This window comes from Saccostrea cucullata, unplaced genomic scaffold, assembly GCF_032062105.1.
Source record: "Saccostrea cucullata isolate Sc308-1 unplaced genomic scaffold, CSIRO_AGI_Scuc_v1 ctg170, whole genome shotgun sequence".
Lineage (NCBI taxonomy): Eukaryota > Metazoa > Mollusca > Bivalvia > Ostreida > Ostreidae > Saccostrea > Saccostrea cuccullata.
In genome coordinates, this window is record NW_026931200.1 from 214,680 (window position 1) to 286,768 (window position 72,089).

Below are 72,089 nucleotides of genomic sequence, written 5' to 3' on the forward strand. Positions count from 1 at the left end.
TGGATTTTTTCTCTCACACAGCTTTGTTCAAACGGAATAAATCCCACAATCCCACAGATATTGAGAGAATTTTCTCCCCTACTTTATTATATAAGATATGGGATATATCCCATAGATTTTGACAATGATGTGTCCCTCTCTTTATAATATATATCCGATAAAATCCGATATATCCTATGTTTAACGAAACATATCAGAAAATGTCTCATTGGCAATATGAATGAGATGTATTCCATTTGAACGAATTTGTGAGTGTAAAAAATCCCAGTGGGAGAATATATCCCATGTGACACTTTTTCCCACGGGAGAAAGTGGGATACCGATAGTTGTTTGGACCAAAAATCCCACCATTCTTCTATGTGATTTGACTAATAGTATTTCATATCTTTTTAAAGAGAGAGAGATGTTTGTGAGGTCAATGTGAGTCCATGTGATACTGCTGAAACTCCAACCATGAGCTATAATGAATTTTTGGAAATATTGTACATTAGAAATGGTAGTAAAATATATAGACTGTGATGTGTCCGGAGTTATAGTCCGCACATTAACTTGTATCCTGTTACTAAGAAGATGTGGTTTTAATCTCATGAGGAAATGGACGAAGGCGGATGTTGACCACAAACATGTCCTAGTGCATATGAAATGTAAGTAAAGATAATTTCTTGTTCAAATTCTGAAAATTATTTACACTATGTTTTACTTCAAAACAGTTGGATATTGTCTTTCTAACAAATTTTCTATCTATCAATAAAAATGTGCATTTCCTGTTTGACTATAATGCATACTTTATTGATGAATAGATGAATAGAAAGATAATATTACTAGTATGTATAGGAAATGGATCATGAGGTAGGTTTACTTTTTCTATGATGCATTTGAAGATATAGTACAGAACGCATCTTTACTCTTCATCTTTTTCCTCAAATTCATTTTTTTTTTAATTTTCAATTGATATTTTGTTCGAAGATAATTTATGATAATTTTTATCATAAGAAAGAGAAATTGACCAAGGTATTTTTGCATGCTTAAATTGAAATACCGTAACGGTTATGATAGCCTATTAGACTTTAGAAGAAAAGGGTGAAATACGGGTTTAAAAATGCGGTTTGTTTAAAAATGAGCATTTAAATGTATAATTACAAATATGTGAAATGCTCCTGAAAATGTTTTAGGTGTTTGCTTGTTTCTATTAATCAAGTAAAAAATTCTGAGTCAGTGATAAAGCTTCACTGTAAAATATAGAGGCACCAGTAATATACTATATGTAATCACTATGCATGTATACATGTATATACAAAAAGAGATAGTGATTTCGTAATATCAAATATAATTTCATATACATTACTACTTAACATTTTCCAACCATGAAATCAAATCCCCATAAACCAATATTTTTGCTTCGAACTTTGAAAATTTTACCCCATGAAAATACAACGTATGTGATTTTACAGTATTTAATTTTGTGCTGTACTCGGGAAAACTTCGATCAGAGAGTAGTGTCAAAAGCAGGAAATGTGTTAAAAACAAGTCGTTCAATTGTTTGTTCAAGTGTTTATTAATGATATAATGATAAAGACTCCGTATCAGACAAGAACAATCTTTGGGGAAAGAGATTATCTGTAAAATCTAAAAAAAAAAAAAAAAAAAAAGAAAAAAAAGAAAAAAGAAATCTTCAATGGATAGCGATTCACGGAAAGATAAAGGTGCTTAGCAGTTGCTGATTGGATATTGCGCAAAAATGTGTGAAATATACATGTACATATCGAGTGTATTTTTGAGAAACTTGTGATTTTACTGTTGATGTTCCGTATGTTTTTTAAATTAAAATTTTGGTAAGTGTGTTTTGTAGTTACCACAATTGTTGATAATGAAATTTTTTTAAATAAAATAATTTCTGCAAACCATGTGAAACTTAAACATAAGAAATAAACAGTCCTAAAAATCCTTCATTTTAATTCATCATCTTCATTGATAATATCAAAGTTAATGAATTTCTTATACGGTTTTAACGATTTACTGATATAGTGAAGTAATTTCATAGGTCCCTGTGACTTCATTTTAACCGAGTTTTGCTGTACATATAATAATACACGAACATTGTGTCGAGAACTAAAATGTCAATTTTGTACACCTCTGAACAATTTTCAAAAAATGCCAGGCTCTCCTCCCTGAAGTCTTAATTTCTACAATTTCAAAATAAGTTGGCATTTTTGCATAGCTTTGTATTATTCAGTTTAAATGTTAACAGACGTACATATGTATTTTAATGATATAACAGATTGTTCTGTAAATGACAAAATCACCCCCTTAATTCCCCCAATCAGACATCCTACCTCCCCAAAAAGGAAAGAGAATAAATTACATCTTTATTTTACATTCTGTCACCGATTCAGTCTGAAAGTTTAATACACTTTGCTGAAAGCTCAATTACACATTCAGTTGGACTATATTGTATTAAGATAAATGACTGTTGTTAGGACAATTTTTCCTTTTCTTTACATTTCAACATGTTTAAATTTGCCTTTTTTAAGTGGGGGAGGAGTCAATCTTTCGAAGTCAAGGAAGGAAGTGGTATAATCTGCATGTATTTTTTTTCCTACATAGTATTAAGAAAAAAACTCTCCTTTCGTTATCAGCCTCATTATGAACATGTATTTATTGCAGATATTTGATATATTTTTTTTTGGAGAATACAAGTTGATTTTGCTGCTATTTTTAAAAATGAGGAACTTAAGAATTATAAACATAGTTGTACACTTAAATATATAATTCCACAGCATAGAATTTATTCTTCTGAATTATGTCACTTGATATCATTTAAAATTTCAGGACACATAAAAAAGAAAAAAAAGTTTCTTATGCAGACATGCACTTTGACCAGCAACCAATTCCGTGTATAAAGAAATATTATAAAGCATCAATAACTTCCATTATGTAACTCCACTGGATCATAAATCACGTCTACTTTGAGTTGTTGATAGCTATTGTTTTTTGTTATGAAATTGTTTATTCAATTTTGTGTTTTTTCTAATACGGAAGGGTAAAAGAAATATTTTTTTTATGGCTGTAAATCAAATCTGAAAAGTAAAATGTGTCTTTTGAACCATGCAAATGACAATGTTTTGAAAGCTTCTTGATGTTAATAATCAACGTAAAAATGATCTTCAAAGTACAGAGGGTCTTTTTTCGACACAGGTAAATACACACACTGTCTGTTCATTTGAATGTACAGCAGTAAACACTTGTTGTTTTCCACTCTGACATCACTTCGGTGGTTAATGTAATGTAGATAAATAGGTGATAAGTGTACTTTTAAAACTGATGTTTCTTACTCTATATATTTATCATTTAATATGTTGTAAATTTGGTCGTTACGGACACTTCTCTCAGATGTACCTAATATTCTTTCTTATTCTTGTACTTTTTTCAGTTGTTTCCACCACACTGAGTTGCAGTAAATAGCTTAGCATCATGGGAAGCTTCGGGGGTCACGCTCTTCCTGGGTCTTTCTTCATTATCATGTCAATTTGGTGGACCGTCTCTATTTTCAATCGGCACTTCAAGTCCTTGAAAAGAAACACTCGATTCAAATCATCCGTAACTTTTCCCTTTCTCTGCTGTCCTGGAAGGCTTAAAGCATGGCCCTTGGAAGCAATGTTAAAACTTTTCATGGTGTCTGTCGGATTTTCATTGGAAATTTACACCGGCATGAGTGATGGGAAATTCTCAGCCCTTGGAAATGGACAGCATGCAACCATGTTTTTCTTTTTCGGTATTGCGGCGGTAATTGACTTGCTTTTATTTTATGATGTGCCATTGCCTAAGGGTTTAGACTATGTTGCAACTATCATCGCCATAGGTGTTGAAGGACTTTTGTTCAATTTTCATCTCCATGGGCGATCACACTTGGATGTGCGGCTGCATACCCTTCTTATTTACACCATTGCCTTAAATGCAGTAGGAATGATCTTAGAAATGAAGTATCGTAACAATGTTTTGTGTGCTCTTTCCCGATGCTATGGGTTTTTACTCCAGGGTACGTGGTTCTGGCAAGTTGGATTCATCCTTTACAACCCAAATCCGAACCATATTCCATGGAAACCGGATAACCATGATGATTTAATGATTGCGACTCTGTACTATTCCTGGCACGCTGCCGCAGATTTCCTCGTTATTCTGTGCATTGGCGGAGTGATAGGCTGTATTCATCGACGATGTGGAGGATATGATGAAAAAGATGAATTTGCAATGAAAAGACTGATCCACACTGGTTCCAATGGCCAAACCTTGATCTCAATGCACGAGGAACAGTGATATTGAAATCAATAAACCTGTATCCAAATAATCCAGGTCTGTCATCAAGGCAATCCAGACCAGTGTATGCAAATGATGCTCTACTCCAGTCAGCCATACATGTACCATTTGTAGTACACAACACGTAACGTCCTGGATGTCTAGATCTTTAACCTTTTAACCTACATTTATATTTATATATCTATTCATTATAGTTATCATACTGTAAAAACCTTTGTTTCATTTAATCTTGTCATTGACTTTTTTCTAAGTTTCAACATATTTTGCCTGGTATTTGATTTGTTATATACACATGTATATGTTTCTTTTGCAACTTTAATTATCTGTAGAAATCCTTGTTTTCCAGAATTTTTGGTTTTGGAATTGATGTAAGGAGCTTATATTGTTTTAGATAAACAAAGTCCAAGCAGCTCTGCAACATGTCATTTACTTCCATCCTTTTTAATTATCATTACTCTACCTGAATGATCTTTTTTTACTTTTATTATCCTACTTTAAACATTTATAATGCCAAATTACAAACTTCATTCTTTTAAATCCTCTTTTTTGAAATAAAAGGAAAATGGACCAGTTTAATAAATTCACAACATGTATATCCCAATTCAAATACAGAAAGTAAAAGACATTAATGTTTCAGCTTAGGCATTAATTTGTGGGCTTTTCACAACTAAAATGTTTTCTTTCCATGCCCGTTGGACTAGAAATAATTTTGATAGAAAACATTGAATAGTTAATGAAATATTTTTGCCTGAAAGCATTTTTCTATTATTTCAAGCTTATTGATTTGCCAGTTTGTCGTCAACAAGCACAGCCAAGTAGAGGCTGTTACATCATATAGTTTGTAGCCTGAATGAACAATTAAATTTCAAATGGATTCAATGTGAAGTTGCTGAACAGCCGACAATTTATTCCCCTTATAACCTAGGTCTTGGCATTTTGGGCAGCTTTAAAATAAAAAAAATGCTGACAATTTTTTTTTTTCAAATCTCCAATCATGAATGTAATAACATGAAGAAAATAAAGCTAATTTTATTCACCCAATCAAAACACATGATACATTAACCATATTATATTATGTTTAGAATGCATTCGCTGTTGTGATTTTTTCCCCTTAATCGTCCATTCTGTTACATGTAAGAGAACATGAATGCATTGTGATAGATCCAAACACTTATATTCAACAATGTTCAATGATATACATGTAATGTTATGGATGTTAAATTTAGTGATATCTTTTTTTTATATTTTCGAAAGTACATATCATATATTTTTAAAGCATGGAGATTAAATTTATTAAAGAATTGAAACATATTTTTTTTTCAAGAATTGAAAAAATTATTCTGTAAATAAAAAAATGATCGTATTTCTAAAGTTTTGAAAAATGCCAATTTTTCAAGGATTTATCCTACATGTGTACCATCAATTTAAACTGAGAAAAATGTATGTTAATTAATTAACATGTGATGAACAATTTTTTACCAAATGTTTTTTTTTTTTAATTTGATTTCTTCCAATAGACTAATAGTTTGTTTTATATATACATGTATCTTTTATATTATAAACAAAAATGGTCTACTTCTTCGCATAATAGCTTAATTTCAGTTGAAAAAAAATCAAAACCAAACTTGTATTCGTTATTTGTGAAAACTATGTACATATATCGTAAGTGTTTAAGTTTCCTTTTTCAACTTATGTGTATATTTTGTAATATTTTATTTATTTTTAAATAGGATATAAATATTTATTTTCTTTTTGATGTTGGTAATTAAACCAGACTGTTCTACTGTTAAAAATTGTGCATGAAGTTTTGTTTAATTTTCATGATAATAGTCATCACTTTGATTATATGTACATCTTTGTGTTATTCATCACAAATTACTATTATGATAATTACAAATATTATTTGTATTATATATAAGGACGCAGTGTATTTTAAAATTCAGAATACATGTGGAAAAGAAGATAAACAAAAAAAACTTGCATGGCAATGATGAGTAGAGAGGAAAACGTTAAAATTTAAGAATTTCTATCATGGTTTAACATGTCATTATTTTTTTTGGAATTCGTTATACATGTAAAAATCAAGTGAACATTAAATCTAACACACAGAACCAGATAAAACAGTCACATCAGAAACTACCAGCACATTAAAGTGTTCAAACATTAAAGGAGATTAAATTTCATGACTTTTTTTTTGCATTAAAGAAAAAGCTCAGTACTTGTGATTGTATACTGCTTATAATATCTGGATTTAAGAAAGATTAAATTTAAGCTATCAAAATATTTGTTTAAATATACATATATTATGTTTTTATTCGTTTCATCATGAAGGCTTATATATTGTTTCTTAATCATATTAGGAAAGGGTTTTTAAAAAATTACCAGGTTATACACTGCACTAATTATATAATAGTGTTGTGGTTTGCGTGCAATATGCCTAAATAGTAGTCAAAGTTTGACACATGGTGCACGAGCCGGAGGCGAGTGCACTTTGTGTCAAACCCTGACTACTATTTAGGCATAGTGCACACAAAACACAACACTGTTTTATTATTATGCTGACTGTTGTTACTGTATAAAAACGGCAATATTTTCTTCATTCCCAAAGTTTTCATCACCTTCGTCTACTCTATTATGACGTCATCTTGTGCAACATGTACGTCATAATCCTTTTCTTCAATTTTGAACGTTCCACGCTTTAGGTATAATCTACTGATAGTTTTAGAGAATAGTGTTTGAGTGAAGGAAGGGGGATTGCAAGAAACTATTTTATAAGAATTGTTTTGTTTATTTTAAATCTTAAGCATAAAATATTTGAAACTAAGTTTATATATATTATAGTACAGATTTAAAGATAACGGCGTCTGTGGCGTAATCAGTAGCGCGTCAGACTGACAATCTCGGGGTCGTGAGTTCGCTCCCCTGTATGGGCGTTGTCGGATTCTCCTCAGAAATGGAAGCCGTGCACTATTTCGGCACAGTATGCTTACACTATATAAATCCTTTGAACACTATGCGAGAATAGTAGGGTATGGACTATATAGAGACAAACTGACAGGAAGCATAATAAATAGAGAATAATACATACCCTTTTCCATATCACATCCTGTATCAGCCCGAGACACCAATGTCAGCCAGAGGGCCGAAGGGCCCTCTGGCTGATATTGGTGTCTCGGGCTGATACAGGATGTGATATGGAAAAGGGTATAGATTAATATGTTTATTACATACTTAGTAATAAAATACAGCATACATTAAGTTGAGAAGACAATAAGTAAATAATCATGCATGGACTTCTTACATACATGTATATGGTCTATTGTCTCGTACAATTTGGGTTTGTTTCTACTTCTATTTCAATGGACTCGATCCGTAATTTGAAAATAATCTATTACATGTATTTGTAAATTAAGATTAACCTTATTTTCAAAAAGTTAAAATTAAGAGAATATGAACCCACCAAATATTGTGAATGATCACAAGTACTGTTTTTGTAGTTTAATTTACTAAGGGTGAGATATTGACGTCACAATAGTCGTATCAGCCCTGCAGGGCTGATATGGATTTGCGGGGCTGATATAGGTTATCAGCCCTGCAAATCAATATCAGCCCTGCAGGGCTGAAACGGCTATTGTGACGTCAGCCATATCGCATATGCAAAAAACCTGTATTTATTACTAAGTGTGTAATAATATAAAATAATGCTGGGTTTTTTAGAGATTTATTTGGAATATTTTTTGTTTTAAAATTTGTGAAGTTTATTTGGCATGGGTTAAGGTTACCTACTGTCCCCTGTGGTTTTCATGTCAGATTTACCTATTAGTCCCTTATGATTTCTCAGGTTTATCATCTTTTTACATACATGAGTCGTTGGGTTAATGCTAGTATGCATCTTCATATCATACGCGAAGCATTTAGTTTATTAAAAGAGAGGATCAAGTCTTTAAAGTGATTTATCCGCTGTCTTATAGCTTTGTTAAATGGAGAGAATAATAAATATTCCAGGATTATTAATGAAGGAGAAATTTTAATTAAACACTGAGACTTGAATGCAAGACTCATTCTTGTGTTGAGGAATAAGATTTTAATGTCATTTTAGTGATTTGACACTGTGCGTTGTTTTACACAATGCAATATTTTTTTCTTAAAGAAAAAGAAAGAAAAGAAAAAAAAAACATTGATTATGAGTCCTGTGTCTAAACAACCTGAAAGAAAAGACAGAAAAAAGCGTTTCGTTTCAATCTAAAACAAGTATAATCATACAGTTGCTTCAATTGGTTAAAAAACACAAGGATTACTATAAAAGTTATTTGGACATTTACGTTTAGATGTAAGCTCAGGCATAACATTTGAGCCTTGTAATTAATACTCTGTAGAAACAGTTGGTTCATTTATTTTTATATTAGGAGTAATAGTAAGCAAAAAATTACTTTTAACAAGTAATTTAATATAATGGTAATTTCTGTGTGAAGTTACAAATGTATGTCAAGAGCATTAGAACTGTGGAAAGGAAACTTTAAGAAAGCAGTCCTTTATTGAGTAAAATAGAACGAAAAGATTATTACTGGAATTTTCATGATGAACAAATACTGTTTATACGTATAGTGAACAAAAATGTTACTTTTGCAATTGAATGTAATGCTTACATGTTCAAACGTTTTGAATGAATGTTCTGACGTCATAATTATTTGTTGTATGCTGTTAAGAAACCAAGATATGTTTAATTAAATCATTTTCTTAATTTTATGTTGTTTTTTTTTAAAGATTTGACTGATTAATTTTAATTGTATTAAAATTCTTGTTCTCTGTTATCAGCATTTATTTCTTGTTTACACAGTTTGAATTAAAAAGTTTAACCTTATCTACGATAGACCTTTTAATTGTTTTTTATTGGTTATTTGACCATATAGTAGTGATATACTCAGTACATATACAGTGAATACCCAAGTACATGTAAGTAGCATTCCCACTCAGATCAAACTTGCATACATTGTAGCTGTCGCTCGTAAAGAAGGATATGGAGATATGGAGATAACGAACAGTATTTAATATCAAAGTCCATAAAACAATACAAAATGGGAGCAGAGCAAACACTGACACATCAGAGGTGGGATCAGGTGCCATGGAGGAGTGAGCATCCGCTGCTGACCGGTCATACCCGCTGTGTGTTCCTAGTCATGATTTGGAAAGACCACACAGCCTTAATGTCAGTTTTGTGTGAGACATTTATTTTCTATACTCTAATATAGATAACATTTTTGATGTAAGCTTTGTGATCTTTAATTACCTTTTACCAACAAATAGACATATAACATACTTCTATATATTTAAAACATAATTATAGTTAAAAGGTAAATAGAAATATCTTGTTTCTGAGTTCAGTTTTTTTTTTTATTTAAGTTACAACATAGGAAAGAAGCCATCAAATTCGAAAAAAAAACGTTGAACAAAGTAACAAGTATTGATGTACAAAAAGCATTAAAAATTTTTATTCTTACTCATGCAGATCAAGACAAGCATATACGTAAAAGTGTATGAAAGTAGAGTATACACGCGTTGAATTATTTTATTTTGATCCTGTTAAAGGGCAGGGTGATCGTGGCCATTTTTAGACTATTCTGATCTCCATTAGAAGAAGAGCTCTATATAAAGATATAATGAAATAATCAAATTTTAAAGCTTAAATTTATGAAATTTTTCTTTGCCAAATGATAGTTGACATCTCAAGATATCGTATCTAAAAAAAATTAAGTTATATCTGGTGGTTAATAAGAAAAATAATCTGTTGACCCCATAGCCTCCGTAAAGGTAATAATATTGAGCAATACACAGTATAATTTTGCGATTGCTTCCCTTTGTGCACATCAATATGGGTATAGAACCTCTTTCCCACATAACATTAACCAAGACCGGTATTCCCCTCCCCTCCCTCACTCTTGATTTTTTAATGAGAAATAATACCATAAAACTTACAAATTCCTTGTATGTCCAACCTGAATTCAATCAATTCTTTTGTTCAGTTTTAGAGATTGCTTAAAAGAAAAGGAGAGGAATATACGTATGATTTACATGATATTATTTGTCTGACTTAGTTCCAAGAAATTTTAAAAATTCAATTTAAATTAAAGCGCTTGAATTCTTAAATCCCGAATAATCTATTACATTTCATGAATAACCTAAAATCGTACGTGCATGAATAAACTCGTTCTTGACTGAAAGTTATAATATACATATACAGAAGCTACATGTATGATATATCGGGTATTGATATTATGCCATTATTTTTGTAAATATGAAGTTACGAAATAAAGGTGCATGGACACAGATTTGAAGTTTATATTTTCTGTATTATATTACGATTTATATATTTTAAAAGCATTTTACACAAAAATAAATTTTAAAGAATATTATTTCATCTGAAAGTTATTAAAACTTCACATTTTTAGATGGGTTTGATTAATAATACACTTTAAATTTTCCGGTTTTTACAAAAAAGATATAGGCCACCATATCATCAAAGATGGGAGACATAAATAAGCAGAAGTATATGTCAACAAAAAAATCGCACATTATTTTGTAAATAGTATCATGAAAATATGTAAAAACTGGTTTAAATGCATAATTCTGATGCTGAATGTACCTAAATATTTCCTTCTTATAAGATACTTTTGAATTGTGAATATCAAGGCAACTATTTTATATAGTAATAAAGTACAATAAAAAAAATGCTTGAATGAAGAAACCTGAGAAGGAGTTATTGCCCTTGTCAACATTTCTTTAAAGACTGAATAATTGAATAAATAAAGAAAATATGCATTTTTAAAATTCTTTTGTTTGACAATTTTTATCAATACACCTATTGAAAAGCATTCCTCAAAAAAGATATTGTTCTATCAGGAATGAATTTTCAAAAGTTTATCGTTTTTTGAACCACGAAAAAGGGCGTTCGCTAAGAAAAAGTAGATCTTTTAAAAATATTTGATTGTATATGAATGAAGTTTCAAACTTATCATAAAAAAAGTAGGAATGGTTTAATTTGTAAAAAGTAAGTACTAAATTAAATTGCCCCTGCTCTATGTTACCAGGGATACAAAAAATGGCTAGCTCAAAACTTTTACCAATGTCTTCTGTCGTTTTCTATGGTCAACAAAACTTGAACAAATGAGGGTAGTTGCATAAGAAAATAATTAATTAAAGAAGACGTGTTCGACATATACCAAACATTGGCACAAGTAATATCGTTTCTTCCTTTCTACACGTAGTTTTAAAATGTGAAGATTTGAGGAGTTAAAGAAGTTATATTTCAAGTTGTTTTTAAATCCAATGGATTTTTTATTGTTAAATATGCAAAGATAATTTGTTCCACATATTTTGGTTTGATTGTATTATTGTCGCTGAAAGTTTTTCTTTTGATTCATAAATATATTTAATGGGTCTGTGTAACAGATTCCGGAATTTCATCAAAGAGTTGATTGATTGCATGTTGCTTTACGTCCTGTTATAGATTTTTTCACTCTGCTACAGAGACGTCAACATATACCGCTGAAGGGCTTTACTCAACACTATAAAGCGATACTAACGCACTTTGAAAAGAAATTTAATTTTTTTCAAAGTTTGTTAACTTGGTCCCAAATTTAACGCACTTTGAATTTTTTTTAAAGTGCGTAATTTTTCGAAGTGTGTTAAATTTGGGACCAATCTAACATACTAACATGAAAAAATTAAAGAAGAAAGGGCTCTAACGGCAAAAATCCGCCTCAAGTTAGAAATAAGTTAAACATTCTCAAATAATACCATAGGGTTTGTAAATTTACAACATGATACGCGCAATAATCGCTTTGTTTTTCTAGAAATGAGAAAGGTTTTTTTTTTCAATTAACAGCTTATTTACATGTACTTCAAAATGGATGAAACATTAATTGTACAACATTATTCTTCATCATTCACATCGATCTTTACTCTCACTTTCATCTACTGTTAGTGGCTCTGGAATATCCTATGCATCAAGTAGGTATTTGCTCCGATTCCGAAGACTTTCAAAAGTACTCTCGCTGTAACGTCCGATTCCAAGATACCATATAATGAAAGTGACATGACAACAGATCCCAACAACACGGGTTCCTACTTTACATTGACAGTACCAGCTAACAACTTGGACTTCACTATAATGAACTCAAACTTTGTAGCCTTTCTACGACACATGCCTTGACTGTATTTTTGCGCTAAGTAGGTCTGGCTCATGGTTGCATATCAGAATGTCAAAACTTCCGTCACTGTCCAAGTGCTCTCTTGTGTAGCAGGGTGCAAGCTTCAACTGGTACACACCAATTTCAGATTTCGAATATCCTATTCACTTAATCTCGGAAAGTCAGGAACAGAAGAGGCAGTGATTTTTCCCATTTGCACGATCGTTTATCTAGACACTCAGACTTGATTCTTTCATAATGGCCATTTTGCTTTTTGGAGAGATATAGCATTTTATAGTCCAGTTGATCCTCCTTTTCAGAGTCCTTTGTGTTAATTTCTGGCCAATACTTATTCATCAAGGCACAGGCGATTTTTACGTATTCAGCAATATATGGTATTTGACTGTTTAGAGGAACGCGGTCAAGATATTGCCATTGTTTTATGCGGCCATTCACAGACTCGACGATCCATCGTATTTCCGAGACGAGTCTTGTGGTGTTGTTCTCTTCCACTGGCAATTGAGATTCACCTTTCTGGATAAATGGTGGCATTTCAGTTCTTACACCACGTTCATTCAACAATGCAATAGAGTCTCTTAAACATCGATCAACGATAAGGACATCTTCTTCACAAATCCACTGCTTTAAGTCTTCAATCTCGTTTCCAATTATGTGTTTCAAAATTTGTGCATCACTATTTTGCCGTCACTGAAGTAAGGGCCAATCATTACCTGTCGAAGAAACAAACATCATTGGTTTTACCAATGGTGGGTGTTTATGTAAACTGTAGCACTTGCATTGGAATTTGGACTGTAAACTCTCCTGTATGTAGATGTAAGTTCCGTAAGCCACCACATGTAATATGGCTGGAAACTTGCCTTCTCCGATTAATGATTGTGCTATCGGTCTTGTATGAAATGATATTATTTGTTCTCTGCTTATATGCCTAAAACCCAGATGCGATGCATGGCACAAAATGTTGTGAAAGATACTTCAGCGCTGATGCAATGGCAAGACGGATTGAGTCTCTGCCTAAATTGAATATTGTGCAAAGAATTTTAATTGGCATGCCTGTCTTTAGTTTAGTGAGAAATATGCCGATTCACGTGCGGACAGCATGTACTCGAATCTCTCAGATTTCCTCCAACTTCTGAAAAAAGTTCATCTACCAGGTAAGTTCTTTTTTGTTATTCCAGTCAAAGTTAAGATGTATGAATCCGATAGAAGACCTTTCATTGTCGAAATCGATGCGTTTTTCACTTCCCCTTACAGCAATTTCTCGAATCTCTGTTATTAGTTCCATTAGATCTGAGCAGTTAAAATCAGAATAAGTCTGATGTGGTTCTAGACTGGGAAATCTGTTCTGCTGCGTGAGAGTAGAAAAGATTTCTTCTGATAGATGGCCTGGGCAGTAACTACAATGTAGCTCCAATGGACAATTAATATGTTTGTCCAAAAACAGGTAATATCTAGCATTTTTAGGTACGACGACTTGCCTTGGACCACGACGCTGGATTTTTCCGTTATTTCCCCCATCATGACAAGAAGCACACGACGGTTGTGACCGGTCAGCAGGGGATGCTCACTCTTCCATGGCGCCTGTTCCCACCTCTGATTTTCGGAGGTCCGTGTTTGCTCTGCTCCTATTTTGTATTGTTTTATAGACTTTGAGATTGAATATATTTCCATATATTTCTTGCATATAGCACACGGGAATGACAATGACTGCCACCCACTGAAGGTATTTTATATATAAGGCAATTAAATAGCTCCTGTTCACTTATAGTATGTCCTATAAGACCAGGAACTAATGGTTCGGAGATCCGTGTCATGTCGTCCTGTCATCATGTGATATGTCCTGAGATGCTGTTGTGGTTTTATGAAATTTGTGTATGACACCCTTGACCTGTTGACTGTTAGCTATACCCCCCGCTTGAAAAGCGGGAGGGTATATAGTTATCGGTATGTTTGTAATTCCGTCCGTTTGTCTGTACGTCCGCCCGCCTGTTACGCTTTGGGGTACCCATCTTCTCTTATCCAAAACTCCTCTTATACCACTGAATGAAATTTAATGAGACTTTCAGAGCATCTATATTACATAATGCCATTGTGCACCTACTATTTTATTTTTTGATCCGACACATATTTTGGGTTTCCAAGAGCAAAACATGACACTGCCATTATACTCTTACCTGAGACGTGAGGTGTGGCGGCTTCTGAATAATATGGGACACCAAGAATTATTCCTCTTTACACGTTACAGTAAAGCAATATAGAGAGGAAAATTTCTCATAGCAAAACATGGGCACCAATCGCATCATCTCTCGTCTTTCCGTCAGAGGTCGGAAAAACAACCTCGAGGTCGTTTTTCCGCTAGTCGGAAAGGCCCGAGAAGTTGCGATTACATGGGCACTACCATTATATTCATATGGGAGGCGAGGGGTATCATAAAGTGAGCTCATTGCTCACAGTACGGTATACCTTTAGTTTTAAATACATTCGTTTTTAAAATCTTATTATAAAATCGCATGATTTTGTGTATAATTTTCAATTTTTCTCGGGGGAGGCCCCCGAGCCCCCACCAATGGGAGGGGTTACCCCCTCCCGAACCTACCTCCATTCGTTGCTTTATACTTCAGGTGAATCTTCAATGCACAATAGCCTACACATGAACAGAAAAGGAATAAACGCCGCTGTTAGCATTGGTATTGAAAATGCTGCTTACCCTTTTTGTGGTTTATCCCCCCCCCCCCTTCCGTTTAATATGCCATGTGCCAACACCTATGTATCGGCTTGGAAAGATAAAAAGTTTGACCTTCTACCCGTCTTCTCCTCTTCTCGACGGGAGCTCAATTTATAAGTTTTTCGAAAGATAAATAACAAATCAATGCATTCCATTACTAAAATCTAAGTCCAGAATTTTTGGTTTGATACATATTTTTTTTTCAAAGTGCGTTAAGTGTAACAATGGTAAATTATGTAGATGTAAACTCTTAAACTGATTTTTTTTTTTCAAAGTGCGTTGAGTTGTTCCAAAATTTAACGCACTTTGAAAAAAAATTCAAAGCGAGTTGATTTTGCCTAAATTTTAACGCACTTTTAAAATTTTCTTCAAAGAGCGTAATTTTTTCAAAGTGCTGTGCCATGCATAGTGCATTCTCTTTCGTGCCAACGTTCAAATTTCATTTCAAAGTGCAAACGCTTACGGAAGATACAGTTGCCAATAATTTTATCATTATTTATCTTAAATATTTTTTATCGACATAGGACAGTCACGACCGGGACTCGAATCCACGTTATTCCGATCAAGATCTAGCGAATTCTTGTTAATGGATGTAAACGTAATTTATAAGAGATTTCTAAAACAACAATACCACTGATCATCCTTCTTCATTAGTTTCATTGGTAATTCTGTATTTATGTTAAAAATCTCCCTCGAAACAAGATTTTGTTTCTTGAAATTTTTATCTACCGTAAAAGGGTCATTTCTGAAACTTAAATTATCTGAAATGGAAAATGATATCACCATATTATAAGTAATGGCATGATAGACTAAAAGTTCATAATATTTGCATGAAGTGCAAATTTAGTTTCTAAGAAAATCTCAGAAGAAAGTGTAAGCCAATGACAAATAGAATTTTTGTTTCAAAGAGTTTATTTTTAGTAACTGAAATTGATAGTGAATACAATTGATGATCGTATACTGGACCCCTAAGGTCGCCGTAGATAGTATTTTTATAATGTACAATACATAATACTCATGCATTTCATTGATTTAAGTAAACAAGTTATTCAATGAATTGGGCCTAAATCGTGGAATTTCTATACAAAACAGTTCGTAATCTAAACATAAGTTTTTTTTGTAAACTTGCGGTCAGTGTCCTTGTATTAGGCAAAGGTTAGTATAACATTAACATAAATTTTAATAATGTTCGGCAATAACTGTTCCTGTATTGTCGTCCCCAAATAAAAACATCCTGGTAGCTTTAAATATATATGCGCTGTCCATAATCCGATTAACAGGTTTATTTATTTTGTCGGAAAAGTCTTACACTTCCATATCCTTCTTGAATTAGAGGCCAATGCACTCTATACTGTAAGTACATTATAAATAATTTATGATGTTTACTAGTATTTTACTAAATAAAATATTTGTCTCAAACCCTAAAGGTTTACAAAAGGGGAAGGTTACAGCAACCATTTGTCAGATGTCTGTGGGCTGAAAAGTGTTGAAAAAGACAGTGATTTTTATGAATTTATAGACTTGTATAAAGGCTGAGCTGTGAATCACTCAGATGTAAATTTTTGCCGGTTTAGGGGGGGGGGTCATTTTTTTTTATATCATTATAAATGTAAGAACGTTCTCGATATGTATAGGGTATTTCCTGTAAATAGGTGAAAAGTAGGACACTGCCGTGTATTTTAAAGCAGAATGCATATATAAGTTTAATTGTAAGAGCTAAGGGTATTGAATTTTTATAGTTAAATTGCATTACTTTTTCTTGCTTCTATGCAATGTTGCTGAAATGTCAAATCATGAATTCATATGGTTTAAAGTGCTAAATTCGGGGGCCTCCCTACAAGTTTATGGTTATCAGAAATGTTTCATGCCATTTTCGGAACAAAATCTTTGAATGAGAAAAAACTAAACTATACCCAAAAATATAAACATACATTTATATTCCTCAATAAATTAATATTAACTCATTGCATGGGATGCTGCAAGCCAAAAAATCCATATCAGATATGTGTACATTGCGCTTGATTATGTTGCTACAGTGTACTATTAAGATATGCAATCAAATATATGTTGACAAGGATCTTACATTTGAAAGTAAAAAGAAATATCAGGAGACACGTGCACAGATATATAAGGTTTTATTATATAGAAGAGTAGGGGGTCAAATTTCTTTGGGGTCTAGATTTTTTTCAACATCTGTGAAGTCGTAGAAATACCGGCCTGGAAGGGTTTTCTACGGTCGAAAACTGATCCTACTTGTTGTAGAATATTGACCCTGGGTCATTTTTCTACGTAGAAAAATGACTCCCATGTCGATTTTCTACGGGGGTCACTTTTCGTTGTTACACCGGCGCAATAACCCCCACCCCATATTCGGATCAGCGCATAGGCTAAATCTTAATTTATATAGAACTTAATTTTAAAGCTTTAAGCATCCATGATACTTTTGAAAAAGCCATATTGTTTTGTTTCATAAAAGTATCAAAATCAATCCCCCCCCCCAATATCCTATCCACCAGGATTTTTTACTCCATTTTTGTAGAAATTTGTATATTTATTATAGATTCATATTTTTTCTTTTCTATTCTGAGTCTGAAACAAATCTGTCCATTTATAAATTCATATTAAATTTCTTTAATTTTCTTTGTTCCTTATCATGATACCGTTTTTCGTCATTGATCAACTTTGATTAGATTTCTACACAGGCGCTTGACGCTTTTTACTTTTCTTTTCATAAATAAAAAAAAACTACACTATAATAATAACACAATTGCTTGACATTTTTATATATGCCTAAACTTCTTTTCATAGATAAAAAAAAATCCCTACACTAATAGTACAGAGTATTTTTTTTTTCATCTATGAAAAGAATGGTTATATAAAAACGTCAAGCGCCTGTAAATTTCGATCGGGATCTGGATTCCTAATGTTTTCGATTTACTTCATTGCTCCACGCGAGCGTCGTCACGTACACTATCATGACTATGGCACAGGTTCAGTTGAAAATGTAGGACTCCTTAATGGTTTTAAAGGTAAACTACCATTCAGGTATGCCTAATTAATATTTATGCTACTTTAAAACCTTTAAAGCGCTTTTTTCTTTGAAATATATTTCGTTTGTAAAGGGAAAAAATCTCGAAGCTTCCATCATCTGTGAAGTTTTGCTTTCAATCTCTGTACTCCCCCACAATATAAACACACGCGTGACGGTACATTTCACGTTGTTTGAAGTTCAAGACTGGTTTAATGACCAGCTAGCTGACCCCTGTCTGAATTTTAACCAAAAAAAAAAAATCATTGAAATTTAGGGTAGGGTGGTGTAATTTCGACCACCTGGTTAATTTCGACCGTTCATAAATATCTTATTACATTTTGTTTATGACGTATAATTGTGTATGTACATTTGTAGTATGCAGAAAGAAAACAAATTTTTAATATATTGTGCCCAAAATAATCTTATTTCCATGAGCGTTATAAGATCGTTATTGGAAAATTACATCAAAGAATAGGCTTTATCACCCGAAAAATTACTGACGAGTATATTTTTGTCACTACGGTGAACTATCACCTCAGAAAAATCTTGTATGGAAAGACAGTCAATGGATATCCCTGGCGTGATATTTATCAAATATTATTTTGAAAATGAAATTAATGCCCTTATAATTTATAGTATTTATTAGTTTTTTACAAATTAAATTGCAAATCAGCTTAACAGAAATCGGCCAAAGTTATCCCTACATGAATACGGCGTCAGTGGGTAACTTCAGTCTTCGACATATCCCGGGAGTCCGATGCCCGGGACCTGGTAAAATTGGAAGCGGGCATGTGGAAGTTGCACACTTACAAGCCCGAAGGGCATGTAAATTCTAAGATATAAGCCTCGGTATAATAAAATTAAATAAGACCAATTACACTAAATGTACTTTAAAGTCCATCTAAAATCAAGTTCAAAATAAAATTTAACTGAAATCTTATTTTACCGCGATTTCCAAGGAACTCTTCTGCAAAGGAGACGCAAAAAGTGTACAAGTTGAAAACAAATGGCGAGACCATAAATTGACAGAATGGATTTCAGATCATGGCATGAAATGGCAAATAAGAATAATACTATAACTTGATAAAATTCTGGGCATGTAAATATTTGTTCGGGCTTGTGTAATTGGTTATCACACCTGCCCAAAGGGCATGTGCTGAAAAAAAATTTTGGCGAAGACTGTAACTTCGACCAGTGTAAAATGACGCAATTTACTATCTGTCACCAGAAAGAATTCATGACGGTCCTGAAAAAATATTAGAATAAGTATTATATACATTAATACCTGGTAGAAACTAGTACTACAATAGTGAAAAATCATTTGTTTAATTTACACGCGGTTTTAGATGCCCGTACATGTACATTTGTAGCATACATTAACCAATTGGCAAATCGGCGTCATAGACATCTGGTGCACTCGATGTCTTCGAATTAGGTACATTTTGAAAATTGTCATTTTTTGGTCAGTATTTTTACTTGATCTTTTAGGCTGTACAGCAGAAAAATTAAAATTCATATTTTATGAACTATATTAGAGCTGACGCCAATTATGTCCTTTGTATTGGCCCCATCGGTCGAAAATACCCCGTGTGCGGTCGAAATTACCCAACACACATATCTTGTAAATCGAACGCATTTATTTCATAGTATGACCAAAAATATATAAAAAATCAATGTAATTTGAAAGATTAAAAGTATTTCGAAGGTAAAACGATCCAGTAAAAGTTGTAGCATAACATAACAGTGACATACTTTAACAAATCTTAAGACTAGTATAAAAAAATAACCGGTCGAAATTACACCACCCTACCCTATTTGTCGTCTTTTTATTTTTAATTTTCATGGTTACATAGTGCTGATAAAAAATATCATTACATGTTGCTTAATCACACTACATTACATAATATCAGCACTGCACTGCATGGGTACTTGGTTTTTATTTACATGCATATAAAGGTCACAATCATAACTAGGTATATATAATATATAATTGATCATTTATACTCTAGCTCTGCTTCTCATAATTCTAAAATTCATGCAGTGAAGGCATGAAGTCAATGAGTATGTTTAAAAGAGTTTTTAATGACATTCTTAAAGGGTTTAAATGGAAAGGTTCGTGACATATAGCTTGTTTTATATGAGTGCTAAAAGGGTATTGCAAAATATTTGATTTTGTTGGACTGAGGCAGACTTAAAATGTCACACTCACGTGTATGGAAGTATTTGGATTTCTGTGATTTAATTTGTTCTGTCACCCTGGAGACTTGAGATCTTTTCTCCTTTTGAAATTTGTTTGGTAAGCAAGTTAAAGCAACACATTGCTTTCGTTGAACAGGTTTAATTGATTTAAAATTTTTGGTGATCAGATTTTATGGTTTTATAATTGGCAAAAATGTAATATTCCTGATAGGAAAATTGTGGACAGCTGTGTTCATTTAAATGCATGTACATGTATGCAGTTGTACACTGTACTTAAGAAAAAATTATATTTCGTTATTTCATGTTTACCCAATTATCAAGATTATATATTTACCGTCATTAAAAGAAAAGATTTTTTTTAAAAACAGTCTAACTGGTGTTCAGTGAAAAAGGAATTAAATCACAATATTTGAATATTCAGGGTCACTAAATTGTTAATTTATTTAAAATGATGATTATTGGTCTTATGTACAGTAAACTTGAAATTTCTGTTTAGTGTCATTAATCAGCACACCTCACATTACACGTGCTGACTTTCATTTTACATTAAGGTATAGTTTTTCAGTGCTTGCGGTTATGCTGATGACATTTTTAAAATAAATTTTTCTTAAGATCACTCAGGTGGAATTGATAAACAAGGTTTTCTCTATGTTACCTGAACGACACGATGAAAACCACACACCCATAAAATCTACATTCACTGTTCTAAGTACCGTATGGATGTGAGGTTAAAATTTTCCATGTTAGCTAGCTCTTTCATATACACATATACTTTTACTTTCATGAAAGCATTTCCTCAAACTTTTCATGAAAATGGCACATGAAAGGGGGTTATAAATTGATAGCAGATATAGACTAGCAAGCAGACTTCAATATCCATTAAGTTTTCTCAAGGTAGATTGATTCAGGTAGGAGAGTGATTTCCATTTCACGGGTGTATCCCTACGGTAAGTGAAGGTGTATAAATACCTTAACCCAGTACCAACATTCCAATCAGCTTGATGCTGTACGTATTGTTTACAAGAACACAAACCAATTTGATTTCAAACCACTTGGATGAAAAGAGTGGCTGTGAGGATATTTGATTTGGGGTATTTTTTTTGTGTGTGTGTGCATGTTGTTATACACCTCCCCATTTTCATTTTTTGTGGGCTTCCAGTTGACTGGCAAATGCGGGGGTGAAGGATTTAATTGAGTGAGAGGACAATATAGTGGGATTATATCACAGTATGGAAGTTTATCGATGATAAGATAAAAACTCCCTACAGGTATTTACAAACAAATACATCAGAGCTGTTGAAATCTGTTTTTTTTTAATTAACACAATTTAAAATGTCTTTTTGTATCATGTGAAGGAATTGAATGTTGTAAACAAAAAGTTTACTTAAAGGAATTCAAGCTAAATTCTTAAAGCAGAGAATTTTTTCTTCATTTTAAGCTCAGAGACTTTGAGGTAATCTATGATCAGAAGGGTATGTTGATTGGTAAGGGAACTAAGATTTCAATTTGGTATATCTCAATTTTCCAAAAATGTCCCCCCCTATCCCTGCAGTTTTAATTTCTAAAATTTCGCATGAGTCTGCATAATTTGCATACCAATGTAATATTCCGAGGCCATTATAATTCAACAGAGAGAAGTATTTAAATGATTTAACAGATCATATCATAAATGATATTACAGATGAAAAATCACCACCTTAATTCCTCCCAACCCCCCCTCACCCACCCCATCTCTCCCCAAAAAGAGAAAAAATGAACTACATCTTGTGGCCTTGTTTTTGACTTGATCTAGCCTCTAGGTTAATGATTTTCAGAATGGACATTGTGATTTTCTTATGCATGACCAGACGGTTTAAGTGGACAAAATAGGGATTGCTTGTCAGGCTTGGGACAAATATAGCGATTGATTTCCATTTTAATCCTTTATGAAAACAATCAATTCTTGACAGGAAAGAATTTTAAAAATATATAGCCATATAAAAGCAGCTGATTTTAAAGTCTTTTATTTGAAGAAAAAATCATGCTTGCTATTTTATAAGCACAAAAGGCTCTTTTGAGTGCCTAATATCATTTATCTGTATCATGTATTTATCTGTAAAGCAAATGATCATATACATGTAGTTTTGTACATTCTATGTTTTGGGAAGTCGGAGGGTGAAGGTGGGGGGAGTTCTTCAAAAACCATATTTGCATTTTTCTAGAGTACCAGGGTAAAAAACCCCAAACAGTCCCTTTGTTTGTCATATTCTACAGAAATTCAAATACACAGTTTCAGAGATACATTTTTTGAAATGCAGTGGAAAACAAAGTTCAAATTACAAGTGTTGAACATCAGATATGTTGACAAGAAACTAATTCAGACCTGAATGTAAACATTAATTGCTACCACATAATACCGAAACAACATTCGGAAGCTATTCTATTGATTCTTGGTTTAACTGAGTGTCATTAACTGTTCATTGAAGTACATTTATGGATTTATACACCTGTATTGATTCACCAATTCAGTCTGAAAGTTTAATACACTTTGCTGAAAGCTCAATAACACATTCAGTTGGACTAATATTATACTATGTAAAACGACTGTTGTAGAACAATTTTTCCTTTTCTTTATCAAGTTTATATTTCAAGTTTTCAACATGTTCAAATTAGCCTTTTTTGAGTGGGGGAGGAGTCATTTATTGAAGGTCAAAGAGTGAATTTGTATAATGTACATGTATTTTTACCTTTATAGTATATACATGTATGAACTAAAACTATCCTTTTGTTATCAGCCTCATTAATTTATGAACATGTATTAATTGCAGATGTATGATCAATATATTTTTTAGAGAATACATGTTGATTTTGCTGTTATTTTTAAAAATGAAGAACTTAATTATAAACACAGTTGTACAAAGATATAATTTTCACAGCATAGAGTTTATTCATCATCATTTCAATAGATTTCATTTAAGGACACACAAATGAAAAAAAAAAAATGTTTCTTATGCAGACATGCACTTTGACCATCAACCAATTCTGTGTATAAAGGAATTTTAAGCATCAAAAACTAATTCCCATATGTGACTCAATTGGATCATAAATCACATGTACTTTGAGTTGTTGATAGCTATTGTTTTTTGTTATGAAATTGTTTATACAACTTTGTGTTATTCTAATACGGAAGAGTAAAAGAAATAAATTTATATGGCCATAAATCAAATCTGAAAGATAAAATGTGTCCTTTGATCCATGCAAATGACTTTGTATTTTGAAAGCTCCTTGATGTTAATAATCAAGAGAAGTATGATCTTCAAGATGTTCAAAGTACAGAGGGTCTTTTTTTGACACAAGTAAATAGACACACTGTCTGTTCATTTGAACTTTGAGAAAGATGTGCACAACAGTAAACACTTGTTGTTTTCCACTCCGACATCACTCAGGTGATAAATGTAATGTAGATAAATAGGTGATAAGTGTACTTTTAAAACTGATGTTTCTTACTCCATATATTTATCATTTATGTTGTAATTTGGTCATTATCGACACTTCTCTCAGTTGTACCAGAGATACTGAATGATCTTTCTTATTCCTGTACATTTTATTTTCAGTTGTTTCCACAAGCTGAGTTTCGGTAAATAGCCTGGAATCATGGGAAGCTTTGGGGGTCACGCCCTTCCTGGGTCTTTCTTCATTATCATGTCAATTTGGTGGACCGTCTGTGTTTTCATTCGGCACTTCAAGTCCTTGAAAAGAAACACCCGATTCAAATCATCCGTAACTTTTCCCTTCCTCTGCTGTCCTGGAAGGCTTAAAGCATGGCCCTTGGAAGCCATGTTGAAACTTTTCATGGTGTCTGTTGGATTTTCATTGGAAATTTACACCGGCATGAGTGATGGGAAATTCTCAGCCCTTGGAAATGGACAGCATGCCACCATGTTTTTCTTTTTCGGTATGGCTGCGGTAATAGACTTGCTTTTATTTTATGATGTGCCATTGCCTAAGGACTTAGACTATGTTGCAACTATCATCGCCATAGGTATTGAAGGGCTTTTGTTCAAATTTCATCTCCATGGGCGATCACACTTGGATGTGCAGCTGCATACCCTTCTTATTTACACCATTGCCTTAAATACAATAGGAATAATCTTAGAAATGAAGTATCGTAACAATGTTTTGTGTGCTCTTTCCCGGTGCTATGGGTTTTTACTCCAGGGTACGTGGTTCTGGCAAATTGGATTCATCCTTTACAACCCAAATCCGAACCATATTCCATGGAAACCGGATGACCATGATGATTTAATGATTGCGACTATGTTCTATGCTTGGCACGCTGCCGCAGATTTCCTCGTTATTCTGTGCATTGGCGGAGTGATAGCCTGTATTCATCGACGATGTGGAGGATATGATGAAAAAGATGAATTTGCGATGAAAAGACTGATCCACACTGGTTCCAACGGCCAAACCTTGATCTCAATGCATGAGGACAGTGACAGTGATATTGAAATCCATAAACCTGTATCCAAATAATCCAGGTCTGTCATCCAGGCAATCCAGCCCATGCAGTGTATGCAAATGATGCTCTACTCCTTTAAGCCATAACACATATGTAGTATACATCAAGTAACGTCCTAGATGTTTAACCTATTTTTATATTCATATTAAATTTATTCATTATAGGTATCATATTGTAAAAACCTTTGTTTCATTTAATCTTATCATTGACTTTGCTCTTAGTTTCAACATATTTTGCCTGGTATATTCTTTTGCAGCTTTAATTATCTGTAGAAATCCTTGTTTTCCAGAATTTTTTTTGGAATTGATGTAAGGAGCTTATATTTTTTTAGATAAACAAAGTCCAAGCAGCTCTAAATATGTCATTTACTTCCATCCTTTTTAATTATCATTACTCTACCTGAATGATGTTTTTTTTTTGTGTTTTTTTTTTAACTTTTATTATCTTACTTTAAACGTTTATAATGCCAAATTTCAAACTTCATTGGTTAAATTTTTTTTTTCTTTTTTTGAATAAAAGGAAAATGGATCAGTTTAATCATTTTACTACATGTATATCTCAATTCAAATATAAAAAAGTTAAAAAGCATTAATTTTATAGCTAATGCATTAATTTGTGGGCTTTTCACAAACTAATGTTTTCTTTCCATATCCATTGAACCAGAAATAATTTTGAGAGAAAACATTGAATGGTTAATGAAATATTTTTGCCTTAAAGCGTTTTTCTATTATTTAAAGCTTATTGATTTTCCCAGTTTGTCGTCAACAAGCACTGCCAAGCAGAGGCAGTTACATTATATTGTTTGTAGCCTGAATGGACAATTTAATTTTAAATGGATACAATTCGAAGTTGCTGAACAGCCAAAAATTTACCCTCTTTAACCTGGGTTTTGGCAGCTTTTAAAGTAAAAAAAAATATTGCCTTCAAAAACTCTTCAAATCTCTAGTTATGAATATAATAACATGAAGCTTATCAAGCTTTTAGAAGTCTTGTGCAACACAGCTAATTTTATTTATCCAATCAAAACACTTGTTACAATTAACCATATTAAATTATGTTTAGAATCTTTTTGCTGTTGTGATTTTTTCCCCCTTTTTTGTCCATTCTGTTACATGTAAGAGAACATGCATGCATTGTGATAGATTCAAACACTATATTCAACAATGTTCAATGATATAATATAATGTTGTGGATGTTAAATTTAGTGATATCTCTCTTTTTTTTTTCTTTTTTTTCATGTTTTTGCAAGTACATATCATATATTTTTAAAGCATGCAGATTAAATTTACTAAAGAATTGAAACATTTTTTTTTCAAGAATTAAAAAAAAAATTATTCTATAGATTAAAAAATGAATGTACAATGTACCCCAAAACTTTTGAAAAATGCCAATTTTTAAAGGATTTATCCTACATGTGTACCATCCATTTAAAATGGAAAAAATGTGTGTTAATTAATTAAAATGTGATGAACAAGTTTTTACCAACTGTTTTTTTAATTTGATTTCTTCCAATAGACTTAAAGTTTGTTTTATACATACATGTATCCTTTATATTACTAGTATAGACAAAAATGATCTACTTCTTAGCATAATAACTTAATTTCAGATGAAAAAAAATCAAAACCAAACTTGTATTCATTATATGTGAAAACTATATACATATATAGTAAGTGTTTATGTTTAGTAAACCTTTTCAACTTTTGTGTATATTTTGTAATATTTTATTCATTTTTAAATAGTATATCATGATATTTATTTTCTTTTTGATGTTAGTGAGTAAATCAAACTGTTCTATTGTTAAAAATTGTGCATGAAGTTTTTGTTTAATATTCATGATAATAGTCAACACTTTGATTATATGTACATTTATTTCTTTGTGTTATTTATCACAAATTATTATTATTCAATTGATAATTACAAATATTATTTGTTAACAGCATTATATTTAAGCATGCAGTGTATTTTAAAAATTAGAAAACATGTTTAAAAAAAGATGAACAAAAAAATTTGCATGGCACTGATGAGTAGAGAGGAAAAGTTAAGATTTAAGAATTTTCTATCATGTTTAAGATGTCAGTATTTTTTTGGAATTCGTTATAAACGTACAAATCAAGTTAACATTGAAATTAACATACGGAACCAGATAAAACTGTCACATCAGAAACTACCAGCACATTAAAGTGTTCAAACATTAAATGAGATTAAATTCCATGACATTTTTTTTAGTATTAAAGAAAAACCTCAGTACTAGTGATTGTATTTTCTTTATAATACCTGGATTTTAAGAAATATTAAACTTTAGCTTAGTATCAAAATATCTGTTTAAATATATTATGTTTTTATTTGTTTCATCATGAAGACTTGCATATTATTTCTTAATCATATTAGGAAAGGATTTAAAAAAAAAAAAAAAAAATAGTAGGTTATACTAATGTATAATAATGCTGGGTTTTTTTTAAAGATTTATTTGGCATATTTTGTTTTTAACATTTGTAAAGGTTATTTGGCATGAGTTAAGGTTACTCACTGTCCCCTGTGGTTTTGATGTCAGGTTTACCTATTAGTCCCTTATGATTTCTCAGGTTTATCATCTTTTTACATAAATTAGTTGTTGTGTTAGTTCTAGTATGCAACTAAATTACTTCATATCATACACAAAGTATTTAGTTTATTAAAAGAAGAGAGAAGAACAGGTCTTTAAAGTGATTTATCAGCTGTTTTCAGAGCTTTTTTTATTGGAAAGAATATTAAATATTCCAGGATTATGAATGAAGGAGAGATTTGAATTAAACATTGGGACCTGAAAGCAAGACTCGTTCTCGTGTTGAGGGATAAGATTTTAATGTCATTTGACATTGTGCATTGTTTTACACAATGCTATATTTTTTTCCAGGAAAAGAAAGAAAAGAAAAAAAAACATTTATTATGAGCCCTGTGTCTAAACAACTTGAGCGAAAATACAGAAAAAATAAGATATTCCCTGCTACAAAGCATTTCATGTCAATTTAATACAAGTATAATTATACAGTTGCTTCAAATTGGTTAAAAAACACAAGGATTACTATAAAAGTTATTTTGACATTTACATTTAGATGCATGCTCAGGCATGACATTTCTGCATTGTAATTAATACTCTGTGGAAAAAGTTGGTTCATTTATTTTACATTAGGAGTAATAGTAAGCAAAAAATGACTTTTAACGAGTACAGTGTGATGGTAATTTCTGTGTAAAGTTATAGATGTATGTCAAGAGCGTTAGAACTGTGGAAAAGAAAGCAGTCCTTTATTGAGTAAAATAGAAAGAAAAGATTGTTACTGGAACTTTTATGATGAACAAATACTGTTTATAGTGAACATAAATGTTACTTTTGCAATGGAATGTAATGCTTACATGTTCAAACGTTTTGAATGAATGTCCTGACGTCATAATTATTTGTTGTATGCTGGTAAGAAACCAATCAATTAAATTAATTTCTTAATTTTATTAATTTTTTGTTAAAAAAAAAATTTGAATGTTTTATTTCAATTGTGTTAAAATTCTCTTCTCTGTTATTAGCATTTATTTCTTGTTGACGCAGTTTGAATTAAAAAGTTTAACCTTATCTAGGACAGACCTTTTAATTATTTTCCATTGGTTATTTGACCATATAGTAGTGATATACTCAGTACAGTAAGTAAGTAAGTAATTTATTTATTTATAGTGACATGTGTACATAATTATACAATTATAATAAGTACATGTACAGTGAATACCCAAGTAAGTAGCATTCTTGCCCAGATCAAACTTGCATAGATGTCGCTCCTAAGTGTCACACCGCCTTAATGTCAGTTTGGTGTGAGACATTTATTTTCTTTACTGTAATATAAATGACATTTTTGATGTAAAGCTTTGTGATCTTTAATTATCTCATACAAAAAAAAACTTTATACAGTGAATAAATTTTAAAATGTGCTTTCTGCGTGAGGATTGAACCCCCACACCAAAATCATCGATAACACTTTGACAAGTTGACTAATAGCTGAAACAAGTACTAGTACGTTCATGTATAATTTTGGTTGAAATCCCCCGCCAATCCCATAAAATAATTCTTGGATCTGCCTTTGTCCCATGCACAGTTGGTGCTGGTACGAAATAAAACCGCGATCTAAAGGATTTCTGAGTAAGGTTGAGATTTGTAGCCCCCACCCTAATCTTCGCTAGCCAGGGATTTCCGATCCTAAACAACGTTGAAGAGTAGATTTTGGATCTGGGCATCTTCGTGAAAAATTCTCGAAGAAACGCTAAACAATCAATTATATTTGTCTTCTGTTGAATCTTTACAGCTTATTTATTAACGTTATACAATATTTCTTATACATAGGTACTATTTTTTCTCTATATTTCAGATGTGAATACTAATTAACAATTTTTTTGTCTCTTTAAGTACCCAGATTTTATCAAATGAGATGAAAATATTTTGCATAGTTTTGGATAGGGCCAATCTTTGTGGAATAATTCCTTGAACGGCAGAAAGCTAGTCTGTTCCTGATATGACTTTCTGTTCTGTTCAATAATCAGGGAAAACGTCAGCTGAATGCAGGTAAAACTGCAAAGATAAGGAGTTTTATGACACATGGGTAAATACACTCAAGAAGCAATTCTCCATTATCTTTTCATGAAACGCCTTGATTAAACTGAGCAGTCGTGTTGATTGTTCGGTAATCTGTTATTATGAGCGTCAGAACCGGGAAAAATCTCCCATGTTTTATTAAACTGAGTGGGTATAAAATTCCGATTGGTGGTAGATAACAGCTCGTGCAATCCAATCAAAATGAATTGCGTATGAGACCGCGGATGGTAGCAGGGATATGTAAAATTTATCTTTTCTTCTCATCTTGATTTGATGCGATACTTTCGTATGTAATCTAGATGCAAAGTTATTAATATTAAGTGATTTCACTGGCGGATCCAGAAATTGCTGAGGAAAGGCGGGAATGTGAAAAATAAAAACGGGGAGAAAACATATTGTATCAATACCATTGAACTTCCACTTTCAGGATAACAATGAACTATTTGTGCAAAACAAAGGAATCTAGAATATAGTTCTGAACAAAATTAGCAGAGTAATTTCTGATTATTTCATAATTTGCAACAGGTGTATTACATGCTCAGCAGAAAAATTGAGTGGTCCATTCGATGAAATTCTATATTTGTCCCTTATTTCGCAAACCTGTTAATGGCAAATTGATTAACGATTAAATCGTTTATAAAACGACTTTGGGGATGATGCCATGCATGTTAATAGATGTGTATGTAAAGGACTGCAAATATTGTAGTTTTTATTCCAGCACTGATGGAAAGTTCCATCTCTCTCTCTCTCTCTCTCTCTCTCTCTCTCTCTCTCTCTCTCTCTCTCTCTCTCTCTCTCTGAATCAATGTCACATAAACAATTACATAGGCCTACATGTATTGCGAAACAGTATTATTTACCCGCCTGGATATTGACTTTTCTGATTGCACTTGTCTGTTTCAATCTCAGAGATTGTACATTTCTCAAACCGGAAATATGGTACAGTAGGGGCCCCGGAAATACATAGCGATCCTTAATAGATAAAGTCTAATAAGTAAAAAAAATCAAAGTACTCAGAAGTACAGAGAGCTGGGCTCATTTACAGAGTAAAATGAATTTCTTACATGAATCATACGTTTATATTGTATTAACAGATTAAAAAAAAAAGAAAATCAGATTTAAAATTCTGATGAAAAAAATTATTTTAAATCTATCAAGTGAATATAAATTATCAAAACTCCTTACACTAATGAACTATGTTCTTTGACTTAAGACTGAAGTTTTCAAAGGTACTAAATATGTTTATTTATTTAGATAAAACTTCGTTTTATTTTTGTTGCTTTATTTAGCGTTTGTATTATCTCAAAAGCGGTTGAGAGTAAGAACTATATTTTTACACGTAACTTTAAAATGGCGACTATGGGGTTAACATCCTGTCTTGAACAGGATCACATAAGCCGGCAATTGCTCTTTGAGCAATAAGCCCGGCTAAAAATGGGGAAGTTCTAAGTGAAATGATATGCTTTTAGATATGTTAGATGAGTTAGATTTTATACCACGTGTACTGATAACGTTAACTGTACATGTACATAATCGATCCTCTTTTTAAATATGGCTTTTCTAAAGTTATTTTGATATCATAATCATTATTTAAAAAGTGCACGGATTTGGATATAGCGAATTTAAAGGGGCTTGGGGTTGTGGCCATTTTCAGACTATTTTGGTCTACTTTAGAAGAAGAGTTCCATATAAAGAAGTACAAAAATGATTTAAATTTTTAAACTAAAATATATGAAATTTTTCTTTGTCAAATGATATTTGACAGCTTAAGATATCATATCTAAAAATTTTAGTTGAGCATTTCTCCGAATTGTAATATGTTAATAATTCCGGTAATGTCCATGAACTATAAGTGAAACACGGCTAACGCCGAGAGAAAATAATAAAAATCACCTTGTGCTTTGCTGTGTATTACAAATTGTACCTGGCCACCTAAAGTGGACAAAATCTTCTCTTAAAGCAACCAATATTGGCACATCGATTTACATTTAAAACGCTAGAGCTTACACTTATCGTAAATAGTCTTCATTAATCGAATAGAAACCGGAATAGGCAGAAATCTTTCACATTATTTCTCGATCGATATTTGAGCTAGAAATTGTAATTAGTGAATGAAAATGATAGGTTAGTCGATCGATATAATGTAATAACTTGTACACACATTTTGTGTAATTGCGAAATTTTGAGTTTTTAATTTTAATCAATAGCAAAATGAATTCTCTATTTATTATAAGAAATAAAATTACTTTTTAACGGTAAATTTATTTTTGATTATAACGCATTATATATCTCATAAAGGCTTTTTTTATAACCTATTACATTTTGAACGTTTAAATCCCTCACTAATATTTGAACCCCTTTATAGATGTACATGTATAGCTTGAGAAATTCTCATATTTTATATATCCCTTAATTGAAACGTAGGCGCGATTTGCAATTCTAGATCTGTCTCTCTTTCAATTAAACTAACCCCCATTATTGCAGTAAAGAGAATTGGTCTAATTTAAGGTATTCGACAATAATATTTTGATTGATTTTACTCCAGTAAAATAACTATACAAGGAGGTAAGTACATTGATCGATCTCAGTTTGTGTGTCACCATTTAGTTATTAATTCAGGATTTGATTCTGCCCTTGAGGGAAATTTCTTGGTCTGGTAAACAGTATATTCCGATTGCACTTCCGATCATTTATATTTCAAAATTATTCCATGGTCGCAATCAACTATGAATTACATGTAATATTTATCAAGATCTACAGTAAAGCGTAATTTTTCATCATAAATGCGTAAATTCCGACAAAATATTTTGATGTATCATGTCTTTGCATCAAATAGAGTTTGTCGAGCTTCACCATGTTCACTGTTTTGTAAATTGTCTATTTACTGGATTTTAATACATATTTAGATATTTCCATGACAATTTTTCGTGTCAGTTGTAAATTTTATATTTACTGCTATGAGGTAGAATCAAAATTTACAAGATGATCCTAATACCATGAAAAGTTGATCAACAAACCATAGGCATCGGAATCGAAAGGGGGGGGGGGGGGGGTAAATCCATGCACTCCCCCCCCCCCCCCCCAAATAATTTTGCAAAGATATAGATTTCATAGGAATTGAAAATTGGGGTTTGCCCTTTTTTGTTGTTTTAGTCCCCCCTTTCAATTAGCCCCCCCCCCCCCCCCACTTTCAGTTTGCTTCCGACACCGTCCTATGCAAACTATACACATTTCACAGAAACCAACTGAAACCATGAAACGAAACCACCTACACGTTTTATTTACTTAATATGTGTCGTGGTTTTAAACATTTTCCCTGGGCGCTGTTTGTTACTAGTCAGAAAAATTTATATTCTAGTAAACTGATATTCTGAATTAGCTATTTTAACCAAAAATATTGCAAGGCGAATTTACAAGCAGCATGTACATAACACCTGTATAGTACAAAAACGATCTAACAATGTTTTATTAATCAAAATATTTTTTGTATAAATTACATCAATCATTTTGAAGAGACGCACGGATCTGCGCAACAAGGTGGTCAACCTCCTCCGACACTAAAGCATCAAATTCCTCTTCCCGAAGACCGGTGTCGACATCTGTACCAAGATCTTCTGGGTTTATGATAATTCTACTTTTAGGCTTGGGTCCTGAAAGGTATAATATGGTCAGTTAAATACATGTTTTGTTCAACAGCATCTAAATATATATTAAATATAATTAACAATACCAAGGTCCATATAAGAAGGTATTTCGGAAGGGAGTGAGGCACAATTAATTACATTTTGTACACATTCCTTGAAAAGCATAAAAGAAAAAAACTGTCTTCTAAAAGTATTCAAGAGGAGGGACATTAACATCCTTGAATTAATCGAAGTTTAAGTTGTTTTTTTTTCATTTTAAAATATATTTGTATGACGATAAAACTATTGAAACACCCCACCCCCAATCCAAGTGACATCCGGTATGTATAGGCCTACTTCAGAATTTTAATCTGAGGAGAAAAAGATAACATCGCTTTAATTTTGTTCCTACTACTTGCCACTGACCTTTCTCTTCCTTCATCCATTTTTGGATTTCTAGTAGTCCCATAACAACCCAGGACCACCCGGGAAACATCGTTGTTAGACCTACAAAAATTTATAATTTTGTTTATAAAAAGTTAAAATAAATGCTGATTATATACTTGGTAGCCATTTGCCATTACAGTAAGTAATAATTGCAAGTACTAGTATATCTCTAGTAAATAGAATCAAACCAAAAATAATGAATACTTTCCTTAAAAAGTTCAAGGCAGTTATAAATAAAATTAAACTTTCACTTACCTGAAAATCAACGTTGGATACGACAAGGTAAATATGAGAAGGCCAAAAATCGAGAGATTTTTGAAAAAAAAAATCAAGAGATTTTTACAATAATTTTCTACACAAAATGCTCAACCACAGATTGTTTATAGAAACAGGATATCCACAGTAAATAGATTATGACGTTCTAAGCTTTGTGACGTCATAATAGAGTTGAAGACGAGATGTGACATGCCCCCGCCTCCTTCTGCAAAACCTCTGAAATCATTGGAGGATTTTCTGTATGCTGTTTTGACTGTTTTAAAGTTAAAGAATTAAAATATAGCACTTGAGAAAATGTTTTTTTGTCATAAATTATTTTGATTTTTATTATTGAATTAGACTGCAGGGCAGCTGATTTAGATTTAATTATAACACTTTATGAGGAGAATTTCAGTACATTTTCGTTTCAACTTACATATTTTTCCCTTACAAATCGAGTTTTTGTACTATATTTTAATTAAATGTATAGAGACTGTACAAGTATATCACATCATAGGTTTTGACTCCACTCGTGGTCTTATGACACCCACCAGTAGACATAGAACTCCTAACGTTGTAGGACCCGAGTTCGTTCCGATTGGTTGCCTTCGGATGTTTACGAGTGGACTTGGGTCCCCTTATGTTGTGAGGATGAATAAAAAGATTGCAAGGATTGGATGCCGTTTGTCAAAGAGGCTTATGAAATGTTCTGCACACCAGATTTTCTATACGTATTTGATTACATAATTATTTGATTTTTATTTGATACGTATTTGAGCCCGGGCTAAATTGTTACAAGGGCAGTATAAAATTAAATTGTTTTTTCTATTAAGTTAGCTTCGATCATCGAGGAAGGGTTTCTGTTTCTATATCCGACCATATAAACGTAAATAGTAAGAGTATTTCAATCAAATAAGGTACTGAGGAAAATATTAATTTACAAGCAAATTTCGTTATATTTCTTGATAAGACCACGCCAATTTAATTTTTTGCTCGCCGGACCCGTTCTCTCGTACATGCATTCAAACAAAATTATACATATTTGGCAAATACTGAGTACATACATGTAAAGTTGTGTTAAGTTTCCCGCAACTTTGAAATTCTGTGCTAGTTTCTAGGGGTTTTTTTCCCTCCCTATTTGTCATTTTTAATCTGTTTCAAAGAACTCTACAAATATAAAAGGAATATATACAATTAGATATAATTGTCCGCCCAAATTCTTTCATGTTCTGCCTAAAATTGTTGCCTGTACCAAAAAGTAATGATATTACTATTAAAACATTTACGTTTTATGCATTACTTCGAAACATTTAAAATCACACAAACAGTAGAGTACGCTTTATACATACGCTCTGTACAATGTACATACATTTACATAATTTTAATTCCTTCGAAGGAGGAAAAAATAGCTGAAATATTGTATTTAATGCAATTGTAAACGTAATTGTACATATCAAAATGAAGACAAACTTTAATGTTGATACAAAGAAAAAAAACATGCATAAGGGAAGAAACAAACTTAAGCTTGACCTATACACGCACTCAAAAAGAAAATAATGAAGCCTCACACTAATTAAAATTTGATGTTCGATTGATGAAGTCTATACGAACTTGTAAAAATGACTAGCATATCCACCATCTAAACACATAATATGGCGGATGACCAATTAATTATTTATTTTTCAAACATATTTTTTGTTGTTTTTTCCCCCTTAATTTCAACAAAAACTCAGTTGTTTATATGGCAAAGATTAAGGGATGAATCGAAGTAAACCCCTTTATATATAATTAATTCGTCGTCTTGTTTAGACAAAGAGTGTGTTCTTGCATATTTCCTGATTTTCCCCCCTATTTAGAATTGCTTAATGTGTAAGTTTATTACTGTAAGAGAAAACAAATTTTGTAAAGGTTTTTGTATAAATAAGACAAATATTAATACATGTAGACGGACAAGGGTTTTTTTGATATTTTTTTTCATTCCTGTTCCAGAAATTATCAGTTGGCTCAAGCATTCAGTTTTTATTTTTAAAAAAAAATAAAAAAATTATTCATGGAGAGTGATTTTCAATATAACAAGTTGACAATAGTTTTCTTAGGGTGAAAATGTTCAATGGGTTGCGATCCAATCCAAGAATTTATCAACTGGATGGCTGAAGCATTTTTTTTTCTTTTTATAAAAAGCAGTTATCTGTATTCGTGGAAAATGATCGAGTTTCAGAAAATTTACAGATGGCAGTAAAATTCAGTCAAATTGCTATAAAGTTATTGTAAATCTTTCTTCGTTTTAAAATCCACTTCTTTATATACATATTGTATAAAAGTACCCCCCCCCCCCTTTTCTCTTAGTCTCGGCGCACAAAGATTTAATCAAAATAACACATATTTTTATATCATATACAATTTTTCTAGTATATTTTACGATTTAAATCGCGTCTTCTTGACCACATATTTGTCCTCGATAAAATTAGTCACAAACACAAAGATTACTTGTTCAACATTTAACATTGGAGGTTAGAGATAATACAATATTAACATTACAGTCATATTGTGATTTCCACTTTTTTAGCTTTAACTACTTATAGAGTTTATTCCCAGTTGAATTGATAAGAGCACGAACATTCTCTACATACAAACAATTTCTAAAATGAGACAAGCTATTGACAAAGAAGTTGATGCTTGAATGAAGAATAGTGAACATTTCAAGTTTTAGGTCGATATAATTATGTACAGTGACCTTCTTAGCAAAACCATCCTATAATTTTAAAAGTCGAATGATGTATGACGATCCCTTGTTAGGCCATTATTTCAATCCTTCTTGCTCTGTTTTAACGAGAAATATATCATTAAAAAGAGATCAACGAGGTTCTTAATTTGATCAGATTGGTAATTATTTATGGAATCACTGTCTAGTTAGTATAGTATGCCAGGGCATCAACAATAGTGGGAAACATGGGGTAATTTGCATAACGGGCGAAGCCCAAATTTACATTCCGGTAGAATTATCAAGAAATCAACTCCGCTAGCTTTCAAAGAGTTATCATAGAGAAAAAAATTAGCAATGGAAATATTTACTCAATGGATTGTCTGCGAGGATCTCCGTTTACCCGATGACGACAAGGCGCACTTGGTAGATGTGATCGGCCGATAAGGGATGCGCATTCCTCCTTGGTAGCTGCAGATCTGTAGCTCTCCGAAAAAATATATTGATAGACCAGAGAGCTACAGTGCCACCCATCGAAAAAACTGTTTATTCATTGCTCACAAAAAGTTGCGCTTAAATCTGGATTAATTCTTCCAAAATTCTTAGCTCAATCGTAAAAAAAGATAGATTTTAAAAAAAATCCTTACTCCTCTATGAAGTACTCCCGTAATTGACATCTGTACGACGTTCGTTGGACCGAAATATCTTGCAAACCAAAATGGCAGTATATATAGATAAAATTTTCTATGAGCTCGATTTCAGGGCCAGGAGGGCTATTAACAACTATTATAAGGAATGTTTTGATGTAGAAACAATGAAGGAATATGTTAGGAACACACGATTAGTAATATTTTGAGATGACAGTTTAAAAACACGGAAAAATTAATCGAGAAACAGCGCATTTTTTTGTGCGCAATAAATACAATGGTCGACACTGTAGCTCTCCGGTCTGTCAATATATTTTTTTTCGAAAGACCTACAGATCTGCAGCTACCTCCATGGCACCTGATACCACATCTGGTTCTTGTTTGCTCTGCTCTCCATTCGTATTGTTTCGATGTTTTTTAAACTTGATTTCTGTTTTCATATTTCACAAATTTAAGGATAATTAAATTTTGAATAATTTCTCCACCAGATGTTATATATTTTAAAATCATTCGACAAATACCAAAAAAAAGGTTTTTATTTAATTGTAAAAATATCTTTAATGAAACAAAAATACACTATTCATTCTGCATAGAAGCTCGAATCTGCGCAATAAAGCGGTCAACTTCCCCCGACACTAAATCATCAAATTCCTCCTCTCGAAGACCAGTGTCGACATCTGTACCAAGATCTTCTGGGTTAATGATAATTCGTCTTTTAGGCTTGGGTTCTGAAATGTCAAAAACAAAAAAAAAAAAAAACAAAAAAAAACATTTGAATACTATTTCAACAGCATCTTAATAAGTATATGTAAGAATATATATATTTGTAATAACACAATGTATTCATTCTCAGTCTCCTATCGGAGTAATATAACAGGAGGTGGTGCGGCACAGTTTAACATTATGATAAAGTTTCTTGAAAAAAAGAAAAAGAAATATTTTTTTTTAGAATGTATTAAAGTTATAACGTACTTTTCTTATTATTTTTCCGATAGAAATTACATCAAGATTCTTTGATTTAATTGCATACTGTGTTCGATGTATTATATGCGAATGTTTAAAAATGACTAGTTTTCGTAATTGTAATTTTTAAAAAAAATTTCTTGGGGAGGGGGGGGGGGGGCTTAATTTTCTCCTCTTTCATCCATTTCTGGATCTCCAGGAAGCCCATAATCATCCAAGACCAGCCCGGAAACATTGCTGTGTGAAGACTTAGCTACAATATATAAAACTGACCGTCAAAAACAAAAAAAACTTGGGGTATGTCATTAAATTGAGATTCTTTTGATTCGTTTTACGTAATAAAATACTAGATTTCCAAAAAGAACAATTATAAATCAATATGATTATATTGTTAAAAAAAAATATGCATACACTCACCTCTTAACTTTCAAAAAATATAAGCAGCTCTGGTAGAACAAAGACTGTGTCCTTTGGACAAAAATCAAGAGTTATTTGCAAGAAAATGCTAAATTTCCTCAAGAGAAATTGCCTCTAAATGTTTGTATGTAGATGCATAGACTACACAACAAACAGTATGACGTTATATGTATTATGACGTCACAATGCAAATTTAAGATTTGAGAAAATTAAAACCCTATCCGTCTCAATTCCGGATTTTTTTTTATTATTCTTTTGTAAATACATGTACCTTATTTAAAATACAATTTATAAGCAAAGGTTTATCTTTATCTGTAAAATTGCAACACGCATATTTATGATGAAGTATACCCATCAGAGTTATCCCACATGACAAATTATTTGGCAGTTTTTTTAAGGTATGAATTCACCACAAGAACTGTGCGTGTGAAATTTGTGTACAAAAGTTTATACATGTACATGAATTATAATCAAACTGGAATTCCTTGACATCGTTTATCAATATCATGGAAATCAATACGTTTAGCAAAAATTTATTTTTTAAAGTTAAATTTCTTAAGAAAACTGGATATATATAACTTTATTCAAAGTTGTGTAACGAAGGGTAAGAAATCAAAACTAAAAAGCTGTACATTGGTAAATTTGTATCATTTTTAATTGTTTATCTAGTTGCGTCTCATCGACATTTTTTCCAATCATACAGGGACGTTACCACTTGCCTAAACGATGCAGATAGCTAAAATGTAAATTTGTATTTGACCTATGGAGTTAAGGAGGCTGAGACATCAACAAATTTACCATCAGATATAACTTCATTTTTTAGATATGATATAAGCTGTAACTATCATTTGGCAAAAAAAAGATTCATACATTTCAGATTTGAAATTTGATCATTTTTAGGTATCTTCATATGTGCACATGTAGCTCTTCTTCTATCAATATAGCCTAAAAAAGCCACAACCCTCAGTCCTCTTAAAGTAGTGGAGCTACGCATTTTCCGGGTACTGACCTCCCTGTCCAACGATGAGATTCTAACACGCTATGTATGGATAAACTCTTTATCCGTGATTCTAAAACAAAACGCTTAATCATCACAGAGCCAAGAGGACGACCTTTGAAATTGGCTAATGGAATGGACGAAATGCGTGCTGGGGTCGTTTTCCAATATTTAATCAAGGTATATACATGCTGGTAGTAGTGTGTAAAAATCTTCCGTAAAAGCTATTTTCCTTCAATAGCTTCTCCCGCTGTGTTCCTTAATTGAATGCTGTATATTATAGACTGGAAATCTACATTATAGGTTTTTTAAAGGCTAAGTGAGAGGGAGACACACACACACAGAGCAATGAATTTTTTTTTCATTACGGCAGAATTATTTTATCGATATTCTCATATCCATGAAGGCTATTATGTGTTGTTTATTAAATTGTCTGCGGATTTTTTTTTTATTTTCTTTTGCGCGGACATGACAATCAGCCCATGGCGGGTGTGATCAATCGACAAGGGGTGCTTACTCCTTCATTGCACCTGATCCCACCTTTGATATACCCCGGCATATATAAAGATCTGTTTGCTATGATTGATACAATTACGCGTTATTTTTAGTTTAAATATTTCAACTAAAAATACGCGTAATTATTTAAAGGACTGTTGAGCTTTATAACTGTTCGTTACCTCCATATTTCATTCAGCTTAAAACTAAAACGAAAAATTTGCATGCATATGGCTACAATGAATCCTAAATGCTTAGTGAGAGGGTATGTGAAATAGAACTTTTTTACTTTTTGAAAATAGTCAACTTATTCGTAACGTGTTTAATTTCAAAGGTTATTTTAGATAAGTGTTCTGAGTTGTACATTTTTGGAATACTTTATTATACCCCCCGCTTGAAAAGCGGGAGGGTATATAGTAATCGGTATTTCCGTCCGTCCGTCCGTCTGTTACGCTTTGAGGTACCCATCTCTTATCCGCAACTCCTCTCATACCACTGAATGAAATTTGATGAAACTTTCACAGAATCTTTATTACATATTGCCATTGAGCACCTCCTATTTTACTTTTTGATCCGACACATATTTTGGGTTTCCCAGCCACAGGAAAACCTGGACTTTTTCACCAGTTAAAACCATATGGGAGGCGGGGGGTATCATTTAGTGAGCTCATCGCTCACAGTACCTCTAGTTTTGCATAAGAAACATCAACAAAGTTAGATAACTTTTTTGTTAGCATTCAATTATTCTGTCCAAACAAGTCATATGATATTTCAAAGTATATTTTTTCCATCTATATTTATAAATACGAATGATTTGAAAATGTAAGTAAATTATTATTAAGATTGCTTATTCCTTTATTATTTCACTCTATAAATATGTTATCTGATTTCAGTACAAACAGGTACAATGTAGGAGAAAGGGTAAGTGTCCTTTCTGTAATATTTTTTTTACAACTTTTCCTGGAAAATTGATTTTAACAATAGCGCCTTGTATAGTTTCTCATGATGCAAGAATACCGGTAAAATGTTATATAATGAAGTCAAAGACTTAGAAATTGTTGTGAAATGATAACACGAAGATATCTGATGAATTATTTATTCTACATATAAATATAAATAAGACCAAACTAATTTAATTTCTTGTTCGACATCTGAAGAATAATAGTAGGATCGGGCGGCGAGCGATTAAATAATAACGTTATTACACTGTACTTATACATGTATGTAGGCATTTCTAGGAAGAACATAATAAACAATTCGAGAAGATTTTTTTATATAGAGGTCTTTACTTTTTCCTGATTTGTAGAGTAACTCAGTAAGCAAATTAAAAATATAAAAATATGAAAAAATAGAATGGAAATAGAATAGAAATTCGCTTAGAATTTTCTGGGTGCGGGAAATTAAAAATTAATATTATTTGACGTATAGTTTTGTTTAAATGCGAGAATGCGGAGTCCAACATACAAACAAAAAATTGAATTTTTGTGGCCTTATAGGGAGGTTATTGCTCCCAACAATATTGGCTTTAAATCACCACATCCAGACGTCGACAGTACTAAATCCGTTGAGGTGCTACATGTAGGTATATATTAAGAATGTATTTTGATTTCTTGTTGCGTAGATCCATAATTAAAAACCTATATGCACAGAACAATTTTCCACTTTTTATTGTATGAGAACAATTTTCTTTCTTAACACTGCTGAACCATGCATTTAAACTCTAGTTTTCCCGGCCTCCTGTATAAAAGATTTCATAAGCACATGAGTTCTTTCATCAGTGAAACATACATATTCCAGAATACGTGTAAAACATTTTTCATTATTAAAACTATTTATATACAGAAATAGAAGGAATCCAAAGAAAAAGCAGTAGGAAAACTTCGGGGGGGGGGGGGGGTAAAATATTCACGCAAAACAACTGAATTTATAGCAAAGTTATGTTAGAATTTACAATTAATAAAAATAATTTAAAATATGTACATGTACACAAATCCCAGGTATTTAAAAACGCTATATTTTCAATCGCAAAAAAAAAAAAAAAAAAATCAGATGAGTATTGATAAATGTACATAATTATTTTTTTCAAATACTACTCGGCATTATATTTGATAAACTCTTTGGCAAATAAAAGTATTTTCCAGTATTTTTTATGATTAATTGCGCAATGATTTGACGGAATAAATATATAATGAATTTAAATATAATATAAATATACAATGTCAGCTGCAGATCTGTACCGCGCTGGTCTGAAAAAAAAATGGGGATTGATGGTCTGCATGTCTAAATTTCTTTTCTTTTTTTTTTTTTTTTTTTTTTTTTTTTTTTTTTTTGAGAGCTACAGTTCTGCAGTACCATTTTAATTAATTGTTGAAAGAGCCCAATTTATATTTTAAATAATCCAGTAAAATGCATACACTGTATTATTTACAACTGAATATAAAAATAAGATCATGCAATAGACATGTTAATTATACATTATAATAACGTGATGCGCTACATGTGCATTTTTTGTAACTCTGTAAACTAAAAAATCTTACGCAAAACTGTTCACTTCGGTACATTGTCTAATGATCAAGGAGCGAAAACTCTAAAAATGAAAAAAAAATCATATTCTCGTTTTGGAAAGAAAGCAATCATCATTACTCAGTTTGGACTTTCACGTGAACTGCCTCTCAGATACTCTGAAAATAAGAATAAAAACAATAATTTTTGAAGAAAGCAACAAGGAATATAATCTACGACGGCATACATACATCAAATTTCAATTTTGGAGGGAAAAAATTATTTTTTAGACAACAGTTTGTAAAAATTTTCAGATCAATTTCTAAAACTTTTCTTAAAAAATTGTATATTTCCCCCCTCAAAATCACTCGTTTCCTCTGTCTACAATCGTAAAATCGATTTACCAATTAAAACTAGAGGTACTGTGAGCAATGGGCTCACTAAATTATACCCCCCGCCTCCCATATGTGTATAAATGGCAGTGTCCATGTTTTGCTACGGGAAACCCAAAATATGTGTCGGATCAAAAAGTAAAATAGGAGGTGCACAATGGCAAAATGTAATAAAGATTCTGTGAAAGTTGCATCAAATTTCATTCAGTGGTATAAGAGGAGTTGCGGATAAGAGATGGGTACCCCAAAGCGTAACAGACGGACGGACGTAAAGACGGACGGACGGACGGAATTAACGATTACTATATACCCTCCCGCTTTTCAAGCGGGGGGTATAATAAACTAGAGGTACTGTGAGCGATGAGCTCACTAAATGATACCCCCCGCCTCCCATATGGTTATAACTGGTGAAAAAGTCCATGTTTTCCTGTGGCCGGGAAACCCAAAATATGTGTCCGATCAAAAAGTAAAATAGGAGGTGCACAATGGCAACATGTAATAAGGATTCTGTGAAAGTTTCATCAAATTTCAACCAACTGGTATGACGAGGAGTTGCAGGATAAGAGATGGGTACCCCAAAGCGTAACAGACGGACGGACAGACGGACAGACGGACGGACGGACGGACGTACAGACGGACGGACGGACGGACGGACGGACGGAAATACCGATTACTATATACCCCCACTTTTCAAGCGGGGGGTATAATAAATTTAGTTTGTGTACAATAATTTTATTCAATTGATTTTTTATGAATAAGAAAATTGTTTGTACAATTTTCAAATCATTTTACGATTTAATAATTATAGTTTGTGTGGCGTAAATTAAATTATGATTATTTCACATGTATTTGTTTTATCTACTTATTTTAAAAATTCTAGTAGTTTACAAAATCTATTTATATAGATGGACTTTCTGAAAATGACCTTGAACTTCATTTCTTATAAAATGTTTGCACGGGATCTTTTTACAGGTCAATAAACGCCCACGGAGAAGAATTCGTCAGAGGTGGTAAGTAAAAACTTACACTGGAAATTTAAAAAATTGTAAATTAATTAAATGGTTAAACGTTCTTTCAATTTATTGTCATGATATAAATGTTAATTTGAGATTTGTCTGGTTTATAAATAACAAAAATTTTCTTATCGTCATTGTTTGCATATACTTACAAGTATAGTGACACATCTATATGCAATGTGTATATCAGATCTATTTATATCTGTGTTCTGGATACAAGCTTTGTTTTATCTCAGCATATGACTGCTTATTTAATTAACATGTCATGGGCATCGGAGCCGAGGGGAAAGGGGGGGGGGTAGGTAGGAGGCTTATCCTCCCCTTTTTGCAAAGATACATTGTGTATACGTTTTGATATTTTGTAAAATTGGAAAAAGAATATCTTTTTGTCCCCTCTTATAATAAATTACATAAATGTTTAGTTGACAATGATTGAGTACTCAACATATTCCACAAATAATCAATAAACACAAGCACGTTGCTAAAATAGAAGAACTACTCTATAATCTTGTTAAAGTTAAACTTTATAATTTCGTGCATTAATGCATGGAGTGTATGAAATGTGTATAATTGTTGGGATAAAATCAAACATTAAGTTGTTTGAGATTCAAACTGCATTAAACTGCTTTCCGAAGTACACAAAGAACTCCGAAGTACTGGTTATCAATATTTCCTTGTACATGTATACTAGTAAATCTTGGCGAAAACACTCTTAAGTAGCTCCTTCTTTATGTAATCACATTTCCTGGACAAACTTTTCATAGATGTGTTTATCATTGAAATATGATTTCTTTTGTTAAGGGAACGAGTTAGACAGAAATCATCTTCTACTTGTAATTATTATGAACTTCAGGTCGGGATTAGGTTTTCAATCGAATACCTGTTTCGTATGCAAAGTTAAATAAGAAGCGACGCATAGAGCATGGTTAAATTTTATGAATAAAATATAGATAAATCATAATTTAGATTTGTTTAATCCAACTTGATTTACTATTATCTTCTGTATATCTGTACTAATGTCATAAAGCTGCGACGCGTCGTTGCGATATCCAGATAGTTTATTGTTGTTAATTGTACTTTTCTTTGAAGGTTTATTCTATGGAAGTCAATCTCTTTTTCTGTAATTAAAAGAAGTTCATAACATAGATTATATTTTTTCGTAAAGAAAACATATGTCTATATATATATTCAAAAATGGTTACTAGAATAACAAAGTTTTTTTTGACTTTTTACATGACTCATTTTTTATTGAATAGGGTAATATGTGAATGGACATCAAACTCAAAAACTGGTATCAGTTTTGTCACATCTTATAGAAATGGAAGATATATTTGTCGGACGAGTACAATGTACAGAAAATTTTAAAGCAGCTTGGAATCGTGGCCATTACAAGATTTTCGGAATTTATGGTCCCAAGAGTGTTGGCAAAACGAGATATGTGAAGAACTTCCTAAGAATTTTGAGAACTTCTGAAAAAAGTGATAAAATGAAAACAATCACTCTTGATTTCCAATGCATTAGAACATACGAAGCATACATTGCAACTGTTGCTGGGTATTTAAACATACCGAAGTATGACGTTTGTTCCCATAAAAATTGCCAATGCATACAAAAAGTTATCAAGGTTCTTAAAGACTGTGACGATGTTTATATTTTTCACCATGACCATCAAGAGGAAGCCAAGGCCAAACCAGACTCGGATGGAAACCTTCCAGATTCAACAAAACAAAGTCTCTGGGATCAAATCTATGTAGAAGTCATCAAACCACTTCTTACAGAATGTAGCAACTTTTATCTGATCATTTCCTCAATGGATGAATTTCGATTTGCAGAGCTAAGGAGGGTTTTCTGGATGCAGAAACTCCCTGCTTTAACAGAGGAAGAGTGTTTGGAACTGTTAAATGACGTATGTCCCTCCTCTGATGAAGTCACTAACGCTCGCCGACACGTAGTCAGACTTTGTGAAGGAATACCACCAGCTATAATCAATGCAGGTTGCAGACCAATATTAATTGTGCAATCAATTGTTTTATCATTATCAAAAGTTAAAGTAACATGAAAATATATCCATTGTTTATTATTACTAGTATATTACCGTTTACTTATCTTCAAATTCAATATAATTTGTACGATTAGGATACGTCTAGATATCTAAATTAATAGTTTTTATATTAACATGTTGATACGTTGATGAGTTTTACAGGTCTATTGATGAAGGATAATGTAATATCTGTCGATGAGGTTATACATTTAATGGTGAAACAGATCGTTGAGGTACTGAGTGATGAATTTCTTCCTCATCCAGAAAGAATAAGTAAGGTTATTTTTATTCACATGTAAATTATCAAATTAATTTTCCTTTTAATTAAAACCTTGAGTTTTAAAAAACAATTCTCAAAATATCAAGGGTATCAAAGGTATTTTTGTGATTTTATTTTTCATTTCAATTTAGACACACAGCTGCAGCATCGATGGAAACATTTGAGCCAAGAACAGAGTGACAACTTAGTGAAGACTCTTTTTATTATAAAATACACCAGCAAATCGACGATAAAAGCAAACGCGAAATTGTTAAGTAAGTTTTCTTTAAGTTTAAATAATTATCCTCTCCAAATTATAGTTGAAATATAAATCAAATGAAAACTGCGTGCTTTGATTTTTATGATCTTTTATCCTTTATTTTTTTTATTATTTCGTTTTTGTCTTCTAAAAAAATTTAACAATAGGTCGAATAAAGAAGAATATTTTGCTCTTATTATGAAGGCTATAACATTTTTGGAGAAGAAACCAATTTTTTTTTTTAGAAATTTACCATGTCATTTGTAGGATGTAAGAGTGTAGCAGAATATAAATTCAACCACCTGCTTCCCTTGCTGAGAAGAAATCTGCTGACATACAACAAGGATGACGAGACTATCTCCACTTGTCCATTGATTAAGCACATCTTAGAAGCTGTTAATTACATCAAAGCAGGTATATAACTAAAAAAAGTACTTAACCTCTGTTAGAAAATTCACAATTTTGAATAAAAAAATGATATGTAGTTGTATATATGATATGTATATGGATTTTTGTGATGAAAATACAAAAATCCATATACATATCATATATACAACTACATATCATTTTTTTATTCAAAATTGTGAATAATTTATAGCTTTATTTCAGTTTACACAAACAAACATCTCTTTAGTTACAGTATACATGTATTTTGTTCATACACTGTAAATATCTTACTAGTAAGCATCCAAGCGAATTTTTTTCCTTACGAGTGATCGATGAGAAATCTCTTAACTTTGCCAAATGCTTAATAATTAAAAATCTTACTCTTTTGAGCAAAAATGAAAAATTATCAAATATGAATAATTTAAAAATAAATTATATGGACTACGTGTAGTAACCTTGATAGGTAAAGCCATGCATCTAGGTACATGTTATACAAAGCATGAAACAGTCTAAAATGTATGAATTAGGATCGAGCATATTTAACCCAAAAACTGTGGTAGTCCAGCAAGATTTATGATTAATTGTTATGTCATAAATATTCATCAAATCTTCCGCCTATTTTTTCTCGTCATGCCATTTGAAAGCTAAAAGGTACACATGTATTTAATAGCTAATATAAAAATACACTCTACGAAAAGCAACGTGTTTTATTAATAAATTGCAAAATTACGATCTACATGTGTATATCCTTTTAAATGATTTGAATTTATGCATTTTTCATGTTTTTTTTTAAAAAATGAAACAATGAATATACACAACTTATATTTTTTTAACAGATAATATCGGGAAAAAATTACACGAACAAATCAAAGCCATACTGGAGCCACAGATGCAAAATGGATCAGAATGTTGTACCTTTGATTCCAATGAAAAACCTTCATCAACAAATTCTGCTACCATGAGGAACGATCTTTGTGCATGTCATCAGAATTCATTTGATGCCAGAGACACGCAAAAATGTTTTTCAAAAGTTCCAGTAGAACATGAAAATAAATTTTCTGATGGGATTCCTGCTCAAGAAGTAGGTCCGGTCGATTCTAAAAGTAATTTAAGAAGTCGCCATGATTCTTTCATTGGACATAATTTGAACAGGAAATCTTTGGTGGATGAAAAACATTATAAAGACAAGGATATTGTTAAAACAAGTCTTTCTTTTCATCTTGAACAAATGTCTTTAGGAGCAGACGAATTTCGACAACTGAATTGTAAGCAAAATATACATGGAAATTATACATGTACAAATGAGAATCTAGAGAATCATCTATCAACAGATGACAATACATCAGATGATAATACATACAGGAAACGTAGACTTGATTCCTCTTAGTAGTGGGCACGTTGATACTCATCATTTTTCATTATTCAATGTATATAACAGGAAATAGCATTGAGACTCTGGCCCGTATGAGCTCAAAAATATCCGGTATTTCATTTACTTCCTAGGCCATTTCTTCGTCAGAAAGTACAAGAACAGAGGAAGCAAATATTTCTGAGGATTGCGTCAAAGTCATCGATATATGATAGTGAAATTTTTTTTTCTCATCTTCACCTAGATAACTTGCTTAATGCTTGACATATTGATATGCTGCCTAAAATGCTCAAATTCTACAGAGGACCAAACTTAAACAGAGCATGTGGATTCATCACGATATCGATGAAGAATTAAATGCATCTCCTTCAAAGAAACAGATCCTCGATTTTTTGTGCCATAAATCTTCTAAAAACAATAACTCTTTTAAAAAAACACACACAATAAATCTGTTTTTTTTTAATGTAAATGGCCTGTTTTGGAAAATCATGAAAGACAAGAAAACGTAAAAATAATAGAGACGTATACTTGTGATACATCACCGAAACTGCAGATCGTTTGAACGTTGTAAAATTTTACAGTGTATTCACTTACATTTCTTTCTTCGAAATAAAATTTGTTCGTGCAGTTTAAATTTAGATATAGTTTTATCTCTGTTATTTTTAACTGAGAAATAGACACATGTATATAGTTTTAACTGCATCATTACCTTTTTCAGAAATGACAGTAAATCATCTTTTGTGAAGAGTGAAAATGAATCATTTATACTTGATTTATTGTATATTTACAGAAATGTAAGAAATTACTTAGTCATGAGAGACAAATATAGTCATGAATTTAGGTATATTTTAAACAAAGCACGAAACAGTATGAAATGTATGGATAGGATGCAAGCATATTTCACACAAAAATTGTAAAAGTCCAGCAAGTTTTATCCAATCGTTATCATTTTATAATAAATAAAAAATTTCCCTTAATCTTTTTGCGACATAGAAATTGAAAAAAATGGTACATGTATATTTACAATATAATAGCTGTTTTTAAAAGTAATTTCTCTACAAAAGGAAAAATGTTTTAAAAATCTATATAATAATGCAAAATTACGATCTATGTATTTTTCAATGATTTGATTTTCAATGAAACTGCGACTGTACACAACTTATTATTTCTAAATTATATGAATTTGGAAAGGATTTAAGGAACAAATCAAAGCTTCTGTTACATGTCCAAATTCTTAATTGATACCATAGACATGCACATCATATGCTTTTCAAAAGTTCCAGCTGAACATGAAAACAAATTTTCTGGTGGGATTTATGCCCTAGAGGTGTTTCCGGATGACCCTACAAGTGATTTAAGACGTCGATATGAGTCTCTCCATTGAACAAAATGTGAATCAGAAGGAGAATAAAACAGTAGAAGAACAGGGACATTGTTAACACAAGTCTTTCTTTACACCTTGAAAATGTGTCTTTAGGAGCAGACCTATCTCTCCGACGGCATTGTAAGCAAAACATTCACGAAAAATATCCAAGTGCAATTGAGAACAAAGAGAATAATCTGTCAATGAATGATAGATTTAGAAAATTAAGACTTCATTCCTCTAAGTAATGTGTACTTTTCTTCACAATTTGATGCAGAAAATTGTTCAAGCTCCCGTAAATATAATACTGACCCCAGCCTCCATGGATGTAAAAATGCTCTGGTATTTCTCCGATGGACAATGTCGAAAAGTTATAGTGACATCATTTTGTAAGCTCTTTCTCCACCAGAAGGTACAGCGGAAGCAAATATCTAAAAAGTGACATTTTAGAGGAACCTTTCAAAGTCTCCTGTACATGTACATGTTTCTTATACATCATGTACATGTCTCAACAAAATATGATGGTGAAAAGTTTAGTCCATCTCTCTTAACTTTCTTAAATTCTTAACATACCACATCTAAATATTAAAATGATATGTGGTCAAAAGTGTTGTTAATGCATCATTCTCTCGCAGATAGATATCAACCTTACAAAGGGCTAAAATTAAACTGTAAATGCTAGTTAAACCGTAAACGATGTATCTTCAGTCCTTCTTTAAAAAAAAAAATACTAGTATGTTATTCAAGTAAAGTCACATCTCAATTTCAATATACTTTCACTGGGCACCAGACTGAACATTATCTAAAGTAATCTCTCTTCTTTCACTAAAACAATCATTTTATAATTGAACTTCTTATAAGCCATCTGTCTTTATAAACCGAGTACGAATTACTTTATGCCACTGTAAAGGAATCTCTAAGATTTACGTAACACTATACAGCCGCTCCTTTCTCGGATCACGATTTTTCCGGTACAGGTCACCTATATATATATATATTGACCTCATTTTCACATTGTGACGTCATTCACATGTGTTATAGGATATCTGCTATTTATATAACATGTAAATTTCAATCTGATTTGAATTGTTCTTTTGTAAATAATTTGATAAATCGTGAACCCTCTGATCAATGGTCAACCCTCGAATCTTTCTAGAAAGACGTACATTTATGGCACACGCACACTCCATCACAAACATAGATAGAAATTAAAATTGTACAGAATCAATAAACTTAATGTGTGTGGAATAAAGAAAGTTTAAACAATGTTTACCTCAATAAAAGTGTATTTGTGATTCAAATTTTCTGCCTTTGTGTAACATTAAACGAGTTTGCAAAAGTTTAATATGAATTCATGAAGCTAACATTGTATAAAATAGTGTGGTGAATCGGGACAGAACCAGAACTTGTCTGTAATGCATGTAAAATGGTCTTTTTTATCACGTATACACACACACACACACACACACACACACCCTCACACATATATATATATATATATATATATATATATATATATATATATATATATATATATATATATATATATATATATATATATATGTATATATATATAATCGTTTAAAGTCAGACGAGACGTTCCTCAAAATTTGTTTTGTAAATCTTCGTCATGTATGGAAAATATTCAAAATTTTAATAACATTCTGATTTCTAAACCAGTTTCTAAGCGTTTTTAAAAAATCCAAACACTTAAACATTTCAAATTGGAAAATTATTTTTCTTTCTAAAAGGATTATATAAGAAAAACTACCTCTATCTTGCAGAAATACTATTGTACCTGGTAAGGTACCTCAATTTTTATGAGTAAACATGTTTAAGTAGCAATACTTCAGGACAAACTTTTAGAAAAATTTATCTATTATTAAGGAACGTCTCATCTGTCGTTAATTATAATTTTTAAACGGTTGTATTTAGGCGATTGAGCGTTTGTAATAAAGGGTCCTGAAAGTAAACATCTTAATTCACTAATTAGATAGGGATCACGTGGTACCGAAACGTTAGAAACGTCATACATGTAGGTGCCAATGGTTATTTAGAACTCGTCAAGCTGAACGTAAGAAAACATATATCGAATAGATTTTCACGTTAGGCCACTCTTATTTATTTTCGTGTTCGTCGGACATCTGATAAAAAAAAGTGGAAGCGAATAAGTGATAAAATAATATTATTATCGGTTTTTTAAGGCAAAATACAAAGGTGGAACATGAAAAAAATTGAGTAGAATATTATATCTAAAAAAAGTTCCTGATTTGTATAAGAACCAGATGTAAAATGCGAAAAAAGAGAAGAAAATAACACAGAATTTTCGAAGGTACTTAAATTTTAAGTAAATATTATTTGTAGAGTTTTGTTGAAATTGTGAGTCCGACGGACAATAAATTAAATTGTTGTGGCCTTAATTAGATAAAGACTAGTGTATGACATGCCATACGGTTTGAAGAAATTTGTAAATAGATGTAAACGATATCTCTTTTTTAAAATCTTTTATGTATGAATGTCTACGAAGGAGAAAAGATATAGACAAGTGGAGAGGATATCCAAACAGTTGACAACTCCGGTCATCGACTCAATGGAACGAATTTCTAAAGTTCGACTTCGTAAATATTTGTTAAAATCGAACTTCTCAGTTTTCTTTCTTCATTATTTTAAGAAATTATTCATAAACAGATCTTGTTCATCTACTTAATGTTTTCATATATTTTATCTCTTTTAGAAGTGAATAGGCCTATCATACATGTAAACGTTGATTTCAATGACAACGAGAAGTTGGGTTCAATTTCACCAATGTATTATTATTTCATCATAAAAACAGGTTAGTTGTTCACAAGCAAAAAGTTCTGTAAATAAAACATTTAAGAAGTAATTCACAGACAAACACACATACACAAACATAGTATGAAATACTGAATATTCAGCTCATGGAAATAATTCAATTTTCCTCATAACTTTCGAAGATCATAAGTATTTCATGCATTATATCATGCAAATTCATCATCATAAAATACTTTACTTTTCAATATTAACATTTCCATTATAGTTTTCAAATGAAATTCTATATACAATACAAATAGACATCACATTATACACAAAATTCACTAAACACAAATCTTACCAAATATATGGTATATAAACCTACAGCTCAGATCTGTATATTCCCTTCTCAGTCAGTCATAGCTATAATAAATTATCACAAAGTAAGTCTGACTTATTATTGACAAAATATGTATATAAAACTCATGAAAAAACAAGATGTGTTTGTAAAACACTGATGCCCCCGTATGGCAACATAGCAAAGATTAAGCTTTTATTAAAAGCAAATTTAATTAAATTTGAAAGTAAGCTAATGTTAAAGGTTTTTAATAAGTACAAAAATCTCCAAGGTCAAAAGGTTAATGTAATTAGTATCAAATGAAAGGTCTTGCCACATAAAATACTTATGTAGAGCATGAAAGCCCTAGTCCTAACCGTTCAGAAGTTATGGTTAACGTTTAATTTCTTAAAAAGTAGGTCAAACTAAAGGTCAAGGTCAAAGCATCAAAGTTATTGTTAACAAATGAAAGGTCTTGTCATAAGGATCAAATATGTAAAGTATGAAAGCACTAGCCCTAACTCTTTAAAAGTTATGGTCAAGTTTGCTTTTTTAAAGTAGGTCAAGCTCTAAGGTCAAGGTCAAAGGGTCAAGGATCTTCATATCCAATGAAGGGTCTTTTCACAAGAATTACATATATGAAGTATAAAAGCCCTATCTCTTACTGTTCAAAAGTTATGGCCAAGGTTAAAGTTTTTCACAAGTACGAAAATCTACAAGGTCAAGGTCAAAGGGTCAAGGTTGTTGGTATCCAGTGAAAGGTCTTTTAACAAACATTACATATGTGAAGTATAAAAGTCCTGGTGTCTACTGTTCAAAAGATATGGCCAAAGTAAAATTTTAAAAATTTTCTTAAAAAGTAGGTCAAACTCCAAGGTCAAGGTCAAAAAGTCAAAGTTATTGTTATCAAATGAAAAGTCTTGTCATAAAAATCAAATATGTAAAGTATGAAAGCACTAGCCCTAACTCTTTAAAAGTTATGGTCAAGGTTTGCTTTTTTAAAGTAGGTCAAGCTCAAAGGTCAAGGTCAAAGGGTCAAGGATCTTCATATCCAATGAAGGGTCTTCTCACAAGGATTACATATATGAAGTATGAAAGCCCTATCCCTTACCGTTCAAAAGTTATGGCAAAGGTTAAAGTTTTTTCACAAGTATGGAAATCTACAAGGTCAAGGTCATAGGGTCAAGGTTGTTGGTATCCAGTGTAAGGTCTTTTAACAAACATTACATATGTGAAGTATAAATGTCCTTGTGTCTACTTTTCAAAAGATATGGCCAAATTAAAATTTTAAAATTTTCATGTAAAAGTGGGTCAAACTCCAAGGTCAAGGTCAAAAGGTCAAATTTGGTGGTACCCAAAGAAAGGTCTTGTCACAAGGAATACACATATGAAATATGAAAGTCATAGCTCCACTAAATCAAAAGTTATGGGCAAGGTTAAAGTTTTTGCGGACAAACAGACAAACAGAGACAGACAGACAGACACGACAAAAACTATATACCCCCGAAACTTCGTTTACGGGGGCATAATAACTCTTTACTCAAATCTCATTCACAATAACTTTCGCACTTCATGCTCATAATTAATAATGTTAAAATGTTAAAAATGGACTATTAATTTTTACATATATAAAATATTTTTTATATAAATTTATAATAATAACAGAACACAAACTCTATAATAATTACTGTTTGCCGAAAACTATAGTAAAACATGTATATACATTATGTACAGTTTTCTTCTGAAAAACATTATATATTATATCATTATTATGTCATATTCATATTTTTTTTCTATTGAATTAAACAAAAATAAAATAAACTTCATGGCTATGAGGTTGTCATACCAGAATATTTGCCCATGAAGTATTATGTCATTTTTGTTTAAGTAAAAAATTGAAAGCATAGATTATAAAAACTAATTTGAATAACTTCAAAAGATTTAAGTGTCTCCAAATTGTCAGTTTGCCAAGCTTCTGATAATTTTAACACGGTGAAAAACATCATGATATTTTGTACACTAGTACTATATATGAAAAAATATCCTTTTATTTAAAAAAAAGTTTTCTTTCCCGAAAATTTAATAAAATTCTTTATTTCAGAATACTGGTTATGGTTGTTGTTAATCCTGAACACTTCCCTGTCATCAATTATAAAATTACGATTTCAATTCATACAGGTAACACTGGGGGAGGTGGTGCCCCAGGAAATATTTTCACGTGCGGATCTTCGTTTTTATTTATTTCAGAAAAATCTTCGATTTTCAGTGGCTCGAAGGCATTTTGAACAATAGATGATTGGGAGTAGGAATTATCTTCAAAATACAAAAAAGTCCATTTTCCATTGCATTTCCCAGACTCATCAAGATGGAAACTCAATCTTGAATTGGAGGTACATGAATTCAATCGAGTGAATTTTCTTCCTGGCTTTCAGGAAATAGAAAAAAATTAGTTTATGGTTAATTTTAAAAGATATATCAGCAAAGGCGTCTTGTTAAATCACCCTCATCTCAAAATAATATGCTCTCAAGCTGTCACATACACACAACGCAATTCTCATACTCATATACAAATTGTATTAATATTTGATTAATATTGATGACTATTTGCTACATTCTTACTAAATTCTTACTGAATATCTATAATTTAGAATTAGATTATGGATGAATATTAACATTCTATAGACAACCCATCATATTGATCTTTTTCACGCAGTGTTTTTATTTCTTAGGTTAAGGGTGAATTATCCATGCATCGGACACATAGCGTGCTTCGGACAACTTTGATCAATAAATTGTCTTTAAACTTGAGTGTTCCAGTGCTTTGACTTGTGTTTGTCTTGACGCTGAAATTTTTTTTAATTTTTTTTAATGACGTATATTTTTATCATTATGTTGTTATAAAAAAAACCGTGGATGGCCTTGAAGTAAAATTTAATTTTATACCACTAAAGGGGTATAACCAGAAATTTTGATTTTTTTTATTTTGCAATTTAGAGTTTTAGTCCTTTCAATTTTAATTCACCAAACTTCCGATGCATAGGTAATCATAACCATATTCATACAGATCAAAGGCAGATCCAGAGTCGGCGCAACAGGCGTGCGCCATCCTGTTTGGATTTTTTTTTTAATTTTATTTTGTCTGTAATATCCTAAAGTCAAAGGAAAAAACAAGGTTTTGGGTTCTGGTAATAGGGCGGGGCTCTGTTACAAATATGGTGAAAATGCATTAATTCTATATAAGTCTTTTTGCAGCACAGTTAAGGCTACAAAAAGGCGTAACTAGGACATCATACAAAAAACAACATATTTTTAGAATACCACAAAATGAGGTGATTTGTTATTTTAACCCGTACAAAACCATTCAACTACATCAGAACTTACTACAGCATGTTGTTTTGTCGTTAGTTTAATCAAACATTACAGGTTATATAAACAAGTCACTGATTGTAATTGACTTGTCGATGTGACGTCATTTCGTAAAAACTTCTATGCATTCTATAAGAAAATGAGATATTTACAGATATTTTATATGCCATTAACTTGTATAACTTTCAATTTCATTATCTTCTTTACGATTTTATTCTATATTTCCGTATATCCGGAAAAAAATCCCCCACTACACAATGGCCCTTTAAAAGTGCGAAGGATAGGAAAACACCTGAAGTTCTCCACAGGCAAGTGGTAGAGTCTCCATATGAGCGAACAATTTCTCGAGATGGACGTTAAACAACATACAATTAATCAATCAAGATGATCACATGAGTTAGGGTGGTTATTAATATCTTTTATAACGGATTCCACTTATACTACATAACGTTTTAAAAATGCTAAGACATTCTAGGACATGTTTTCCTGCCCCTTTTTATAGTGATTTGAATTAAAATAGTCATCCCGTCTTTCAGAGGGGATTCATTCTTTTCACAAGAGTATACATATGCTATGGTGCATGTATACGAGTTCATTTATCGGGGTTTGTGAATTTGTTCATGACAGACTAACATCGATTCAGACAAAATGATAGTTTGAAGGTAAAGACATCATGTTGTGAAGATTTGGAGAGCTACCTAAAACAATTTGCGTTTTTATTTTTTAGCAAACATTTTTGAGACAGTGCTCTACATCAAAAAACCTCATTAGACATTTTAGAGGAGCATATTTGCTGTTTACAACTTATATTGACTATTTAGCAAAATTATTGTATATTTCCTCACATTACATGAAAATAAAAGGGTGCTAAAAATAAATTGGAGCCAAGGTTAAGGTAAAGGTCAGAGTTGCTAAATATATAAGGAGTGATTATTCGCTTTTTCAGATTTTTTTTATTACGCTCTTCCATGCAATGTTCTGTTTTGATCATTGCATTTTTTATGTTTTAATTTATTCATATTAAGTTTTCTTTCCAATTTTTCAGGCTTTCATTAATATAAGAAGAGACGAGTATAATCAATTTTGCCACTGATTTGGAGAAATTATTTCGTTATCATTTATTCCAATAGTCTTTGCTTCAAACCTTTGTTTTAGTTTGAATATACCCCTTCCTCCTTTCTGTCCGAATTTGTTGTCCTAGTAATTAGACCCCTAAAGTTTTCTTTGACAAAATGACCGGATGTCCTGCTCCTGATCATGTACCCAGAATTTTGTTCCTTCTTTTTTTATGTGCATAATTAACACATCCACCCTTTACTTAATCCATAAAGATTTGTTCACTGTTTCGCTCTTATTGTAACTTTCGTTCATCTTTCACCCAATGTTTGTAACCCTTTTTTCAATGGTATGTCTCCTTATAATATTTCTTTGACTTTACCATAATTTCTGGTGTTACCTCATCGTTCAGTCCTCTTTTTGACTTGCAGCACCCCATAATTTCTACAGATCTAAAATAAAAGAAATATTAAAAGTATTGAGACTGAACAGAATTAACATTTATACGATGGGTGTTCAAAAAGTTCGCGAGCAAATTAAACAACTTCCATAAAACAATTTTTTAGTGTTAATTATTTTTTAAAGAATTCCTTCCTGACCTTAAAGGTACTTTTACAATTTTTAACTTTATTCTTAATCCTTATGTTTAGGGATTGGGTAGATATCTCGCCCTGCAGACCATAATACAGAGATGAAATAAGCCTTTACATGTACATGTATTTACTAATTTAGTAATTACACTGACAATACCAGAATTGATTCCAAAACACCCCTAATGAAAAGCATAAAGTTAAATAAGAGACATATTATCTTCAAACCCTATTAAAATTTGCGCAAAAATCTCCCAGAGTTTGAAGTTGGAAGTACAAAAGATATTGTCACAACAGCAACTTAAACACAATGAAATGTTCAATGAATGTGTTAGCGTATCGAACAACAGAATGTTACGTGAGTAAGGTAATTATAATATCAATCTTTGTTGCTCGGTGAACAGTTAATTTAGTAGCTATCTCGACCCAAGTTTGGGGACATTTTTTTTTAAATTAGATATGAGCCGCAACTTGACCAACATTGTCCTTTGGATATGCATAAATTTAAATTAAAATACATAATCTGTGCAATTGAGAATCAATGGCTAATTAGTTGCGGCTCGATGTAAACAATGTTGTTGAAAACTAGTAGGCATATGAATAACAATAGAAATGTGACAAAACTGTAAGACCCCGTCTCAAAAGCCAGTGTCGCTCGTCATGCAATATTATATACCAAAACCTGCCTTTAAGATATTGTTTAATAACTCTAAAACATAAATTTAATGAATTTTGGATTTTTATTTTGCGCAAAACATCGGGATCCACCTCTCATAGCTTAAGTGCAGTCATTTTTTTTTTTACATGTATATATTAAAATTACTAAATATTGTAAATTATAATGTTGATATTATGTGAAGTGATTTACCTTAAAGAGAGTCCTGATTAATTTTTAAATCCCGTTTTTATAACAGTAAGTCTTATCTGTTTTAATACGCTTCTTTTGATCTTTTTTGAGGAGTTTTTTAAAGAGTGGATTACAAGGGAATTCCCGTGTTTTATCTTTAAATTACGCAATACTAAAAAGTTCATTATGGAATATTCTTACCACAATTTAAAAACTGAAAACAAAACAAAAAACAAAATGTATGAAGAGAATTTGGCGAAACAAATTACAAATGTACATGACAAAGGTTTAATTTTGAAGCCAAGTATTAGTTTTTTAAAGAATTAATTAAGGTAATTTTCATTCTTTGGCAGGTATTTGCAGAGTGTCATGTCTAAATCTCTTGTCACACAAGAGCTGTGTTATTAAGAAGATCGTAAACATAAAGCGAGAAGAAGCGCGAAGTAGAGTCGTCCAAAGTGTCGCGATGCGAAAGAATTCGGTTGGATTGCCTGAAACACCATGCAATGACGTTTAGTTTTAGCCAGCACAAGTATGCGTCTTATAATTAGTCCTGAAAAACGTTATCACTGTAGAATATTTACCAGGAGCTCAATAAAGAAGTCTATGTAGAAAAATTATCCTGGGTTAATATTTCACAAGTAGGGTCATTTTTCCACCGTAGAAACCCTTCTAGACCGGTATTTCTACGACTCCACACATTGAAAAATGACTCCCATAGAAAAATGGCAAGTTTTTAAAATTCTCTCACGAACCACTGGACCAGGAAATATGAAAGCATCCTCATGTAGTGTGGATACAAGTTTGTTGAAACCATGACCCCCGGGAGTAGGTGGGACCACAATGGGGTATAAAATTTTGAAGTACGAATGCATAGGAATACTCTTTAAAAAAATCTTTTCAGGAACCACTTGGCAAGGAAAGATGAAACTCATGTTTAAAGATTGTTCAAATCATGATCACCAGGATTGGAAGGGGACACAATGGGGTATCAAAAGTGAAACATAGGAATACATAGGAAAAATCTTTAAATATCTTCTTAAGAACCAATGGGCCAGGAAATATGAAACTCATGTAGAAGCATCCTCCGGTAATGAGGATTCAAGTTGTTCAAATTATGTGGTGGGGCCCCATTGGGGTATCAAAGTTAAAATAAGAGGATATAGGTGGGAAAACTTAAAAAAAATTTCTTCTAAAGATCCACTGAACCAGGAAAGATGAAACTCATGTTAAAGCATTTTCTGGTAGTAAAGATTCAAGTTTGTTCAAATAATGACCCATAGGGGTAGAATGGAGTCACAAAGGATAACAAAGTTTAACAAAGAAATATAGAGGGAAAATATTGAAAATTTTATTTACCAATGCCAATGCAAACAGAAAGTAATCAAGGTTCTTCAAGACAGCGAAGATGTTTATATTTTTCATCATGATAAACAAGAGGAAGCCAAATCCAAACCAGACTAAGATTAAAAACATCCAAATTCAACCACCCAGACTCTCTGGCATCAAATATATGTAGAAATTGTCAAACCACTGCTTACAGAATGCAGCAACTTTTATCTCATTATTTCCTCAATATATGAATTTCGATCTGCAGAGTTGAGATGTGATTCAAGCATTAACAAAGGAGCAGTCTTTGGAACTCTTAAATGACGTATCTAAGATGGCCTACAGCGGCCGTCAATTTACACTAATAAGATGTGTGTAACGGAAACAGCATTTTCAACGAAACTCAATGACAAGTTACACTTGAAACAAAAAGTGCACAAAATGTAAAGCGTCATTGCAAAAATCCATGCACACTCTACACCAAAGTTTGTGTAAAGTGTCAAAAAGTTTCACGTACACTCAACTACGTGTCAAGTGCATTGTAAAATTTTGGGTTGAGATTTCTGTTTGATATCTGTCAGATATCACATATTTCAGTCAATATATTTTTGGGATATTAACAAGTTTTACAGCTGCTTTAATCGGGCGTTTAATTTTACTCTAGTTTCCTGATTCCTGACCATTCATTTTTAATGCAGTGTCTCGAATAGCCCTTGTTTTCCAGCTTCCCACAATGAAATAATGAAAAGTATTCCAATAATCTGATATCCATTTATGAAAGATTCAATAATTAGGGAAAGCCAAGCTTATTGTCAGATAATTTCTATGGTGTATGTCATCGAGCTAATGACATTATTTATTGAACGTCCATCTTATCTCTCCAAAGAATAGTTGAAATATAAATTTAAAGAATCAATAAAAACTTTTTTTTTCAATTTTATTATTTTTACATCTGTATCTTCCCAAACGGAGTTGATTACAAAGAAAATACAGTGCTCTAGATATTAAGGCTCAGTATTTCTGAAAATAAACCAAAAGAGATTATTTACAGAATGTAACAACGTTGCGGAATATAAATCTAACCACCTGCTTCCCTTGCTGAGAAGAAATCTGCTGTCATACAAAAAGGATGACGAGACTGTCTCCCTTATAAGATACTTCACCTCTGTTAGAAATTCACAATTTTGAATAAAAAATGACATATTATATATATTTTGATATATATATTCTCATCAGTTTTTATGCAGCTTCATTTCCGTTCAGATGAGCAAACATCTCTTTAGTAATATTTCGGTTCATTAATACTTATTGAAGTATCCAAGTAAATGTTTCCTTTCAAGAAAGGAAAATTATCTTTGTCGAATGCTAAATAAATTAATTCTCCTAACTCTTTTGTAAAAAAAGAAATTTTGATATATATGAATTAATTAAATATATGAACTAATTACCTCGACAGATGTAGCCATGTATTTAGGTTCACGTTATAAAATGCCTGAGGCAGTTTAAAATACATGTACAAGCATATTTCACACAAAAAGTGAAAGTAAGAGTCTAGCAAGGTTTATACATGTAATTAAACGTTATGTCACAGATATTCATCAAATTTTCCACCTCTATCTTTTTCCGACATACATGGACATATTGAAAAAAAACAGTTACACATACTGTACATTTGATAGCTGATATAAATGTAATTTGTCGAAGAAAAGGGAACTAATTCTAAATTTATATATAGCAAAAAACGATCGATATCCTTTTTAATGATTTGATTTTGTGCATTTCTAATGTAACAGTGAATGTACACAAGTTATCATTTCTAAACAGGTGATATCGGGAAAGAACTACAAGAGCAGATCAAGGTCATTCTTGAGCCTCAAACACAAAATGGATCAGAATGTTGCACTTTTGATTCCAATGAAAAACCATTATTTAGCAATACAGCTTAGGCTTACAGATAGATGTGGTCTTAATTAACAACAAATAAATTTCCATGTCAAATAATGTAATCATTTTGCCAATTAACTAGTATTTTTGACACTGTAAAATTTACAAGGATTTTGGCCGACTAGATTTCCATAGTTTACTTGTTTAATAAATACCACGAAAACATATGACGTCAGCAAAAAAATCGAAAGAGCAACTATGCAAGAATTCAATGACCCTCTGAACAAATAATAAATTATATGTGAGTTAAAATCATTTTATAATAACGAGAATTATTGTTAGTATGTGTGATAAATCACAAACGTCTCAATTATTCAGTCTTGAAGCAATTTATTACAAATTAACCGTAATGCCACGAAAACTTATGATTCGAGGGTACCATAAAACTGCTTATTATACTTCTGTTAAAATGTTTCCTATATAAAGTTCAGAATGTAAAATAACTATCTTTTATAGTTCACGCATAGCATAGCTATACCCCGGGGTATAGTTTTTGCTATCCAACCTCGGAAAATTTTCATGCAATTTTTGCCATCAATTTTGATTTCCAGCGATAAATCTATTGACTGATGATGTCATAATGACTTCAGTAGCATTGTGACGTCACCAGAATTTCAAATTATTCTTGCAGTTTTATCTTACTCCAAAAAAGTCAAACCTTAGAAATTATATTATACATCAGTATATTAAAACGCTTATCCACTGGTTGTAATTGGGATAGCTCTTTTATCAAACCCGCGACAGGGAACTGTTCCCCGAGAGCTTGCTGTTGTTTCGGTATAATAAAACAGTTAAGGAATGGGAACTCGGGAAATAGCCAATTTATGGTTCCCCTCGGCAAGAAACTATTTCCCTCGGCGGCTTCGCGGCCTCAAGAAATAGTTTCCTCCCTCGGGGAACCATAATGTGGCAATTTCCCTCGTACCCATTCCATAACTGTATACTATCCATCCTCGGAAAATTTGCATTCAATTTTTGCCTCCAATTTTGATTTCCAGCGAAAAATCTATCGACTGATGATGTCATAATGACATCGGTAGCATCGTGACGTCATCAGGATTTCAGATTATTCTTGCAGTATTACCTTACTCCAAAAAAATTCAAACCTCAGAATTTATATCATACATCAGTATAATAAAATGCTTACCCACTAGTTGTGAGTGTTATAGCTCTTTTATCAAACCCTTGACAGGGACTACCGTAAATCTGGAAATTTTTACTGTAGATAAATTTTTAGCAAATTTGCGCGTGCATTGAATTCGCAAAAATATTTTTCTTAAAAATAAATCAACATGCGAAGAAATTTTTTCTGAGAACTCGTGTCTTTTTTTTAACTGTGAATAGGTGTCGGTAAGCACTGGTCATTTTTAAAAGAAACCTGTTTACACTAGTCTACTATTACTACAAGTTAATTACCCGTGCGTAAATTGCCCTCATTATATGCAATATCGTCCGATGATTTGACAAGCACTGAGGCGGTATGCCCCTTTTTAATTATTTTAATCAATTAAATTGCCAATAAAGAGAGAACTGTCATTTCATCTAACCGTGTATCAACACGGGCGATAACTCAAACTTAGTGCATTTACTAGAAAGTTCCAAATTTAAACGCGGCGTGTAAATTTTAGGTGAGAAAAACCAAACGTTGAGAAAATTAGTTATATTTTTTCTTCATTTGGATTATACTTTAGGTTAAAAGGCATACACAACCTCTAAAATGTTTGTTATAATTGACTTAGAAATTATTTTCAGTGCAAATCCTTTTGTATTTTTATCAAAATTGTTTCGGAGCGATTTTGCAATATCTTGCCACGTTGTGAGTATATTGGTGGTATTCTAACTGGGCATATTATTTGAAACATAACCTGATATGAAAATCTTCAGTGATTTTTATTTTCAGCACCAGTGACAATTCGCAAAAATTTGAGGCGTAAAAATTAATCAACAGCTTTTTGACCCAAATTCGCAAAAATAAATCGACGTAAAAATTTCCAGATTTACGGTATAGTTCCCTGTCGCAGGTTTGATAAAAGAGCTATCCTACTCAAAACTAGTGGAGAAGTGTATAATAGTATCCCTTGTGAAAAGATCTTCCTTTTGATATCATCATTTTGACCTTGGCTATGGAGTTTGAATTGCATTTGAGAAATTTAAGCTATCTACGTGAGCAGCCCTACGGGGACATCAATGTTTCAAAAACACATCTTTTTTAAGGGGTTATTTTTACATGTAAAACGTATGATGACGTTCAACAAATAAATAATTTACAGTGGTAGCTGGCAATTACTGAACCTGCTTCCAGCTGCTCGAGCCCATTTTTTCTCTTTAAATTGAGCATCAACAGGTGTTCTTTGGTCGTTCTCTTTTCTTTTCCTCATGATCACATATGTGGGAGGTTTTTCTTATCTGTGAGCGGGTATCCCTGCGGAGGATGTGGCCTTTGCATCTCGGTCTACTTGCTTCGATCGCTTTTGATAGAAGTATTGATCTTGCTCTCTTCTCTTCATTTACATAACTGGGACAAACAATGATGACGTCACTGAAATGTGTTTTAATAATTGTTTTCATTGTACGTGTATTTGTATTGTATAAATCATCAATACTTTTTCAAAAGTGGCAAGATTTTAAACCTTGTAGGTGCTACATACGGTAAGGTTATAAAATTTATAAATAGATATTGCGTACTTTTAAAAAGGAATGTAAAGGAATCTTATCCTCCTTCATTGCACCGGGTAATAATTATAAGTTATTATTTTCATACAACATTTGCCGACACGGGTTGGTGCGTTTTTAACGGAAACAAGCATAAATGCTTTTAATAGCTCTGGGACTTTCCTGTTTTGAGTTAGGCATTTGGTATAGATCATTTAGTCCATAGATTTAAAAAAAAATGGAAGTGTTTTCAGCACTAAGGAATTAAATAATGTGGATATTATAAGGCAAGTATAAATGTGCCAATTTCAAATGTTGTTTCATAGAGATTGTCGTTACTTATATTCTAGTTCAATTTGATGTATCAGTAGCAATACTCTTTTTTATGCACCACTTCAAAAGAAATATCTGTCTGGTGTTTAGCTCTATATCAGAGAATTTCGATAAGTACTCGATAAAATATGATTACCTTTTGATCCAAAAGTAATTAGTTAAACCCTGATTAAATCAACGTTTTAAAATCTACGAATTGATTTTTACATATAAAGATCATTTTTATATGTATCTTGCATTCATGATTACATGTGACTTAGATAAATCTAATTATTTACAAATACATGTATTCCACTTTTCAAGAAAAAAAGGAATTTTAACAGGTCACTTTTTATACTTAAAATTAAAATCTATATATTTTTGATGCATTTAATCGTAATCGAAAGGTACATGACTTGTATATTTTGGACAATTAAGGTTTGGGCGAGTTTTCTTAATGTTTAAATTGTGTTTCAAGTTTTTATTTCAAATCACCAGGGGAAGGAAGGACCATCATGCGATCAAATTTTTCTATGTGAATATATAATTATGACAATATTTTAAAATTTAAACTGAAATGACAGCAAAGCCATGATTTTTACTAATTCTATGGATACATTCTCATGCTGTGTATTTTCGTTTTCTTTAAATTATGACCCCGGGACAAGGATAGGGGCCAATTATACGTTTTACATAAAAATATATAGTGGAAAAGCTTTTTCGATGTGAGAAATATCTAAGTATTTTACCTAGTAAACTCCAAAAAATACGAGTACTAATAAACTTTAGAACCATTTCCCCCATTGAATCTGGTAGATGGTCAAATATTCCATTAGATGAAAGAGTTTGTAAATTGTGTAATACAGGGCAAAAAGCGGACGAACTTCATTTCATTTTAAAATGTAAAACATTGAATAGTATCAGAAAGAATCTTTTACATCCCAGATTTTGTAAAACGCCAAATACACTTAAGTTTTGTGAAATTATGTCAACGACAAATTTAAAATCATTAAAAACCCTTCGTATATTTATATCTAAAATAAACGTCACTTCTGCCCTCCATAATTGAAATGTTACCATACCTTCTCTTTTTCTTTTTTAATTGTATGTTTATTGCTATACTTAGCACATATGTTATGTCTCTCATTCATGCCACTGTATCATAATTATATTACTTATTTTTCTCACAATTATGACGACTAATTTATATATTGTAACTCATGTACATGTACCACTGATGTTGGTGTGAGTGAAATGAACGAGATTGAACATATCCTTTTCAGGACTGGAACGCCAAGATTAATTAGGTTTGGACCATTAATGGCGATCTTTCACATTTCAATAATAATTGATATTTTAAAAAAAATCTTTCCAGTGACACTATAGCCCAGAGTAGAAGTATTTAATAAGAATGCATCCTCATGTAGTAGATTCAAATCTTTGGTTTTAAATATGACAATTTCGAGTAGGATGAAGCTACAGTGGACAATAAATGTATACATAGAAAATTTATTGAAAATCTTTTTCTCAAGAAAAGCAAAACCATGAATTTTCATATTTGTATGAAACCTCCTCAGGTAATGTAGATTTAAAGAGTGTATTGCAGTTCTTTTGTTATTTTCCCTAAATATGTAGGAGATTAAAAAAAGAATTTTATGTTGTAAAGAAACTGATTTTAATTTTACTCAGAATACAATAGTATATAAAGCACAATGAGGAACAATATTTGGAAACTGGGTATTGACTTCCAATTTGCCATGAAAGTTAAAATTAGTCTCACAACAAAATATACAAAATTTTCCGGGTTTTTTAAGTAGGCAATCACAATTATTCTGAAAAATTGCCTCCTTGAAACAGAATAATCTTGATATATACATAAAGAGGCAGGAATTTCCTTCAAAACTGCCATTTCCGTTTGTTTTAAAGAGGCACATTTTTGAAAAAGGCAAAAATTGAATAAAAAGCATTATCCATACGAAATGCAAAATGTGCACGAAAGGCGTTCAATAATATAAAGTCATCGGTGCTCCGAATTCGAAAGAAGGAAAAAACTCTTTTCACTGATTTAGCCTTCATGATTTCATTGTAATATATTCTTTTAATTAAAAACACATGTCCGTGACATTTTTCTCCAGTTTCTGATTCTTTTTAGAAAACATTTTTGGTATGAACGTTCGTATACTGGAATATGACAGATCCTATGATTTCCGTGACTTGTTTCTTCTTTATAAAAAATGTTGTTTTTTTTCAAGTTTGGAAAATGAAACAAGTTTAAGGGTGAAAGATCAGACAAATATTGTTGGTGTGAGAAAACATTAACTTTCCATCTACCCTCAAAACTCCTTAACTCTTCATGGCGTGTTAGTTTGGACTCTGTCATGAAGAATTTTAATGCAGTGGATTCCTGTTTTGGTTCCTGCTTCTCGTAAATTTTTCCATATTTTTTTTGCAAGAAATTGCTTTTTAGACTTCTCCAGAAATTTAAATTTCTCCCCATAAAAGAATTTGACAATAATATCACTAATACTTTTAAAAACGGCATATGAAACTGTTTATGTTCTTTTGCAATACATAGTTTTTATCAAACCTAGGCTGTTTTTATCAAGTGCGTCTTATTGTAAATTTGTTTTGAGGATTTAGAGCAATGGATTAAAGTAACACTATCTATTTGAATTTGAGACAAACGTTGATGACTACAATTGTTTATTGTTGATTTTTTTAGAAATAATTGTTAAGATATTCTTACACGCTGTTGTTTTAACTCATTTTTCAAAACATAGGGTGAACATTGAGTACTAAGCTTTTTTTGGTCAAATGTTTCTGTAAAACAGTGTAAACTACCCCAAAATAATGCCTATCAATTTTTTTATGTGCCTTGAAGTCTATCAAACATGATCAGTGATAATTTGTCGAATTTTGGCAAACAGTAAATTAGTTGTTGTCAATCTTTGTTCCCAAGGATGGTACCTATTTTTGATGCCCATCATATTATTTTTGTTCATTGAAATCCACATGCTCATTTGTCTATAAAACATACATTGATTGCTGTAAATTTCACATATTTCAGTGACAATTTCTTTGTGATTCTTAACTAGTTTTACAGCAGCTTTCATGAAGCTTTTCATTTTTCTCTAGTATACTGATTCTTTACCATACATTTATCATGTAGTGTCTCGAATAGCCCCTGTTCTCCAGCTTCTCACAATGAAACTATGTGAAGAAAAGTGGTCAAATAAACTGTAGTAAATTTATCAAGGATTTAATCATGACAGAAAGTTAAGCATAATGTCATATTATTTCTATTACATTGGACTTGATTGTGTCCGAAACGGTCTAGAGTATACGCTGACCGACTGATATATAATACGTTTTCCAGAGCATGGGTACGAATCCTGGAGTGAGCGTTTTTTGCATAATTTTTTCTTATTCTTTTTTTCAATATCTTTTTTTCTATTTCATGTAATATAATATATATATATATATATATATATATATATATATATATACAGTACAGGCCACGAGTTTTCCGCAAAAAACACGGGGCCCCGTGGACCTCGAACCTTGTCGGCGTCTTTGAAGTCAGCGTTTCTGTGCACCGTGTAACACGGTGTGTCACAGTTCTGATGATAAATATTTTAAACATTCTCATTGCCAATTTAATAAAATTAAATCAACTTTCTTTCGAAATATTTGTTGTACTTTTTCCATAAATCAATATTGGTAATTTATCACATACAGATAAGTAAACTAATAAGATGCCTTGAAACTTAATAACAAAGTACTCGTGTCCGGCAAAAAAAATAATTATACAGTCACGTTTCAAGTTAAATACTAATTATATTAGTCATAAAAAGTTCAATAGACTATTATTATATTACATTAAGAGGAAACACGCTTTCATAAATGAATTACTTGATTGTCTCTACTTTCGATTTTGATTTTAACTGTGTTCAATTAAATCGTTTATACAAGATCGTTTTTCCCTATGTATTACATATCAGATGCGTGATTATACTAAGTGAATTAATTATTTTGTCAGAAATTAAATGTACATTTACTGTGTGTAGATTAAATAAAAAAAGGTATCAGACTCGCACATTAATTCTGCTCTTTGATACCGATACTCGGCGAATCATTGGACAGGTTCAGATGAGGATTATTGCAGTTAGACTAACACTAAAAATCTGTAATTAAGTAAAATATGGAGATAAATATTAAATGCGGTAAACTCGAAAATCCATTGAACAGGCAGAGATAATAATCTGAATAATTTCATTAATTGAGATCGATAGTGATAAACTTAGTAAACACGCTGAATACAAAAATCACAGCCGAATTTTTGGCAAATGAAATGTGCTAACTTCAGTACGAATATTACTTCATTCTGAAATATATCGTGTGAAAAGAAAAAAAAAACGGTTTGAGAAAACATATACATGTAGATAACCCCCCCCCCCCCCATCTAAAAAAGCGATACGAATCAGCTAGTTAAAACTTTATCAGAAGTCTGCATATTTATGTTATTATTATTTTTTTAATCTTAATCTACGGGATACATTCTCATTTGTGTCTGAAAAAGGATATATAAATTAACAAATACATGTAAGTTTATAATTGTTGTTGTAGTGAAACCTTGAAGATGAATTTCGCATATCAGTTGAATGTGTTACATGTATACACTTGCTGTGAACAGAGCTATTTAAAGAATTTGAAAGGTGTGATAAACATACGGCACCCCTGGCCCACCGGCAGAGACCCAATATATTTTTGAACAGGTGTGAACTCGGAACTGACCATAAGATTGTTTCAAATCACAAGAGAAATTCTTTCCGCGTAAACAGACTTTCAAGGTCACCTAGCGTCGTGGGATTTTGATTGGCAGGTGATGCACGAGAATTTTGTGCGTACAGCATATACATAGAACGAATTAAGTGCATAAAATGGGTTAAATATAAACAAAAGTTGTGGCAATTAAATAGAATTATAGAATGATTAATTGTGACCTCCGTAACTTAAATAAAACGAAGAATTAAAAAAAATATTACAGACTATATGTTAAAAGGGGGTTGTATGAGTCTCTCTCTCTCTCTCTCTGGTATAGCTTTTTAAACACTTTAAAAGAAAAGACAAACAAATTAAAATAACTACTTACACTGAAAGGATTTTAAAAACATAACGTAGTGAATACTACTCTATGAAAATAATGTTTACTGATACGAGAAATACGCTTTGAAATTATTGCATAAACTTCGTGTTTCTGCTGACGATTTTCGCATTCACATTCAGAATAATACAAGATGAACAAATTAAATGTATTTTAATAAGGAATATACATTGTAATGCTTGGATCATACACTAGTACTGTACATGTTTAAAACCATGAACATAAATACAGCTCCGATTTAAATTTATACTGTACTATGTATATACAGTGTATGTGACACGAATACAGCTCGACGCCATTTCGTCTTCCTTTGTTACGTGAACACGAGATTAAATTATTCATTTAAAATGAAATTCATAATTTTGATTTTGTGACGTGAATGAATAATTTTACTAAAACATAAATTTCTAGATACATAGTTAATTCAAATGAAAATCATTTAATTTTTTTTTACCGATATCTAATCTCAATATCATGCGTGCCATTCGAAGTCCAATATCTGGTAGAATAAAAACGATTTTTATATGTACATAACCAAAGTTATAAATTGTCATCAAAATCTATTATCAAATTTTTCATCAGTAACAAACTATTTTGTCTGTAATACTATTTACACGGAGCAGCTTGGAGGAGAATTTTCTGGACATACAACGGAACGAAATTTACTAGACACGGTGCGACACGGAGGGCATTAGCTGAGATTTTTCTAGACACGGTGCGACACGGTGTGCCTACCTGTATATTTCAAATCCACACACACCGTGCTACACCGTGTACACGGTGTAACACAGAGCGTTTCACACGGTGTTTTTTCCACCGAGCGTTGCGGAAAACTCGTGGCCTGTACTGTATATATATATATATATATATATATATATATATATATATATATATATATATATATATATATATATATATATATATATATATAAAGAGAGAGAGAGAATTTCAAAAAGTTAATGAGTAACTTAATATTTAACATGCAGGTTAATTGTTAATCTAAAATATATTGTGACTTAAATCTAATGACAAAAAAGCTTTATTTACTTTTGTCTTGGAAAATAAAGTATTGTTGAAATAATTTATTTTTGTTTTTTTGTATCTTTACATATATACAGTTGTTTACTCATTTTGATTCATATTTGGTCTGTTATTTTAGATTTGATTTGAAACAAATGGACTGTCTTGCAATTGGATGAAGCACTAACTGGGTGAATATGGGACATTTCATTTTATGAAAAAATATTTTTGAACGATGTCTGCAGTATCTGTAACTTTCAAAATGCTGTGCAAGGTGCACCAGTCATTGTGGTTTTAATTGTTTTAACCTTCTTCGTGCAGAATGGCGAGAGTGATATACATTATTTTAAAAAACAATAAGATAAAAAGTAAAGCGTTTAGTAAAAGGTTGCTGCCAATCAGTTCCTATGTGATGAAAAACTATGCATGATGTAAACCTTAAATGTAAAGAAGCAGGGAATACCCGCCGTAAACATAGTCCTCTACGTAGCTGTATCTATATTTAGACATAACGCGGGTATTTAAATGTCCTTCTCGGTGTATAGGGAATAATCGCGAGATTCTGCAACACGCTCTTTTATTTTAAAACTTTTCTCAATATGGTATTGACCTCGGCGTACATGCATTTGATAAAACGGGGGTTTTCTTTCATGGACAATTCCGATAGGAAGGGTATCTTAAGGGCTATTTTACAGTCAGAGGGTTATGTGGAAGCAATTTGATTCTTATTGATTTCTTCTACACTTCTTCTACATTTCATTGAGCTTGGATAACACATTACAATTATCATGATCCCTGCACTGGCACGAGTGCCAAGCACTTGCAGACAATGCTTCAAAGAGATAAGTTTCTCAATCTCATGTGCAATATGCATCTTCTCAAAATAGTAGAAAATCTATTAAAAAAATAATGCTGTCTTCTTATGTATGCAATACTTCCTCGAGAATGACAAAATAAATTCCATGTAACACACACGATGATTGTTTT

General features: G+C 31.8%; 3 protein-coding genes and 2 long non-coding RNA genes across 9 annotated transcripts; 4 read left to right on the plus strand and 1 right to left on the minus strand.

Annotated features, from left to right (window-relative positions):
* Positions 1-3,446: 3,446 nt before the first annotated feature.
* On the plus strand, positions 3,447-4,402 carry LOC134231767 (transmembrane protein 45B-like). Its single transcript, XM_062713734.1, has one exon. The coding sequence runs from the start codon at positions 3,472-3,474 to the stop codon at positions 4,312-4,314; it is 843 nt and encodes a 280-aa protein (XP_062569718.1). The 5' UTR covers positions 3,447-3,471; the 3' UTR covers positions 4,315-4,402.
* Positions 4,403-4,856: 454 nt separating this feature from the next.
* On the plus strand, positions 4,857-28,572 carry LOC134231763 (uncharacterized). The gene is made up of 2 exons (XR_009984619.1): positions 4,857-4,929; positions 25,550-28,572. It is a non-coding gene; the product is annotated as an uncharacterized LOC134231763 (long non-coding RNA).
* On the plus strand, positions 18,133-28,572 carry LOC134231760 (transmembrane protein 45B-like). 3 transcript variants are annotated; one of them, XM_062713728.1, is made up of 2 exons: positions 18,133-18,272; positions 24,067-28,572. In XM_062713728.1, the coding sequence occupies exon 2, from the start codon at positions 24,107-24,109 to the stop codon at positions 24,983-24,985; it is 879 nt and encodes a 292-aa protein (XP_062569712.1). In that variant the 5' UTR covers positions 18,133-18,272; positions 24,067-24,106; the 3' UTR covers positions 24,986-28,572. The 3 variants fall into 3 exon arrangements, with proteins under 3 accessions (XP_062569712.1, XP_062569711.1, XP_062569713.1); XM_062713727.1 differs by having other exon boundaries at positions 18,144-18,288; XM_062713729.1 differs by lacking the exon at positions 18,133-18,272 and adding an exon at positions 20,456-20,570.
* A 4,454-nt stretch (positions 28,573-33,026) lies between these two features.
* LOC134231768 (uncharacterized) lies at positions 33,027-33,717 on the minus strand. Its single transcript, XR_009984620.1, has 2 exons — positions 33,630-33,717; positions 33,027-33,230 (listed from the first exon to the last, which is right to left on the minus strand). It is a non-coding gene; the product is annotated as an uncharacterized LOC134231768 (long non-coding RNA).
* Positions 33,718-43,987: 10,270 nt separating this feature from the next.
* Positions 43,988-48,545, plus strand: LOC134231759 (uncharacterized). Of its 3 annotated transcripts, none has more exons than XM_062713725.1 (6): positions 43,988-44,029; positions 45,352-46,029; positions 46,239-46,349; positions 46,488-46,610; positions 46,862-47,008; positions 47,818-48,545. In XM_062713725.1, the coding sequence occupies exons 2-6, from the start codon at positions 45,354-45,356 to the stop codon at positions 48,366-48,368; spliced, it is 1,608 nt and encodes a 535-aa protein (XP_062569709.1). In that variant the 5' UTR covers positions 43,988-44,029; positions 45,352-45,353; the 3' UTR covers positions 48,369-48,545. The 3 variants fall into 3 exon arrangements, with proteins under 3 accessions (XP_062569709.1, XP_062569710.1, XP_062569708.1); XM_062713726.1 differs by having other exon boundaries at positions 43,990-44,029; positions 45,292-46,029; positions 46,880-47,008; XM_062713724.1 differs by having other exon boundaries at positions 43,993-44,029; positions 45,292-46,029.
* The last annotated feature ends 23,544 nt before the right edge of the window (positions 48,546-72,089 follow it).

Bases quoted from the DNA above. Each gene is read 5' to 3' on its own strand.
- LOC134231759 (XM_062713725.1), top strand. From the start codon at position 45,354: ATGGAAGATATATTTGTCGGACGAGTACAATGTACAGAAAATTTTAAA. The intron at 46,030-46,238 runs GTTGCAGACCAA...TGAGTTTTACAG, and splicing joins ACCAGCTATAATCAATGCAG to GTCTATTGATGAAGGATAAT. The intron at 46,350-46,487 runs GTAAGGTTATTT...ATTTCAATTTAG, and splicing joins TCCTCATCCAGAAAGAATAA to ACACACAGCTGCAGCATCGA.
- LOC134231760 (XM_062713728.1), top strand. From the start codon at position 24,107: ATGGGAAGCTTTGGGGGTCACGCCCTTCCTGGGTCTTTCTTCATTATC.
- LOC134231767 (XM_062713734.1), top strand. From the start codon at position 3,472: ATGGGAAGCTTCGGGGGTCACGCTCTTCCTGGGTCTTTCTTCATTATC.